This window comes from Quercus robur, chromosome 3 (genome assembly GCF_932294415.1).
Source record: "Quercus robur chromosome 3, dhQueRobu3.1, whole genome shotgun sequence".
NCBI lineage: Eukaryota > Viridiplantae > Streptophyta > Magnoliopsida > Fagales > Fagaceae > Quercus > Quercus robur.
In genome coordinates this window covers 56,778,869-56,849,843 of record NC_065536.1, presented here as the reverse complement: position 1 = coordinate 56,849,843, position 70,975 = coordinate 56,778,869, and the positions used below count along the sequence as shown (strand labels likewise).

Sequence of the window (70,975 nt, the reverse complement as noted above, 5' to 3'; positions counted from 1 at the left end):
ACCATTATATTACGTTATCTTTTTTGTTTGCTTGAATATAGTTAGGATTGCAATGTTTGTTGAGTTTTTTACATGAATAATGAAAAGGTTTGAGAAATTTATGATGCGGGGAACAGTTAGAATTGATTACTTTTTGTGGAGAAATTGTCAATTACTAGGGAAGACTCATAAGGGATGCCTTTCTCTTGAAGTGATTTTGTAGAAAAGGGTTGTTTATATTCTGAAGCAAACTTGAAATTAAATTGGTACAAAACACAAAGTATGAATATTTTGTAACATGGTCCTGTTTTTGCAAAGCTGAAATTGTTTAATGTAAAATTGAAAGGTTAAAAAGTGGAAGAGTATGTGAACAATGTATTAATTTAATTTTATTTATTTTTGATAGGTTTTCTTATGTCTATCACATATCATATTAGCGGTGTTGGGTTCATTAGTTAACTAAGGGGTTCTTCTTCATTTTGTTTGCTGCTAGACTGTACCAGGCTATGATGTTGCAGGTGTGGTAGTAAAAGTGGGCAGTCAAGTAAAGGATCTAAAAGTGGGGGATGAAGTATATGGAGATATAAATGAGAAAGCATTGGACGGGCCTGAGCAATTTGGTTCTCTTGCAGAGTACACAGCTGTCCAGGAAAAATTATTGGCTCCGAAGCCGAAGAATCTGGATTTTGTTCAGGCTGCTGGGCTACCACTTGCAATTGAGACTGCCTATGAGGGTCTAGAAAGAACTGGGTTTTCTGCTGGTAAATCTATTCTTGTTTTGAATGGTGCGGGTGGAGTTGGAAGCCTAGTAATTCAGGTACTCGTCTTTCTAACTAATTATATTTTTTTTGCCAATGCTGCTGCAAACACAGAATCAAATGCTTGACAAATAGTTGATAACTTAGGTGTATTTTGTAAATATCGAAGTTCATTTGCAGGATGCCAAGAACTATACCTCAATTAGAAGAGGTATAGTTCTTCAATCTGCTTATCTGATGAACTCCAGAATTGAGCTAACTCATGTCATCTCTTGTACATTTACAATTTTATATCCTCTCATTTTTTATAGTCTCAAATTCTTACATGGATGTGATCAATCTTGGGCAATTTAATTTTTTTTTTTTTTTGGTCATCTACGTACTAATTGCATGGACATGTTTACATAACTTTGCCAATTCACTTCTGCCTTTGATTTCTGGATTCCCTATATTATTCATCAGCATTGTTTCAGTTGTTAGTCAGATCCTACAAGTAATATTAAGCACAACTGGAAAAAGAGGTAAGTCACATGCATGACTAAAGATAAAACCTTTCAACTGGGCAAAGGAGCGAAAGCTATGCAGGATCTTAAAATAATAGAATGGGGGAATGTTCTAATGACTTTTGAATGTCATATAAAGGCAAATCCTACTTTCAATTTTCTTTATCTTTTCCTTCTTTTAATTTTTCTGTTGCTGCAGCTAGCCAAGCAAGTATTTGGTGCCTCAAAAGTTGCGGCAACTTCAAGCACTGGCAAATTGGAGTTGTTGAAGAGCTTGGGTGTTGATTTGGCTATTGATTACACTAAGGAGAACTTTGAAGATTTGCCAGAAAAATTTGATGTTGTCTATGATGCTATTGGTAAGATTTGGTACAACTTTCATATGCAGTTGTATTTGCATGTCTTCCAGGTCTTTGATGGTCACAAAGTAAGTCATGATAGATTTTCCCTTATGCTTTTCTTTTGAAATGACAGGGCAGTGTGATAAGGCAGTGAAAGTAGTGAAAGAAGGGGGCAGTGTGGTAGCGCTAACTGGCGCGGTCACACCTCCTGGCTTCAGATTTGTAGTAACTTCAAATGGAGCTGTTCTGAGGAAACTGAACCCCTATTTAGAAAGTGGGAAGGTGAAGCCTGTAATAGACCCCAAGGGGCCATTCCCATTCACCAAGGTTGTCGAGGCTTTCTCATACATTGAGACAAACCGAGCAACTGGAAAGGTTGTTGTACATCCAATTCCATGAGAAGAATGAAAAGCGCAATTTTGCATTGTATTAGTTAAATGTATACTAATTTAAATTATAGCACATGAACATTTTGTGTTGGAGTGCTGAGTGATCTTTGTCATTCTCATTCGGCTTGTTCATGGCCAATAAAGGAATTCCCTTATAATGATATGCCATCCTATGCAAAAAGGAATACTCACGGTTACCAAACAATTGTCACCCGTAATAAATTTATGGACCATGTACTTGGATTTACTATATGGTGTTTCCCTTAGAATAATGCCCTCTACAATAGTCAGAAACTCAAAATATCAAAATGCCCATGACTTTGCAAATTTTCAATGCTCTCCACTAAAGCAAAGACGCTTGGCAAGCTAGTGAATATGGGCAATTAATACAGAGAACAATAACATGAAGTACGACACACCAAATCATGGCCTGGTTAAACTAGGCAAGTCTATCAGCCGAAGAGGCCAAGGAAGAAAAAGCCCAACCTAGAGTATCTATGGCAAACAACATAAACGACTTGGACTTACGGTTGGCCCAAGCATCAAATTTTGAAATTAGAAATACATTACACTGAGAATTATGACTATACTGGAGCAATTATAAAACCCATTACAGCCATAACATGGAATGGCTAAAAAATATGGGATACGTCCTAAGAGAGCCTATAAATTAAGAAATCTTAGCGGAAGGTGGTTAAAATGTAACTTGATTCTACACAGGGGCGGAGCTAGGATTTGGGATTGGGGGGAATATAAACAAAAAAAAATTATTATGAAACTTTAAATAAGCATCTATTTAATATTAACAAATTATCAACAAAGAAAAAGATACAAAATCATTGCTTCTTATTATAATACAATACAATAATTTATGAAAATGGAACTTGGCTGTTTTTAAACATTCAAAATTATTTATGATTGAATCCATACTAATTGTCACAACAATGTCCCTTTCAATGAATAACATCATGGCGTTCATAAAAAACTTATCTTGCATTTTATTGTGAAACTTAGTTTTGGTGACATTCATAGTTGAAAATGATAGTTCTGTAGTTGTAGTAGAAACTAGAAGAGTAAACACAAGTGTGACCACTCTACAAACAAGCAAGTAGTATTCTAATTTTTTAGTTCTCACTAGTCCATTCAACAAGTATGACCATTGTAGTTCTATTTAAATTTTTTGGTAAATTGCAAATTACATCCCTAAAGTTTTGAGGGTGTTTAGATTTTACACCCTGAAGTTTCGGAATTTGGATTTTACCCCCTGAAGTTTTGAGTGTTTAGATTTTACACCCTAATGTTTTAGAATTTGGATTTTACCCCCTAAAATTTGGAAGTGTTTAGATTTTACACTCCCAAATTCTGAAACTTTAGGGTGTAAAATTCAAACACTCTCAAACTTTAGAGAGTAAAATCTAAACACTCCTAAATTTTATGGGATAAAATCCAAATTCTAAAACGTCATGGTGTAAAATCCAAATACCTCAAACTTCAGGAGGTAAAATCCAAATTTTAAAACTTCTGGATCTAAAATTCAAACACCTCTAAACTTTAGGAGTGTAATTTACAATGTACCCTAAATTGCTAAAATTAATACTTATATATACTAAGGGTTTATTTGAAATCCGCTTATTTTGCTGAAACTACAATTTTTTTTGCTAAAAATACTATAAATAAAGGTAAAAGTTAGTTGAAATAGTACAATGGAGCCCATAAATAGTACCAAAAAGTGCAGTGTGGCCCATGAATAGTAGTAAAAATAAGTCAAATAGTAAAATAAGCTAGCAACATTCATTCATTCATGCCAAACGCACACTAATATTTATAAAAATAAATAAATAAATAACTAAATAAATAAGGGGGCCATTGCCCCCCCAAAGCCTAGGAAAAGCTTCATCCCTGATTCTACATCATCTCACATCATGATAATTACTCATTGAAGGTATTCATATCTTCTTTAAGTATCAAAGTTATTAGGTTGATACCACACTAGTGTCACTTCAAGCTCTTCCTATTTTTAGGAGGAGTCCATCTGATTTGTCCACCATTTAATTTAATTAATTGCTTCACTGCTTATGATTATTTTTAGGGAAAATTATACTTTGCCCACCTGTGGTTAGGGGTGTCCAACCCAACCCGAAACCCGACCAACCCGACCAACCCGCCCGAACCCGAACCGGCAACCGTCCGAACCGACCACTCCGACGGTCGGTGACGGGTTTCTGACCTCAAGACCCGACGCCGGCGGGTCGAGTGGCGGGTTTTCTTCTCCAAAACCCGAGCCACCCGACCCGACCGACGTTATATATAAATCTGGCAATATCCGGCGACATTCAAGCGAGATTGGTTGAGATCCGGCGAATTCGAGCGAGATTTGGTGAGATCCGGCGACATTTGAGGAGATCCAAGCGAGATTTGGACCATATTTGGTGAGATCCGGCGAGATTCGAGGAGATCCAGGCTGATTTCGGCGATTTTTGGTGCAGATCTACTGGATTTTTGCAGATTCCGACGTCATTCGAAGAGATTCCGGCGACATTCGAGGAGATTCCGGCGACATTTGCAGGATCCGGCGACTCTCAACACCGACCGACCCACCCGAACACTACCCGAACCCAAAACCGACCCGACCGAGTGACGTCGGCGGTCGGTTTCGGGTCCCTCCGCCTTCCACCCGACGCCGGCGGGTCGGGTCCGGGTTGGGTCCAAAACCGACCCGACCCGACCCGTGGACACCCCTACCTGTGGTTTAGCCGAAAAACACTTTGCCTACCTGTGATTTAAAATTTTGCACTTTACCCACTTGAGGTAAGTTTCATTTGTCTCCCGTCACCCACCTCTATTAAAAACATGTGTAAATTTGTATTTTGGTTATCCTTTGATGAATCTCCTCTCAAAACATTAAAAAAAAAAAAATCAAGAAATAAGAAGGTCTAAAAGCTAGGTTTTGTAAAAATTAAAACCTAAATTTTAGATCTTCTTTGTTTTAATAATAACTTTTGACTATAGCTCTAAATGTGAACGTAAGTGTGAAATGACTACAACTTTTAGATTTTAACAGAGGTTATGTGAAAAACTCTATCTTTTCACATAAACCACCACCATACCTTCTCTTCCTAAATTCTAATCCTTTTTACCTTTGGCACCAGATTTTTCCTCACCAACCCTCTTTGATTATCCTTGGGTTCCACACTCCTCTTCAAGTACAATACCAAACAATGGTTTCATTTTTCCAAAGTTCCTTACTTTTAGGTAGAGTTAGTCCATGCTTGACTTGTCCAACTGGGCCTTTGCTCATAAGCATTCTGCCCAGTTGACGCCCTTGACTCACTCATCGCAATGAAATGTTGCTCTTTTTTTTTTTTTTTTTTTTTTTTTTTTTTCATGTTTTAGCTTTTTGGGTTTTCTTCAATCTTGGTTTTAAGGCTTTGTACAAGAGAGGATTTTTGTGTTTGGAGAATTAATTGGGTTTGTCTTTACTTTAACAACTCCAAAAAAGGTGATAGGTTGGTGGGGTTGACTTTGGTTTATAAGGTCATAGATTAGGAAATCCTCTCAAAGAAATCTTTTGGTGTTTGTTTTGGTTTCCTTAAATTCTAATCCCATGTCTTGTGATGAGTGTTTTAGATGTTTGGGGCGGCATTTTTTTGTTTTTGGTTTTCTTGAACTTCTTTTATTATTTTTGAGTTTGAAGTTTTGTTACCCTCCTACTAACTTGTAATCAATACCAACTTCAAAAGCTCAGAAAGGAAAAATTTTATAAGATAACACAAAACCTATAAATTAGTCTTCCTTTAAGTTAAGTTTTAATTTTTACAAAACCTAGCTTTTAGATCCTTTTTTCTCTTGATTTTTTTAGTTTTTTTATGTTTTGAGAGGAGAGAGACATAAAGGGGTAGATAAATACAAATTTACCCATATTTTTAATAGATGTTGGTAACTTAGACAAACAGAGCTTACCTCAGGTGAGTAAAGTGCTAATTTTTAAATTATAGGTATGCAAAGTGTTTTTCGGACAAACCACAGATGGACAAATTGTAATTTCCACTTATTTTTATTTGAAAAAGCATCGAGTTAGACCTCCCAATTATAACTAATTCCAATTTAAAGCTAATTATTCAATTAAGCCCAATTAATGAATTAACCAATTGATTGATACATGGATAAACACAATAAAGCATCAAATCCAAACAAAACAATCACCCAAACACTGTGAAGTGTTTACAAAGAGAAAAATCCAATTTGGGAAAAACAACTCTACAAGTCCTATAACACCAACCAATCCACTAGTAATAATAGTTTTAATACATAACATTTACAAACCAGCTCCAAGCAACATAAATGAAAATGTATTCAAGCTCCCCGCTCTTACTCACAATCGATTGCACCAATCCTTTCTCTTTAGAAGCTACCAATTTTGCAAGTTAAGCTGCGCCCCACAAGATCAAGTCTCCTTGGCAACTTCAAGACTCTTAAAGATTTTGGGATTGCGCTTGTGATTCCCATCACCAAGCTTCAAAAAAGATCACTCGAGGTATCTCTAGTGTGCATAGCTTGGGTCTCCTATCTAAGGATATGTCAATTGGAGAGGATGAAGGTGTAGACTACAATGGGTTTTTCTCCTAAGAAAAATGGGTAACTCTCTCACTCTCAATCTGGGAATTCTTATGGCCTTTCTATGGGTATTGTGAGATATATAAGAGGGCTAATTGGATTGGAAATGTTGGGAAGGAAAGTAACAACTTTCTCTCAAGTTGTGACTTTTGCTTGACTGAATTATTCGTGAGTTTCTCATATGATTCTCTGTTGAACTAATTTTTAAAAGTTGTACTTTCGTGTAAAATTCGCTTGATATACCCTAATTCACATGACCGAAATTATTCAATCAGCAACTCTATGTTTTAGCACTTGGTCCTCTAATCTAATGTGCAATACAACTTGATTGATAAGGATAATTCCAAATGGATGTTAAACTCATTCATGTAAGATGAAGCCAATGGTCCTAATGAACTTGTCAGCCTTACTTTTGCATTTAGAGACATAAAGGATATCACCTCAAGGCCGACAACTCCACCTTAAGATCAACGACACCTGTATGAGATGACCAAAATGCCTAGACGGGATAAGAAGCTAACGGAAGGAAATTGACGGGGATAAAGAAATCTTTGACGAGTCTAACGAGGCCTTGCTTGGCTTCCACGCATGAGTATGTAAGGAAACATCTTGCGCCTCACAGTTAACCCTTATCAAGAGGATTCCCACAAGGAAAGGATCTCACAAAATATGCCTATTAATGAGAATCTTCCCTACAAGGAATGACCCTATCTGCCAAGGAACGAATGTTAATTCTACACTACTATAAAAGCCTCACAAATCAAGGTATGCATAACTTACCCCGACTTTGACACTCTAGAGTTGTGAAGAAAGTTCTCTAACTTAACATTCGAAGGGTCTTTGCCCAGAACCATACTGGTACTCTCTTGAGGTCTTTTTTTTCTGTGTTGTGCAGATGTTGTCTTAAGCATGTGAGGACTGTATAACTTACTAATGATTTTTGATATCATCATTAATAAAAACAAATACAAGAAATGATCTGTTTGAATGGAGGGGAGAAGAAGGAGGAGTGTAGGGGAGTAAAGTAGAGTTAGCTAAAAATAAATTAATTTTATATTAAATCTACTCTACTCCTCCTCCTCCCTCAATCTTAATCCAAACAGACCATAAATGATTGCAAAAACAATAAAATATGCCAACATTAGAAAATTCTAACAATATTGTTTATTTTTTGTTGTATTATTTCGTTATCTTCTATCTATTATTGATATTGTGGACTCATGAATTTGTATGTAACATAATTGACACAACTTAAAATATAAAGACACAGTGTGAATTGTATTTTGGCTTTAGATTAATTCATCCACCGTTACGAAGTATATCGTGTCCCCATCATGCACCTGCAGCCTGCAGGCCTTCTTTAATTCACTCCCAAGTCCCTACAACTGTCGTTAGACAGTTGGCGATTTAATGCAATTATACCATGCATGATGTTAGGTGCACGTTTCACATTGAATGTTTTCACATTGACAGTTGATGTACGGTTGATGTACGTATCACATTCAATGTGATACGTACAGACTACTATTTTGCATTACTAATTTTCTATTGCCGACAAGAGCTTTATAATTAATTAACACTATTTCAACAAACAATAACTATTTCAAGAATAAAGTGTTTAGGAGTTCAAGGAATAAGAAATTGAGTTGCAAAATTAATAGTATATTATAACTATTTCAATAAATAAACAAAATTTACCCTTCCGATGTACTTAAGAGTTGAGAACCTCCAATATTTATATTACTTCTGTTGATTACTTGTTGATTAATTACTTGGAAACAGTTTATTTAATTTTTTTGTTGAATTTATTTTGCTAAAAATATATTTGTATTTTAAAAAAGTAAAGCTTTAAAAAACTATAGCAGCACATAAAAGTAAAAAGCTAGCTTATAATTTAATCCCAAACACATATAATTGTGATTTATAATTTATTTTAAAATAGATGAATAAAGTTTTCATTCACCATAAAGAAAAACTAGTCTCATCACACGCACTTTGCGCGTGTAATGATGGTCGTTGTTTTTTTTTTTTTTTTGGTCTAGAGTCATAATTTTTTTTTTTTTTTAATTTGGATAAATTTGTTTTGAAGACATGAATTAGTAAGAGAGTGTCTTATTTTATTGGCATTTTATGTGAAGTTGAAAATATATTTTTACTAAGTTATCTTTAAATTTTTTTCCCTATTAAACCTACGATTTAGGGGTATTTAACCACATCAAAGTTCAGTTCAATGTGAAGAATCCTCTTATAAATATATAAAGAAAAATATATACTCAAAGTTGCATGCCACATGCATGCAGCTGATAACATATGAATGAACCTAATCCTTTGAGGAGTAAAAAAAAAAACCTAATCCTTTGAGGAGTAAAACAAAAACCTAATCCGACCAAAAACAAATAATGAACCCACGGTTGACACTTGAGACCGTCCTTCTGAAAGAAGCAAAATTGTACAGCACAATAATACAATTAACCTGCGGAGGAGAAAGGAACAACTCAATGATGCCCTAGATTTACTAGCAAATTAGCAATTGCTGTGATCAGTTTCGTACAAAAGTGAATTTCATAACCACGCGTGAAGTGATGGGGAATCTCCAAAAATAATCAATGTTGAATGCTCGATCTTCTCCTTTCACAATAACTCAAATGGTCATGTACTGATCAGTAATCATGGTTATATAAATTTCTAAAAATTATATAAAAGTTATTCCAAATCGTGACTTGAAGTCACTATTATTTTTTGGGTCTAAGTATAACTGTGTAAAATAATTTATGTATAATAAACATTACTTTCTATATATAATATATAACTAAGTAAAAGTAAACATCATTGAGCAGGTATCAAAAAGTATCTTTCCTTCCTATTGGTCATTTTCTACAGCAGCCAACCTGTCTGTAAGTTGCAAATCCACTAGCTTCTCGGTATGTGTGTTCAATTAAGATCTGCTAAAGTCTCTCTGGTAATTGCCTGCAATCAATAATCAAATTAGTTAAATCATGTGGACAGTGGCGGAGCCAGGAATTTATATTTGGGGGGACCATGTATAAATTTTTTTTTTTGTGTGTGTATGAAATGTCAAATAGTAATATACAATATTTCATAACTGAGTATGTATAAACCAAAGTATATTTAATTAAAATTAAGCAATCATGAGACAAAATTTAAAAAAAATGATTTAATATCTTTAATCAAGTATAAAATGGGCAAATACCTGGAGCACGGTGACACAGCACACAAGCTGTCAAGCACAAGCACAAGCACAAGAAGCTTCACAAAATTGAGTCACAAATTAAGGGGCCCACAGCTGTAGCCTACTGACGATTGAAATAAGAATGGTACAAAATTAGTCACTTTTTATGGCCTCAATTCAACACATATCACGTTTACCCAACAAAAATTGAACACAGTACATATATATTTAACTACTACAATTCTAGAAAGTGCAGAATAAAGACAAAACCTTTACCTTTAAACAAAGAGACAAAAATTTTACTTTTAAACAAAGGGATGAGAAGGAAAGATCTAAAATCTGAAAAGATTAAAAAAAGAAAGAAGAAGGGGGCAAAGACAGTGCAGTGGCTGTGGCGAGAAGGACTGAAGGAGGCTGAACCGCTGAAGGAAAAGAGAAAGAACTGAAAGAAGAAAAAGAAGAAGAATGCAAAGCCCAAGTCCTCAACGGAGACAGAGAGTGCGAGAGAGAGAGAGAGTCACCTGTTGAAAGATTTTTTCTGTTCTGCAACTGCAAGACTGCTGCAACTATGTGGCAGTGTGTGGGAGAGACAAAGTTTCAGACTTTTCAATTTTTTTTGCCGTGTACAAGTAAGACCTAGATACATTGGGATGAAAATTAGAATTTTTTTTCTCTTTTATTTGTTGAGATAATAGTTTTTTGGGCCTAATATGTTGTGGTAATTGTTAATATATCTGTATTCGTTTTAAAGATGCTAAATATGTAATTATTGTAATTTGTTTACATGTATTTGTGGATTATATTTTATTGTACTGAAAATTGTATTTATTTTTAGACTTTATATAGGTATATTATCAGGGATGGGGGGGCCAAAATGACAATTATTTAAGAGTCTTCAAATTATTTAAGATATTTTTTATAAAAAAAAAAAATTTAGGGGGGCTAAGCGGAAAAATTTTGGGGGGGCCAAGGCCCCCCTCGGTCCTCACGTGGCTCCGCCACTGCATGTGGATATGTTAAATACAAATTTCATAACCATTGGCCTGCTAGTATTGAGCACTTCTATTTTCAGGATGACAAATGTTAAGTTTTTTGGAGCTTAGTTGTATTTAATCTGAATTATAGCTCTCGGACCTTAGGTAAAAATTTTGGTATATTTTTTAGCTTAATGTGAATCCTGTGCGCATGAAAAAAAAAAAAAAAAAAAAAAAAAAAAACAACAACAACACTTTTGTTTAGAGATTAGGAATTGACGTGTTGTTTTGAGAGAGAAAACTTTACTGTCGCATTTTGTATTTTTCTCTGTGAATAGTAAAATCACTACAATTCAATAGATATAGGCAAATTGTCGAACTACGCAAATATTGTTTTGGGTGATTATTTTCTTTGATACATTTTTTTTTCTATTTTTACATCTTACAAATGTAGGAATTTCGTGTATATTCCCTACAACAAATGCATATAATCTAATTGCTAAGTTATAACAAAATTCCATATTATATATCTCATTATCCCTAATTTTGTCAAGAGATTTGTAGCTTAAATGATACCTCTTAGTATTTTTAACAGAAACATTAGGGTTCAAATTTCTCATCTCAACTTTCGATTTATCAAAAAAAAAAAAAAATTTATTGTCCTTAAATATGATTTTTGCATGGATGCTCCTGGATATGTTCAAAGTGTATATCTCCTATAGGTAGCATGGACACAGATACAACATGGTGACACGAGCAATTTTTTAAAATTATAACATAAAACGACCAGAATATATGACATAGATACAAGCATATCCCTTCACCCATCGACCATTATCATCTCTTAGGATACCTTGGTGTTCCTTTGACACTGTCATCACTGTTAAGTTTTATCGAGTTTGGTGGCGTAGAATCCAACCTATTTCAATAGTCCTGAATAGTTTTGTCTATGTCAAAGTTGTGTGTTTGAGGCAGAAGAATTCTGTTGCATGCATGTGCTATACCAGTACGTCTTATTTGTTGTAAACATTTTTGCTCATTCCTTAAAATAATGTCTAACAAGCCAACTGGTACAGATAATGTAAGGGAAACATTGCTACCCAGCTGAGCAAATACTTCTCGTGACTTGATATATATCTATCAGTTTGCCAAAAATAATAATAAAAGAGGTATATTTCTCAGCAATATTTTATGATTGATTTCTGTCTCTCACTAGCAATACTTCCCGTGACATCTTAGACCTAATTTTGAATCATTTGCACCCTAAGTCCAAACCATGAAAAGAAAGTACTGTGGAAATTTTTTTTTTTTAGAGGAAGAAATCCATGATGGGATACGTGAACACGTCTCAAATCAAGAACCCATCTGTCTCTATATATATGTAAAGACAAAGTGAAAGAAAAATCAGCTTTTATTATTGGAAGAAAGACGACAATGCAGTGGTAACAAGTGGGTACTAGGATAGGGTTGAGGACAAGAGAGAAGTTAAAACTCATCAAAACGTGGACATGTACAGCACGGCATCAGGTCCCGATAATTATGACTATTTGTTTGATTTGAGTATGTTATCTGGTTGAAAAATGTTGCCACAAAACAAGTATACTGAATGGAATTCCAATGATTTTTTTAGTTCATACTTCGAGAACACACAAGACTGAATTGAACTACATGTTTGGGTTCATTTAACTAATCAAAATATGAATATGCATAGGTTCTTTCACATTTTGTTTGACCAACAGTCCAAGTTTTTGATGTTCATTAGCTCCATTGGAATGCTCTAACTCGTTAACAAAAGAAACAAATATTGTAGTATTGGTAAGAGGAGAATTTGATTTATTCTCCATACTATATATATATATATTTTTTTTTGTTGAGAAACCTCCCTACTCAAGGAAGGGAGAGAATAACATTACTACTGCAAATCTTTTACAACAAAGCTGAAGATATTTGGAGGCACTTCCTCCATCCAAACTCTTAAAGGAAAAGAAAACCTAGCATCCCTAGCTAGCGCATGGGCAACATGATTGCCCCGCCGCCTTACATGGATGATAGAGGAGGACTGAAAATACCCCCTTATAGACATAAAGTCTTTTACTAAGTGACCTGTCAAAGCATTTGAATCCGACCCCGACTACAAGCATTTCACCACTTGCTCCGCATCCCCTTCAAAACAAACCCGGCTAAAACCAAGTTCCCTTGCAAACAGAGCTGCTCTTCGTGCCGCCAACATCTCAAGGACCTCAACTGATGCAGGCAACCTCACCTTCTCCGACAATGCTACCAGCACCTGCCCTTCACTGTCGCGAAGCACCACCCCGATACCGGCTGCCTGCTCCTCCCCGAATACCGCCCCGTCGAAGTTAGCTTTAATGGTGTTCTCTGCCGGAGGCTGCCATCGCACCAGACCAGCAAGCTTCACAGCAACCCGCCCCTGTTTTCCTTGTTGAAACTCAGTCAACAGGGATGCTGCTACCTGAGCAATTTTTGAGCATGGCTGAGTAGCTTCCTTTGAGCGCAACTTGTTTCTCCGCATCCAAATAAGCCAAGCCGACATCACAAACACCTCTATATTTTTACCTTCATCCTTCATAATGCTTACGAGGTCCCACATATTCTTCACAGACCGGTATTTGTTCCTCACATCAGCCCAGGAACGTTCCCAAACCTCACGGACCTGCACACAGTCCCAAATGGCGTGGACTTCATCTTCATTCAAACTTCCACACTGATCACACACGGAGGAGTCTACCACTTTCCTCTTTTTCAGATTTTCTTTTGTTGGGAGGGCTCTTGAACAAGCCCGCCAAGTGAACACCTTCACCTTGTTAGGAACCTTCAACCGCCAGATGAATTTCCAAAAGCTTCTAACCCCATCAGAGTCGGAGCTAGAAGGCAGGGAGCTCATTTCCTTTTCGCACAGCAGCTGGTACCCTGTTTTTACAGAGTATGACCTCGACCTGCACCTTGGCCATGATAAGCAGTCCTCTTGGTCTGTAACACACAAAGGGATGCTCTTAATTCTTTGAGCTTCAAAGGGGCAGAAAAAGGGCATCCACAAGCTGCTCATTCCAGCCTCCACCCTCCGCTTCAAGCAGATTTGCAACCACCCAATCTTTCGCCTCCTCAATTTTTGGAGAAACAACACAAGCCGAAGCCTCCCCAGGCAGCCACCTATCCTTATAGATACTGATCTTTGTGCCATTCCCCACTCGCCAAAGCAACCCCGATTGAACAAGCTTACTAGCCTTAACAATGCTTTGCCACGCATACGACCCGGAAGCTACCTTTGCATCGAAGATTGACCCACTTGGGAAGTACTTGGCACTAAAAACCCGGTAAAAGAGGGAAGAGTGGTCAACTAATAGTCTCCACACTTGCTTTGCGAGCATAGCCTCATTAAATTTTTCCAAATCCTTGAAGCCCATACCTCCTAACGCCTTTGGTTTGCACAAGGTTTCCCAATTCTTCCAATGAATCTTGCGTTGATTTCCCCGTTGACCCCACCAAAATTTCCTAATCATCATCTCTATATCGTTTAGGAGACTGGATGGGAGTTTGAAGCAACCCATCGCAAAGGTGGGTATAGCTTGAACAACCGCTTTTAGGAGCACCTCCCTACCCGCTTGAGAAAGGAGTTTTTCCTTCCACCCTTGAAGCTTAGTCCAAACTCTCTCTTTGATGAAGTTGAGGCTCGCCTTCTTATTTCTTCCAACAACCGCCGGAAGACCAAGATACTTCTCATATTCCTTCACTTCGCTTACCCCCAAAGCTTCGATTATCTCAAGCCTCTTCTCCTCCGAAGTAGCCTTACTAAAGAACACGGTGGTTTTTTCTCTATTAAGCTTTTGACCGGAGGCTTTCTCATACAACACCAAAATACCTTGAATAACATCCAAATCACCCTTATTAGCTCTGCAAAATAGAAGCGTATCGTCGGCAAAGAATAAATGAGAAACCATAGGGCCATTTTTACATAGAGAGAATCCCCTAATGGCTTCGGACCTGGCTGCCTGCTGCAATTGGCAATTTAAAGCTTCGGAACAAATTAAGAATAGGTAAGGAGAGAGAGGATCTCCTTGCCTAATACCCCTAGACGGGCGGATATCACCCTTGGGGACTCCGTTCACTAGGATTGAGTAGGACGCCGAAGTTATGCAACTCATTATCAAAGCCACCCAACCCGCATTAAAGCCCATCTTCAACATTGTTGCCTCCAAGAAATTCCACTCCACCCTATCATAAGCCTTGCTCATATCGAGCTTCAAGGCCATGAAACCCCCTTTTTTTGATTTTTGGTTCTTCATGTGATGTAAAGTCTCAAAAGCAACAAGTATGTTATCGGAGATTGCCTTGTCCGATTGGAAGGCACTTTGAGATTCCGAGATAATCGCTGGTAACGCCCTTTTTAGCCTGTTTGCTATCACCTTTGATACAAGCTTGTAGATTATATTACATAAAGAAATAGGACGAAATTCAGAGACTTTTGTAGGACTTTTTACCTTTGGGATAAGGGTGATGAAAGTTCGGTTTATAGATGAGGGGATAGCACCCGAGGTAAGGCAGCCCAACACCACTTCCGTCACATCTTCACCCACCGACGACCAATAATGCTGGAAAAATAGAGGGGGGAGACCATCCGGTCCTGGAGCCTACAAGGGGGCCATTTGATTCAAGGCCGTGACCACTTCTTCCTTTGAAAATTCTCCCAAGAGCACATTATTCATCTCCTCAGTTACCAAGCAAGGCACCTCCGCCACTACTTCCTCAATCCTACTCGGAGTAGAAGAGGTAAAAAGGAGTTGATAATAACTTACCAATGTTTGAGAGATCCCCTCCTCATCCGTGCACATCTCCCCCATAGAATCCTCGATGGCATCAATTCTATTTCTTCTAAACCGATGAGAGGCTCTACTATGAAAGTACTTTGTGTTGTTGTCTCCCTCTTGGAGCCAAAGGGTTCGAGAACGTTGCTTCCACATTTGCTCTTCTGACACCAATAGCTTTTGAATCTCTTTTTTCAATCTTTGAACACGAGAAAAACTTCCACCCCTTATTGCCTCTACCTCGGCTAACCTTAGTAACTCCTTCTTCTTCCTAAGGTTACGGGTCACATTACCAAAAGCCACTTTACTCCACCATTTCAACCCTTTACGGCACCTATCCACTTTCCCTTCTACTCTACTCATCGGGCTGCCATGATGAACATAGGACCATGCGTCCTCTATTACCTCTCTACAACCCTCATCCTTCATCCACATTTGTTCGAACCTCCAAGGTTTATTTCTTCGCTTTGGTATCCCAAGTAAGTGAATCAAAATCGGCTTGTGATCCGATGTGCCACACTCCAAATGAACAACTTTTGTGGTTGGGAACATGGAGAGCCACTCAGCCGTACCAACCGCTCTATCTAGTCTTTCCCACACCGTATGCCCCTCCTCATGCCCATTGCACCAAGTGAATTTGTTCCCACAATAGCCTAGGTCTTGGAACCCACATTCATCCAAAACATCCCTAAACTCCTCCATTTGCCTATTTGGTCTATGCCGCCCCCCCAATTTCTCATGGGCTCGAATAATTTCATTGAAATCACCCGCACATAACCAAGGTAATGAAAATTTTGAATTTAGTCTTCTCAAAGTAGCCCAAGAGATGCAATGGTTGTTAGTTTCGGGTTCACCGTAGAAGCCCGTGAATCTCCACATACCCTCCTGACCTTTATTAATGACCGCATCAATATGATTTGGCGAATAAGTATCCACCGAGAAATCTACTTCATCTTTCCAAAAAACCACCACCCCTCCACCCCTCCCCTCTCTAGAGAATTCAATCATCCCATCAAACTTCCACTTGTCACGTAAGTAAATTAGCCTAGCTTTTTTCAACCATGTTTCGGCCACAAACACGATTGAGGGAGAATGAGCTCGTAATAAATCCCCAAGCTCCTGCTCTGTCTGAGGGTTCCCAAGTCCCCGACAGTTCCAACTTAAGATATTCATTGCTGCTGGCGGGGCTGCACCACAGCCTCCACCATTAAATAATCATGTTCCTGACCAGAGTAAGAAACCAATCTCTTTTTATTTGGTAACTCACTGTGATCCCCCTCAGAAGCTAGCCGTTTAGCATTTTTTTTAACTACCCCGGGAGTTACATTTTCAACTAACCGTGCACTATCTTTCTTCCTAATTCTTTTGACTTTTTCCACCCTAGCACCACTTTTCCTAGAACTAATAACATTAGAAATATCACATAAAGCAGATTGGGTGATAGGTACACTTACCAAGTTGCCCTCCTCTTCACGTGCATGTGTGGTCACCATCTCCTCAACTACTTTAGCTTCTACACTTTCCACTGCCCCTTGTGTAAATTCAGCCATCCCTACTGTACTAGCTTCCTTATTTCCCTCAAACTTTCCTTCTATAGAAGCTCCTTCAGTCACGCCACTCTTCTTGTCATATCTCGCCAGCTCCCTGTCAATCTCACCAAGCCTGTCCTCAAAGCTTTTCCCTGACACACGGCTTTCCAACACCACCCCATCAGAGTTCAAGTCTTCTCCTCCTGACACCATGTGACTCGCCTTTAATGCACCCCAGAAAGAGACTCCTTCCTCTGTCTGCACCAGCTCCGCCACAGGGGGTTGAACATTTGCCTGGACAACCATCGGCTCCACCCCACTCTCACCGCTAACATCTTGTTTTTTCTGGGCTTTCTTTGCTGCATAGAACCCTGGCACTTTTAAGACTGAACTTCTCCCCTTCCCAAAGGATGTTGCACGAATCCATGCACCGTAGGCTTGATTCTCCTTTGTAAGCTTCCCCTCGCTTTCTATCCACAAGTCACAGTCTCTATCCACATGATTCAGACACCCACACCAGTAACATATATTAGGGAGTCTTTCATATTTGAAAGACACCCAACTTTGCTCACCTTGTGACAGAGAAATCCTTCTTCCCCTGCACAGGGGTTTGCTTATATCTATGATGACTTTCATTCTTAAAAAACTCCCTCCATCCGTCTCTCCCTCATCAATGTTCTTGCACACCTCCCCTACCGCTTCGCAGAGCTTCTCCGCCACTGTTTTATTCATAAATTTGATCGGAACGTCGTGTATTTGGACCCATATTGGAGTCTTGTTGAACTCTAGGGCCCGGAGAGGAACTTCCTTATCAAACCACTGAAGCACAACAAGATACTTATCAAAACTCCAGGGGGAATTGCTCATTATCCTCTCCACCTCTTCCTTATTTTCAAACGTAAATAGCAAAACATAATCACTGATTTTTCGAACCTCAAACCCCTTAACCGAACGCCACAACAGACTGAAAGTTTTTGTCACTGCCTCCACATTTAATGCCCTTTTTGTAAGAAATTTTGCTGCTATTGTGAAGTTTTTGGTTGAGAGCTCTTCGTCCAACCCCAGTTCTTCACCTTCCCTGGCATTCAGTGACAGACTTTGCCAATGTTTTGTAAGGTTTTCCATTTTCTAAGCCACCTCAAGGAGATTACTCTCTTATCTCTCCAGCCCCGAGGAACTAAGGGATTACAGAAATAAGATTTCAACAGAATACCAACGTCAAACAAACTCCAAGCAAAAAGAATTTTACTTGAGATACAGTGACTCCCCACAACAGGAACAAACTATTCTACAGTCAAAAGGGAGTTTTCCTGGAACCCCAGAGAAACTTCCTTAGGACAGAGAAACTTCCTTCTCCATACTATATAGGGTATAGACTATATAGTTCTACGGTTTTCAGTTGTGGGTTGTGTGATTTTTCCTTTATCAAGTTCAAAACAAAGTGTTCAAGATTTAATTAAACTCTCAAGTTCTCCCCAATTTTTATTTTTTTAAAATAAAAAATTTTCAATTGATAATTTGATGGTTATAATGTTTAAACGAATTCTAAATATTTCTATTGAAAATACTAAAAAGTATCAATCAATCAAATGGTAAAACTATCAAGAGATTATTATTTCAATTATTACAGGGACTCTTGTAAACAAATTTGACTAATAGTACAAATGGCTGTTGGGACCAATAGATTATTTGGTTTTGTGCCTTCTTTGGTACCAGTTTTGTTTGTATAGTCTTGATGTACCTACCCAAAAATTAAAAAATTATATAACAAAGAATAGAAAAAATAGTGTAGTTGGTTTTAGTGTTTTACATGATTTTCTCTGCTTGATTTAATTTTATAATCAAATGAAATGAAATCTATGCCCTCTTACTATAAAATAACCAGAAAGTACAAGGGACTTCGTTGACAAAACCTGCCCATGTGCATCACACACTGCCCAACACATGAAAAAGGCCAATTGCATAGTGACATAGAAGGCCTTTCCAGGAGTCCAAGATTACTTCACTAGTCTTCATCTCTCACATCTCTTTATCTTTAACACACAAATAAAAAATGGAAGCAGAGAATCAGTACAAGAAAGGGCTATGGACAGAAGAGGAGGACCAGATTCTACTAGAACACATAAGGGTGCATGGGAGAGGAAAGTGGAACCGCATACCTAAAGTGACAGGTAAATTTTCTCTAAAAGTGTTAATATCTTAGGAATGAGCTAGCTAAGCTTGCTTCACATTTTCTAGTTATTTGCTTCACTTTGAAGCAAAGAGAAGTAGGGTTTCATTGCTTCTTGTGTGAATGACTTTTAGGTTTAAAAAGATGTGGGAAAAGCTGTAGGTTAAGGTGGCTTAATTACCTGAGCCCCAATGTGAAACGAGGTGGTTTTTCAGAGGAAGAAGAAGATCTCATTATTAGACTCCATAATCTCCTTGGAAACAGGTTCTGCTACCTCTTCTCCTTCAATTTTTTTTTTTTTTTTTTTGTTCTGTTTTCTTTCTTTATTTCTTTATTTTGTTTTTTCCTGTAACTTTTTAGATAAGGTTGCTATCTTGATAGACTACAAGCTAGCTTGTGTCGGTCATTTGTTTGAGCCATATCATGTTTGAATGGTAGGTTAATTCACAGGCAAAATTATATCCTCCTAGCATAATTGGAGGAGTGTTTTTTTTAACAGCTAGAGGGATATGGGAGATTCAAATCAATAGATTCTTCTCACATGAAGAACATAGCAACTCTTAGGCTTGTAATAATTGAAGTAGCTTTCTCAAAGGCATTGCCTTTGCTAAAAACACACACTTTAGATGCTTTTATTCTTCTCTTTTGGGGCTAAGAATGCACTTTGGATTTGTACATTTAAGTGTTCATATTATGTTAATTAGAAGTTCATTTTATCCACATTATTGCTTCACTTATATTATATCACATTATTTCTCTTTTTAATTTATTGAATGTGTGAAACATAGAATATATATCCAAATAATTGAATAGGGATAAGAAAGAAAAGAAGTGCCATTAATAAGGTAGTAAATGCTAGCTGATGCTGATTCCTATTGAATTTGTGTAGGTGGTCACTAATTGCGGGTCGAGTGCCAGGTAGAACTGACAACCAAGTAAAGAATCACTGGAACACTCATTTGTGCAAAAAGCTAGGCCTCAAAAAGCAAAATAGAAAAGTTGTGGGTACCTCCAAAAAACATTTTACTCAGCTGGAACAGACTAATAACACACTTTCCAGCAACAGTGATGCCAAAGCTATGGAAGTAAGTCAAAATGAAAACCCTTTATTGGTTGCTGATGGTGAGGCATCTAATGGAGAAGCACAATGGATGAGCAATCATTTTGCAGAATCATTGCCTTTATTTCAGGAAGATAGTCCAGGCTTACTAGATTTTCTAGATGATTACCATTTTGACTTAGCATGGCAAAGCTTCTGACTTTCTTACCTCCTTTAATTAACTAATAAATAATATTTCTTTGTCATGAGTCATTCAATTATATTACATCATGTCAAGGTGACGAGTTCTTTATATCCTCTTGTATAATCTATCTTCGATTAATTTATATATTTGGAAACAGCTTATGCCTGATGAGCTATTAATAGCCAATTTAGGTGAGAGGAAAGCGAGGGGGTTTGATGGAGTGAAAATAATTTTTAAACTATACTACCCCATTCCTTGCCCATTAGGATTGTTTAGAGCTTTTAGCATAACCCCAATGCATGGAATTCTTAATTTCTTTTTATCCATTTTTGAAATGAGTAGGTAGGATTTTCTCAAAACAATGTTATAACTATTTAAAAACAATGTTAGGAATGAGAAATTTCTTAGGGAGGATCTAGAAAACTTGATGGATAGGGAAGAAATCAAGTGGGCTCAAAAAGCAAGAAGCAATTGGATTATTCAAGGTGATAGGAATACTAAGTATTTCCAGACTATTGTGAATTAGAGGAGAGCAAGAAACATGATTACACTACTTAGAAGAGAGGATGGGAGTAACCAATAATATTGAGGAAATTGAAGATTTGTTGGTAAAGCACTTTAAGGATAGATTTTATGAATCAAACTCCAATACCTTTGAATCCATTCTTGAAAATCTAAGTACCCTACCTATTCCTAAATTGAGCCAACAGCAAGTCCATCAATTGGATAGCCCAATTTCAAATGATGAAATAGAAATGGCTGTATTCCAATTAGGAGCTCATAAAGCCCCTAGCCCAGATGGTATTCTGGCCTTTTTCTTTCAGGAGTATTGGACAGTGGTGAAACAAAATATATTTAACTCAAGTCAAGCTTTCTTCCATTCAGGCTCCTTGCTTAAATCCCTAAATAAAACCTTCATTACCCTCATTCCTAATGTGAGTGTTCCTAAGGAGGTGACTCAGTTTAGACCCATCCATCTTTGTAATGTCACTTATAAAATCATTACAAAGATTATGGTTATTAGACTAAAGCCACTTACGAATTCCCTCATCTCACCCTTCCAAAATACCTTTATACAAGGTAGAAACATCTCTAATAATGTCCTTTTAGCTCATGAAATTATGGATACTATGAGGAAAAAAAAAAAGGTAGGAAAAAAGGGTATGGGGCTCTAAAAGTTGACATGTGCAAGGCCTATATATGATAGAGTATTGGGCAATGATGAAACAAGATATATTTAACTCAACCCAAGTTTTCTTCCATTCAGGCTCCTTGCTTAAATCCCTAAATAAAACCTTCATAACCTTCATTCCTAAGGTGAGTGTTCCTGAAGAGGTGACTCGGTTTAGACCCATCAGTCTTTGTAATGTCACTTATAAAATCATTACAAAGATTATGGTTATTAGATTAAAGCCACTTATGAATTCCCTCATCTCATCCTTCCAAAATGCCTTTATACAAGGTAGAAACATCTCTGATAATGTCCTTTTAGCTCATGAAATTATGGATACTATGAGGAAAAAAAAGGGCAGGAAAAAAGGGTATAGGGCTCTTAAAGTTGACATGTGCAAGGCCTATGATAGAGTGAGTTGGAACTTTCTTAGAGCTGTGTTAACCTCAATGAATTTTAGCAGCATTTGGATTAACTGGATCATGGAATGCATTTCTTCGGTCCAGTATGCTATATTACTTAATGGTAGTCCCACACAATCCTTTCACCCCTCTAGAGGATTAAGACAAGGAAAGTCTATTTCCCCTTACTTATTCCTATTGTGTACCAATATACTGTCCATAGCTCTCACTCAAGCTGAAAGTCAAAAGCAAATCAGGGGTATCACAGTGGGAAGGAGAGGTGTTACTTTTACACACCTCTTATTTGCATATGATTCTATTTTCTTCTTTGAGAATAATAAGCAATCCTTATCAAAGTTAAAAGCGATTATCATGTGGTATTGCTCTTTATCTGGTCAGTGCATTAATTTTGCAAAATCTGATCTGTTCTGCACCCCTAATATACCTCCTAACATTCAACAGTCCTTAGCTGAAAATTTGCAAGTTAACCTTGTCCTTATGCCTAGCAAGTATTTGGGAGCAGAATTCAAGTTGAGAGGCAGAAGAGTGATGGACTTTCAAGACTTAGTAGAGAAGATGCAGGCTAAACTTCAAGGTTGGAAAGCAAGAATTTTGTCTCAAGCAGGTAGAACCACCCTGATCACATCAGTCTTGCAATCAATGCCTCTCTATACCTTCCAATGCTTTAAGGTTCCAGAAACTATTTGTAGCAAATTAAATGCAACAGTAAGGGCTTTTTGGTGGGGGCATGATTTGGGTACTATGAAATTACATTTGATTGGGTGTGATAAAATCTACCAGACTTAAAGCAATGGTGGCCTTGGTTTCAAGAAGTTTAGCACTTTTAATCAGGCTATGCTGACAAAACAATTTTGGAGGAACCAAAACTCCCCAGACTCACTCCTTGCTAGAACCTTTAAAGCAAAATACTTTCCTAGAACTCACTTGCAAGGATACATACCTAAACTCAATCACTCATGGACTTGGAAAAATATTGCAAAACCTCAATATGCAGAACTGGGAAAAGGCAAATGGTTATTTGGATCAGGTCATCAAATCCCACTCAACCATCCTGATTGGTTTAACATCCCAGACCATATCCTGAGAGACTACAATCTCCTCAGAGGTACAATGGCTGATCTTATTCATCCTAACACAAAACTTGGAATTTGGATTTACTTGGGAGGTTATATGACCACAACACTTGTGTAGAAATCAGCAAAATTCCTGTTGCTAAAACGGATAGAGTTCTAGACACACTAATATGAAAGTACTCTGATTCAAGGGAATATAATGTTGCCAAAGCTTGCTCTTTGATTCAACAAATCCATAATGCAAACACAAGAACAGACCACATCACAGAAGATATCCCTAAATCTGTTTGGAAAGCTTTGTGGAAAGTGAAGCTACCTATGAAAATTATTGCCTTTATCTGGAAGTTACTGCATAATAGTCTACTAGTGTTGACAAACTTGATCAGAAAAGGCATTCAAACAGCCAACAGATGCCTAACATTTGAAGAAGGGGAGGAAAAAATGTCTCACTTGTTTCTTTAATGCCCTTTTGCTAGGGCTGTCTGGTATGGCTCATCTCTTGGCATCAGAACTTTGGATCTGAACCAACTTTCTGTAAAACAATGGCTTCTCAATCATATCAATGCCACCAACATTTCAGATCAAACAAAGCAAAGTTCTCTTCAATCAGTCTGCACTATCCTATGGACAATCTGGACCCACAGGAACTTGGTTCTTCACAATGGGAAAACTCCTAATCCTCTAGAAGTAATTCTCGCATCTCAATCTTTTATTTTCAGGTACAAGGAGGCTTTTAATCTATATCATGGGGTACAATCATAGTCAAAGGAGCATGAATAGAACAAGGGAGTTGATGACGTTGAAAATTATCACCAATAGGTCACACCGTACTCGCGACTCAAAGCGAACCTGCACAACAAGAGCGATCGAAAGAAAACCTTTAGAGAGCACCGGTGTGGTGCCGGCCAAACACTCTCCGAAGGTCAAGTTAGAATTCTTCTCTTCACTCTAGAGCACTAGAGAGGGTCAATTAAAAACGTACCTTGATTTGCGAAAGTGTTAGTCCTTTTATAGTGGTAGAGAGTTGGCTTTTCTTCTTGATCTCCAAATCTTTTCCATGTGGGACTCTAATACAAATTCTCCAAAGCGTGGTGAGCAAGGATTTCCATTTTCGGATCTTAGGGCTTTTCTAGGCAATAGAGATTTCGGATCATGGGCCCTTACTATGTCTGTCAGCGATGGGCCTTCGCAGCGCATGGGATCATCTTTACACAGGCCCAACAGTTCCAATCCGTCAGGCCCATTAAGGTAGGCCCACCAGGCTCTATATTTTATCATCTTCAGTTGCCCCCTTCACCCCAATGGTCCGTCAACTTTTAGGACAAAGGATCAATGGGGTGACGATCCTAACGTAAGGGTATGACGGGTTGTTTTTCGTGACGGAACGAGACCCATGAGACAAAAAGAAGGTTTTAAGTTTATAGTCACAACTGGTTGACAGATTTATGAGAGATAGGATGACGATTCCAGATGGATAGACCCGTCAGAAGAAGATTCGTAAAGTTGATGGTTCCATGAAGGGTACAATCTGTTGACGCGTGCTGACAGGTTGTCAACATTTATTGAGCATGCCACGTGTCAGTCTCTGAATGGCCGTTGTATAGGATCGAAGCGTCGCTTCGTCTTCCGTGCATCTCCTATATATATAAGGCGCCTTACTCTCCCATTTTTACTATTTTCAACCAGAAATCGTTTGTCAGAGCGAAGCCGTCAACCTTGTCAGAGCACTCCGTCAAGGACGAGTATCTACCGATTACACCAACCGTCACCTATCCTCTGCTAAGTGTGGTAAGTACTTACTTTAATACCATAGTCAAGTTACATTTCCATCCTTGCATTGTTGTTAGGCTTACTATACCCGTCAATACTTTCAAACCCGTCAGTCTTAGGTTTCATCGTCAATTGTAGGAAATGTCTAGTGCGTCAAGTAACCAGTCGGTGGTTCGTGACGGGACGGAATACGAGGATGTATACCCGTCCGGTCATAAAGACCAAGAGAGTCCCAGTGAAGATAGGAGTCCATCTGCCTCCTCTTCATCCTCAACAAATGAGGATATGGAGATAGTTGAAATAGAAGGTTCTGATGACGACGGGAATCAAGCACTGGAGTCTGTTGTAGGTGCTGATGGACTAAGGCAGTTCATCATGTTACCAGAGTGGACAGTGCATAGGTTCACATCCGTCATCAGAGAGAGACATTTCAGTACTTTTAGAACAAACTTCCAAATCCCGGACTACATTTCCATCCGTCTACCCTATGTGTCAGAGAAGTGTTACTATGACGAGGTAGAGGGTGTCGGAGTATACGAGCAGGCGTTGAAAGCAGGACTTCGGTTCCCGCTCTCTACACTTCATAGGGAACTTTTGCACTATCTGGGGTTGTCCGTCACCCAGATATCTCCTAACGCCTGGAGGGTCTTCATAGCCATGGAGATTCTTTATGGTGCAATGTCGAATGGAGAGAGGAGACTGACGGTCCGTGAATTTCTTCACTGTTACCGTCCAGACGAGATTTCTGGATCAAGGGGGATGTATAGTTTTGCTAGTCGAAGCCCCTTGTTGAAGGTGATCTTCGAGACCCCAGACTCAAATAGAGACTGGAAGAGTCGTTACTTCTTCCTGGAGGGTGACAGATGGATGAACCGTCCAGGGGAGACGGAGTACATGCCCGTTGACACAACCTGGGTAGTGATTAATCAATCGTGTATGCACCCGTCTTAATTTTGTAATGCTTTTCATATCCGTCCATTTTTATGTATATATCTTGATCGTCTTTCTCTGCAGGTAGACGGCGCCCGCAAGTTAGCCTTGAGGAATTTAGTTTCCTTGAAAAGATTTGCAGAAAAACTAAGCCGGAGGAAAGAACCTGGGCTAAGTTGGTGAACCCGAAGACCATACATTGGTACTGTGACGGTCCTGAGCCCACCCAAGAAGCTATTAGATACGACGAGCGAGTTCATAGACGTAAGTCCGTCGACTTTACTTTGCCGTTCATTTAACTTTACTTAGTTTAATTGCATCCGTCATTATTTGCAGAGATGGAAGACGCAAAAAGGAGAGTTTTAATTAAATCTCAAGCCGTCAAGAAGAAGGAATCCGGCGAGGTGGTACCTAAGGGGTCGGCTTCAGCCCCGAAGAGGAAACCGACATCAAAATCTGACCGTCCGTTTAAGCAACCCAAGATCTCTCTTGAACCTGTGGTTGGCTTGATGGCTGAGGGTGTCAAGACCGTCGCCTCAGCTAAGCATGGGACGGGAAAAGGTTTCATGACGGCCCCAGACTCTAAACAAGAGAGACCTCCTCCCCTCCTCCGTGACGACTCCAAGTATGCGTTGGAAAAGCTGTCGTCCATTATTACGGCGGAGGATTATGAGGATCTGGGAAACCACTCGACGGAGGCTATGGGAGAGACGGGCCTCTTTGCTGTTGCTCAGGTAAGTTGCGTCCGTCAAATATGTTTGTTTCTCTTTTTCGTTGTTTAGTACATTACGTGACGGGCTCTCTTTTTGTTTGTAGTCCTTGGTCATGATGAAGGAATTACTGGACCGGTGTCTCAATCGTGAGACTACTTTGGACTGGGTGCGAGCAAAGGCGGAACAGACGGAGGAGGAGCTTGGTCAACTCCATAAATGGAGGTCCAATATGGAGAAGAAGCTGGAGCTTTCTGAGAAGGCAAGGAAAGAGCTGGAGCAGAAGTCGGACGAGGCGTTGACGGTTATAGAGAAGAAGGAGAAGGAGATCAAGGAACTGAAGGAGGAGATCCGTCATGCTAAAGAGGTAGCCGTCAAGGAGTACCGCGACTCAGACTCCTTGTTGAGCGAGCTGGCAGACTCTTTCCTGCAAGGCTTTGACGACTCGCTCCGTCAGGTCAAGAAGGCCTACCCCGAACTGGATGTGTCAATGATCAAAGTTGACGATCAAGGCCAAACTTCTGCTCTTCCCGTCTCTTCCGAAAATACGAAGGACCTCTTTGGGGACGGTACAGCTCAGGACGACGGAGAGTCAACCTTGCCGAAGGATGTTCCGGATGCCGACCCGAAGAAAGTTGATTGAAATTCTGTAATTCTTATATTTTGAGGACAGTTTGTTCCTGTTTGGAGTGGTAGGCTAAAATGTGTAATTTAAACATTTATTTCTGTTTTATGTCAGCCTTTATATTGAACAATGTTTTTTCCTTTGATTACGTTTATGCATATTTTCGTTGTTGATTGAGCATTTGCATCCGTGAGGATTTTCCTTCTCCGTCTACTTTTAAAGAAGTTTATTATGAGGATCCGTCCACTTTGTGGTAGTGGTCTTACTTCTAATTGGATCCGTCTATTAGATGGACTTATGGATATACAATCTGCCTGCTTTGTGGTGTTTTACATTTAGCATTACCGTTTATTTCATGGTTGGCTTTTCTAACCGTTTTGATGATCCATCCGCTTTGTGGACAGCCCTTTCATTGTCGTGGTTATCCGTCCACTTTGTGGAATTGTTTATCACTTTTAAATGTACCGTCCTTTTAATGGACTTGTAAAAAATTTTAACGTAGTCGGTGGTCCGTCCACTTCGCGGCCACGTTCTTTTACTGTTATGGCGATCCGTCCATCTTGTGGATTTCAAGTAATCATCCCTGTAGGATGATATCATCCCTGTAGGATGGTCCGTCCATTTTGTGGACTTTATTTTGTGTCCGTCCATCTTGTGGACTTTAAGTTATCATCCCTGTAGGATGTTATCATCCCTGTAGGATGCTCCATCCATCTTGTGGACTTCATTTTATATCCGTCCATCTTGCGGACTTTAAGTTATCATCCCTGTAGGATGTTATCATCATTGTAGGATGCTCCGTCCATCTTGTGGACTTTATTTTGTATCCGTCCATCTTGTGGACTTTTAAGTTATCATCCCTGTAGGATGTTATCATCCCTGTAGGATGCTCCGTCCATCTTGTGGACTTTATTTTGTATCCGTCCATCTTGTGGACTTTTAAGTTATCGTCCCTGTAGGATGTTATCACCCCTTTAGGATCATCCGTCCATCTTGTGGACTTTATTTTGTCTCCGTCCATCTTGTGGACTTAAAGTGATCATCCTTGTAGGATGATCCGTCCACCTTGTGGACTTCATGTTGTATCCGTCCATCTTGTGGACTTTATTTAGTTTTCGTTAACTTTGTGGACAATTGTAATGACATCCAAGTAGAAGATCAGAATTGTATCTGATTATAGAAATGCGTAAAGGAAAAGTGCCTGCCCCCTTGGGCTTAAAAAAGGCACGACAAGATTGTAGCAAAAGAAAAACAGTTAAAAGAAAAACTTATAAAAAGCTTAAAAAGCCAAAAAGAAAATTGGTTGCCGTTCGCCGTGTTACTATCACTGGTAGTATTTTTTCAAATGCTCGGCATTCCATGGATGCGGTAGCTTCTCTCCATCTGTTGTCTCCAGGTGGTATGTTCCTCTCCTTTTCCATGACGTAACTCTATAAGGTCCTTCCCAGTTGGGGCCGAGTTTTCCCTGTGTAGGGTCTCTAGTTGCACCCATGACCCTCTTGAGTACGAGGTCTCCTACTTGGAAGTTTCTGTGTCGGACCCGGGAGTTGTAATGTTTGGCCATGCGATCCTGGTATCTAGCGATCCTTTGCTCCGCCGCCGACCTAACCTCATCTATCAGGTCCAGCTGTAGCCTCATAGATTCGTCATTCCTGCTCTCGTCATGGTTGTGAACCCTGTAACTTATGAGCCCAACTTCTGCTGGGATGACGGCCTCGCTCCCATATGTCAGTCGGAATGGCGTCTCTCCTGTTGGGGTCCTCGCCGTTGTCCTGTATGCCCACAGTATGCTCGGCAATTCTTCGGGCCATATGCTCTTTGTCCCCTCGAGCCGAGTCTTGATAATCTTTAATAGGGATCGGTTCGTGACTTCAACCTGGCCATTAGCCTGTGGATGGGTGGGTGATGAGTAGTGGTTTTTTATTCCTAGCTATGTGCAGAAATCCCGAAAATGGCCGTTGTCGAACTGCCTCCCGTTATCTGAGACAAGAACTCTAGGAATACCAAACCTGCATACGATGCACTGCCAGACAAAACTTCTAATGTTCTTTTCTGTAATGGTGGCCAAGGCTTCCGCTTCTACCCATTTTGTGAAGTAGTCAATACCCACTACCAAGAACTTTAGCTGCCTTACGGCCGTTGGGAAAGGTCCCATGATATCTAGTCCCTACTGAGCGAACGGCCATGGAGCCGTTATACGGGTTAGCTCCTCAGCTGGCTGTCCGATAAAATTGCTGAACCTCTGGCATTTGTCGCAGCTTTTAACGTAAGACTCGGCATCCTTTTGCATGGTTGGCCAGTAATACCCAGCTCGTACCAGTTTGTGCACCAACGACCGCGATCCAGAATGGTTCCCGCATATCCCTTCGTGTACTTCCCTCATTACGTAGTCTGCCTCTTCAACCCCGAGGCATCTTAGATAAGGACGGGAGAAACCTCTCTTGTAAAGAATGTCTTTTATCAAGACGAACCTTGCCGCTTGGACTTTTAGCTTTCTTGCTGCCTTCTTCTCTTCTGGCAGTAACCCGTCCTTTAAGTATGAAGTTATCTGTGTAATCCAGTTTCTTTCGGAGAGTATCTCCTACATGTTGTCGGGGTCTATTAGTGGAAAAAGTTGAACAAATGAAAGTACATTACCCGGTGTTACCATATGTTCTGCTGAAACGGCTTTGGCTAGCCGATCGGCGAGCTCATTTTCTCCCCTGGGGATTTGGATGACCATCGCTTTTAGCCCGTCGACTCTCGCCCTTACTTGATCAAGATATCTCTTCAACCTTTCCCCCTTGCATTCATAATCTCCGTTTACTTGATTGGTCATGACTTGAGAGTCGCAGTAAACGACCACACTTTCAGCTCCGGCGGCTTTGGCTAGGTCGAGTCCTGCCGCCACTGCTTCGTATTCTGCTTCATTGTTGGTAATGGGGAAGTCGAGACGGACCATACATTCAATCTTGTCTCCTTCAGGTGACAGCAATACTATGCCGGCCCCTCCAGCTCGCCGATTGGATGATCCATCGGTGTAGATGCTCCAATGGGTGGATTCTTCTGCCCCCTTATCCTCGTCGCGCGTAAACTCTGCTATGAAGTCGGCTACAGCTTGTCCTTTAATGGCCACACGTGGACGATACTTGATATCAAACTCACTTAGTTCTATTGCCCACAACGTCAGCCGTCCTGCGACTTCAGGACTACTCAGTGCCCTTCGCAAGGGCTTGTCGGTCATTACGTTCACGGTATGGGCTTGAAAGTAGGGCTTGAGCTTGCGAGCCGCCGTGACCAATGCAAAAGCGAGTTTCTCCATAGGCTGGTATCTTTCTTCGGCACCACGGAGTGCCCGGCTGGCGTAGTATACAGGCTTCTGTGCATTATCCTCTTCTCTAATTAAGGCCGCGCTGACTGCAACAGAGGAGACAGCCAAGTAGAGGAAAAGTTCTTCACCAAGTTGCGAAGGACTCAACAGGGGTGGTGAAGATAGGTATGCTTTTAATTCCTCGAATGCTCGCTGACACTCGTCCGTCCACTCGAAAGACTTCTTTAACGTGCGAAAGAAGGGCAAACACTTGTCCGTGGCTCTTGACACGAATCTATTTAATGCCGCTATCTTACCATTAAGGCTTTGTATTTCCTTCACATTTCGCGGGGGGGCCATCTCTACTATGGCTCGGATTTTGTCCGAGTTAGCCTCAATCCCCCTCTGGGATGCCATGAATCCTAGGAATTTGCCTGCCGTTACGTCGAATGCGCACTTTCCCGGATTGAGCTTCATGTTGTAGGATCGGAGCGTACCGAACGTTTCCTTAAGATCTTCCAGGTGGTCTTCCTCCTTCCGGCTCTTCACCAGCATGTCGTCGACATAGACTTGGACATTCCTCCCGATTTGCTGTGTGAACATCTTGTTCATTAGCCTTTGGTATGTTGCCCCCGCATTCTTCAGGCCGAATGGCATTACTTTGTAACAGAATAGTCCTTGACTGGTTACGAACGAGGTCTTCTCCTGATTGGCCTCGTGCATGCAGATCTGGTTATAACCCGAGAAAGCGTCCATGAAGCTTAGTAATTGGTGTTGAGCCGTCGAGTCTACTAGGACGTCTACCCTTGGAAGGGGATAGCTATCTTTGGGGCACGCTTTGTTAAGATCGGTGAAATCCACGCACATCCGCCACTTGCCGCTCGCTTTCTTCACCATTACCACATTCGCCAGCCAATCGGGATAGTAGACTTCCCTGATGAAGCTTGCCTCTTGGAGTTTGCAGACCTCTTCCGCTATTGCTTGGTCTCGTTCCGGTGCAAACACTCTCTTCTTTTGTCGAACGGGTGGAAATGAGGGTAATACATTCAATTTATGTACCATGACCGAGGGATCGATTCCCGGCAAATCGTCATGGCTCCAGGCGAACACATCCTTATTGCTCCTCAAGAAAGCTACGAGCTCTTGACGGATTGCGGGTTTGGCAAGCGTTCCAATCTTGGTTGTTCTGTCCGGATTGGAACTGTCAAGAGTTATCTCCTCTAGCTTCTCTGTGGGTTCTGCCATCGTTCGGTGCTCTTCTATGTTCAAGGCCTGGATTTGGTCTTGCATCTCCATCATAGCTACGTAGCATTCTCGTGTGGCAACTTGACTTCCGTGTAGCTCTCCTACCCCATACTCCGTTGGGAACTTGATCATTAGGTGGTAAGTTGATGTTACCGCCTTCCACGAGTTGAGCGTAGGTCGTCCAAGAATAGCGTTGTAGGCGGAAGAGCAATCGACCACCAAGAATGTCACGTCCCTGTTGATTTGTTGGGGGTAATCTCCTACTGTCACCGGTAACGTGACCGCGCCCAAAGGGAACACCCTACTCCCTCCGAAACCAACGAGCGGGGCGTTTGTCGGTATTAACTGCTCCCTGTCAATCCTCATTTGCTGGAACGCCGGATAGTACAAGATATCGGCCGAGCTGCCGTTGTCGACCAACACTTGGTGCATGTTGTAGTCTCCTGCCCGTATGCTGACGACGAGGGCATCGTCGTGTGGATGGTGTAGGCGCCGTGCATCCTCTTCCGAGAACCCAACAATGGGGCCTTCTCTTCTTGCTATCTTTGGCACTGTACCCGCCAACTGGACATTCTGTACCATCCGAAGGTATGTTTTGCGAGCCTTTTTCGACGATTCGGCCACAGCCGCTCCTCCGATTATCATCCTTATGTCCCCTAGTGGGGGTCTTGGTCGCTCTTTTTCTCGGCGGGGGTGTTGTTCTTGCGGGTGTTGATCCGTTCTCTCCTTACTGACGAACTTCTGCAGCTTCCCTTGTCGGATAAAGGCTTCGATTTGCTACTTCAGGTCGTAGTAATCGGCCGTGTCGTGGCCGTGGTCACGGTGGAAGCGGCAATATTTGTCTCTGGACCTTTTGTTGGGATCACTCTTCAGCTTTCCCGGAAACGTCAGGGACCCTTCATCCTTAATCTGCATTAGGACTTGGTCTATCGGAGCGGTTAACGGGGTGAAACTTGTGAACCTTCCGCCCGTGGGTTTTGGACGTCTGTCCTCCCTTCGGTCTCCCATCCTTCCTTTCTTCCACCCCTGGTCCTGTCGGGGATCTTCTTGTCTGTCTCTTTTCTTAGGTCTATCTTCCCGGGCTAATAGCGCGTCTTCAGCGTTCATATATTTGGTGGCTCTGTAAAGCACCTCCGACATGGTCTTTGGGTTGTTTTTGTATAAGGAAAACAAAAACTTACCCCCCTTCAGCCCATTCGTGAATGCTGCTACCAGTATCTTGTCGTCGGCTTCGTCGATCGAGAGCGCTTCTTTATTGAAGCGTGATATGTAGGCCTGTAACGTCTCCTCCTCTCGCTGCTTGATATTCATTAAACAAGCCGTGGATTTTCTATACCGATGTCCTCCGATGAAGTGCGTAGTAAATTGAGCACTTAGTTCCTTGAAGGTGCTGATGGAGTTGGGTGCTAGCCGGCTGAACCAAATCCTTGCTACGCCCTTTAGGGTTGTAGGAAAGGCCCTGCACATAATCGCGTCTGCCACCCCCTGAAAGTGCATCAGGGTCTTGAAGGTCTCTAGGTGATCTAGAGGGTCCTTGACTCCGTCATAACTATCCATATTTGGCATGCGGAACTTACTCGGTAGGGGGAAGGAGTTGACGGTTGTCGTGAATGGCGAGTCAGTCCGGTTGACAAGGTCGTCAAGATCACTTGACACTCGCCCCTTGAGAGCGTTCATCATTACTTCCATCTGTTCCTTCATCGCCTGCATCTCCGCGATGATGGGTTGTGGAGCCATATCCGTCAGGGAAGGGATGCTAGTGTCCCGTCGCATTGGTCTGCTCGGGGCGTTACTCTCTAGTGGTCCGTCCTAATTTCTCCTTTCAGCACTGGTCCCTTCTTGATCCGTTCCTTGGTTATTGACCGCCGCATTCTTTTGGTTCAGCTGCTCTTCTAGGTCGTGGTTTTGTTTGGTGAGGCGCTCCACGGCTGCGGCGAGCGTCCTGACCTGTTTCTCAAGGGCAGTCGTAGGGGCTTCTTCTTCTTGAACGTCATTCGTGGTTGCCATTGAGCGAGTGAGTACCATGTAACTCTTTTGTCTAGGAAGCGATGAAGTGCTACGCGTTTCCCACAGACGGCGCCAACTGATGACGTTGAAAATTATCACCAATAGGTCACACCGTACTTGCGACTCAAAGCAAACCTGCACAACAAGAGCGATCGAAAGAAAACCTTTAGAGAGCACCGGTGTGGTGCCGGCCAAATACTCTCCGAAGGTCAAGTTAGAATTCGTCTCTTCACTCTAGAGCACTAGAGAGGGTCCATTAAAAACGTACCTTGATTTGCGAAAGTGTTAGTCCTTTTATAGTGGTAGAGAGTTGGCTTTTCTTCTTGATCTCCAAATCTTTTCCATGTGGGACTCTAATACAAATTCTCCAAAGCGTGGTGAGCAAGGATTTCCATCTTCGGATCTTAGGGCTTTTCTAGGCGATAGAGATTTCGGATCATGGGCCCTTACTATGTCTGTCAGCGATGGGCCTTCGCAGCGCATGGGATCATCTTTACACAGGCCCAACAGTTCCAATCCGTCAGGCCCATTAAGGTACGCCCACCAGGCTCTATATTTTATCATCTTCAGGAGTGCAGACAGAATTGGCAACTTCTGATAAAGGTGGCAACTACCAAGAACAAAAGAACTAGAAGGAGTGGATTTGCTGTTGAAGCTAGGAGCTTGGATGGATCAATTTTGTTCAGGAGGGGACAAAGGTGGATGGATCAATTATAAACCTTGAGTGGGGCGCATCTCTAACCGATGTGGGACAAAGGTGTCAAGCCAAAATGGCTACAAGGCAAAGCCCTTGGCCTGAGGTGAAAATCCTGGACTTCCATACTCGGGGACGAGAACAAAACCTTGCGGGCCTGGCTCCCCAAAGAGGACAAATGGCTTGCGGGGAAAAATCCCCTACACTTACAATTTATACAGATGGGCTTTTTCTTTTTTTTTCTAATTTTATAAAAACAAAGTCTCAAATTGTCTAAATAAATCAATCTAACAAATTTAAATAAAATTTCAAATTCATTGACTCAGGTTACGATGATGGGGATTTAATCGAAACAATTAGCATTTGTAAACTGTAGCTTGTCAAAAGTCTTATAGTTCAATAATATAGTCTACTATGAGGAAAATTAATATTTGCATTTCTCATCATTAATACTATAATTTATTAAATAAAAACCAGTGGCTTTATATATATATTGGTATGATTTTTTTTACAAAACAAACCCAGGACATGCAAGGAAAATAAAAATGATGACGGTAATGGTGATTTAATCGAAACAATTAGCATTTGTATTTTTTTTTTTAACTGTAGCTTGTCAAAAGTCTTATAGTTCAATAATATTGTCTACTCTCTTTTACGAGGAAAATTAGTATTTGCATTCCTAATCCTTAATACTATAATTTGTCACTATAATAAATTTAAAAGTAAAAACTAAAAACATAGTGGCTTTTCACGAAACAAAATTTGTTAATGGCTAATTTTGTTAATGGCTATTATTATGACCATGCGTTATAGGAGTAATCTTTTATACACAAAAAATTTGATAACATTTTTCATACCTATTGAATTGATAAGTTTATATTGGTTCACATTTGGGTCTACCATTAACAGCAATTTCTAAATTACTACTAACAATTTGGCAGGTTAAGAAGTGTCATTTTTTTTTTTTTTTGGGTGGTATTTCTAGACATTCTCTGGGTTATAGGTGTTCCCAAGTAATTATTGTCCTAGAAAATTTAACTGGAAACACAATTGCTTTACGTGGGTTACTCTAGCTAGAAGAAGATAGAAAAGAAGCTCAATCAGGAAGCAACTGTGGTCATTTGGTCAGCGTAAGACAATAATTTGGAACTATGATGAGCCATGCATTGACTTGCAGAGAAAGATGGACCCCTGTCCAGGGTTGTCTCACTTCATGTGCACGATGACGTTCACCATGTGCTATTGAAGTTTGTACAACCAAATTCTTGGTTCTAAATTCTCAAAGTCGGATCGATTAGGTTTGAGTTCGATTCAATCATATCAGATTCAAATCAGAAACAGATCGTCCTGAATGGTTATCAAAGCAATAATCCTAAACTCGGTCTTTTAACGGTTAGATCGAGCTAATATGACCCCCTTTTTTCACATTAAAAATTTATATAAAATAAAAATTAACTTAATCGCATTGCCTAAACCCAATCCAACACAAACTTCAAAAAAAAAAAAATGATTATATGACCCAACACATGAAAAACCAGCCCTAACCATCAAGTTGGGTTGGGATAGATTCAGTTCATCTGAGTTAGTGGGTTACATGCTTAGTTAAGCATCCAAAAAAAAAAAAAAAAAATCATACCAATATATATATATTTTGGTATGATTTTTTTTTTAACAAACCCAAGACATACAAGAAAATAAAAATGATAACAGTGATGATAATTTAATCCAAACAATTAGCATTTGTATTTATTTTTTAACTGTAGCTTGTCAAGAGTTTTATAATTTAATAATATTATCTACTCACTTTTACGAGAAAAATTAAGATTTGCATTTCTCATCCTTAATACTATAATTTATAACTATTGAATTAAAAAATATATATAAATAAAAACCAATGGCTTTTCACAAAACAAACTTTGTTAATGGCTATCATTATGACCATGAGTTATAGTAGTAATCTTATATACAAAAAAAAAAAAAAAAAAAAAAAAAAAAAAAAAAAGATGACACCAATTGAGTTGGCAAGTTTGTATTGGTTCACATCTAGAACTATCACTGATATTATTTTTTAAATTATTATTAACAATTTGTCACGTCAACAGGCTGTTAATTTTTTTATTTTTTTTATTTCTAGACATTCTCTGGGTTACAGGTGTTCCCAAGTAATTATTATCCTAGAAAATTTTACTGGAAACACAATTGCTTTATGGGGTTACTCTAGCTAGAAGAAGATATAAAAGAACCTCAATCAGGTTGCAACTGGGGTCATTTGGTCAGTGTATGATGAGCCATTGACTTGGAGAGAAAGATGGACCCTTATCCAGGCGTTGTCTCATTTCATGTGCACGATGACGTTCACCAAGTTTGTTTTTGTTTTTGTTTATATATATATATATAGAAGATGCTATTGAAAGTTTGTACAACGAAATTCTTGGTTCTAAATTCTAATAAGACATGACATAATGGGTCGAAATTAGGTATGAGTTCGATTCAATAATATCATATTCAGATTATATGATCCATATTTTTTTCACATTAAAAAATAATAAAAAATAAAAATTAACTTAATCACATTGTCTTTATTTTTCTTTCAATACAAATAAACTTCATACATAACAAACAATATTATATATATATTAATTGAGCCTCGTACTTATGAATTAGTTAAAAATCATGTTATTAATTATTATGTTTGAGCTCGACTTATTTTAATAGTCAACTTAGATTTTAGTTTAGCTCATTTGTTAAATAAAAATACATAAACAAGCCTTTTTTTTTTTTTTCCTGAAACGAGTTCAAATTGTTCATAAACAACTTGATTCATTTACAATAACTGCAAAACCTCTTTGTGATAAGAATTAGAAAGCTCAAATTGGGATAGGCTGCAATCTATGTCGTTTATTATTAGGGCAGTACATTAAATCCACTAAACTAATGAACTCAACCCAATCCAACTCTTTTGGTTTTTCGTTGATGCTGGGTCTCAATTTTTGTTTGAAGAGCAGGGTTGGATGGGATTGGCAAATTTTTAAACCCGAGTAACCTGACACAACTCACATTATTATAATTAGCTAAAACAATATATTTATATATGTATTTTGCATATTTTGAGACCTAGTTTAAATTTGTTAGTTTAATTTAGTTTTGTTGAACTTTCAATATTAGGTCTAATTGTATATATTGAAATTAGTTATTGATTGTAGATTCTGCTTAACTTAACTGGTAAAATCTAACTTTCTAATTTGGGACCTAGCAAAAGGCCCAAACCTGATTCTTAAGTGTTGAGTTGGATTAGTTTTTGAAATTGTTATAAGTTGGGTTGGTTTCTCAACTTTAGAAGCTTGGATTTACTTAAAATTACCCTCCAACAAAGCCCAATTTAATCCATGAACACCCCAACTCAGTACCAAGTTGGGCCAAACATTGCTGAAGTTTGAAATCTGAGGATATACAGTAAAGTGATATGAAAAATGATAATCTTTTGTAAGACGGTTTCGTTTGGTACAAATTTGAAAATCGCTATATGCATTGTCCGAAAACTAGTTGAAAAGGAAGATGAGTATTAAAAAAAGTTAGATTTATGGGATTATAAATAAGAGATAACTATATTATTCAAACAAGAGACACCAGCCACATAGAATACTTTATTATTTTACAAAATGTTGTTTATAATATAATATACAACATGCACTGTAGATATGAGCTAGTTAGGCTTCATGACAATTGAAAGTACCAAATGCTCACACAGATATAGAGGGTGAAATTTTGAAGTCCAGATCCCAGAGATCAAATGTTCCCTTAACAAAATCATAGTGGGCACCCTTCAAAGCTAGTGTTTTCTTCACCAAACCATCTCTCACAAATGGATATGTCAATAGGTTTCCCAGTGAAACATTCACAGCCTCCTGCATTAGGATCACACACATATGCCATACAATGTCAAGATCAAATAAACGAAGCCTTTTTGGACTTCTACTCTTACAATATAATTCACAATCTATGACTGTTAAATTACTTATTATCCCAAAAGGTTGAGCTATTGGAATATGATAAATTTAATCATTTAACCGCATGTTTCTAACACTCCTCATTACGTGTGGACCCAAATTCTTTTTTAATAAATGAGACCCAACACGTGGAATTTTAAATATGAGGTAGAATGAACGAAACAGAGATCGAACTTAGAATTGTTCCAAACCATATATTAAATTACAAATTGTCCCAAAATTTTAAATTATTGGAATATGGTAAATTTAATCATTTAACCACATATTTTTAACAACTATACATTGAAGAAATAGGAATAGGAGCAATGCCATTTATATATAACTATGTGCAGCTGTGTAAGGAGCAGATTTTAGAGTGTTTAATTAGTATAAACGGTACTAACTGGTGGATCACAGTTATTTAGTTCTTCATTACACATGCATTTCTGGTTTGATGCTGATGAATTTGATCCTAGTGCTATGTGCTACATGTCTAAGAAGTACCAAACCATCAAGTTGCTTAATTAGCATTATAGCGTTTGGACTTGAGATTAGAGCATTAAAAAAGAAGTGTCATCTCCAATGAACCTTCTTGTACTCTCTATTTCACTTTTCAAGGATAATTGGATCTTGTTAATGGCTGTGATGTACTATATTTGAATTTTACTTCACCTAAGAATTAAGTATACAAAGGAAAGTACATGTATAAAACCATCTTGAATTTGTGTGCACGATATTGTATAATTTACCTTCTCGCAGTTGGTGCACTGCTCCGAGAAACTTAACCCACTGTATTCTGCCTTAACCTTGGCCTTTGCAGGTGAGCAGATTTGGACCCAATGCTCTATGAAATCACTGAAAGTTCAATACACAGAAAAGAAGACCGTTAAGTACGGCACACAATCTTCTGCTCCCCACCTGTTTTTTTTTAAACTTCTAGTTCTAGGTAGCAATGCACATAGAGGGAATTCTAAGAACTCAACAGAAGATGATTATCTCCTTTTAAATTGGATCAGTTTCATGCATGTCTAAAATAGGAAATTAGCACCTATTTCTCTAGTTAAAATTGATCTATATAATAGTTAAGATTAAACATTACAAATCTAAAAGTGTTGTTTGCAAATGTTATGTTCTTTATAGTATTTTTAAATGACTTTACACTCAAAATATATTGTTAAATTCATGAAATAAAATCATAATCAGAAACAGACTCTCTTCAATTTTAAAGTGAGAAATGGGGAGGATCTTGTTTCGAACTTTACTTACAAGTTCATCTTAGTCAGTATCAACTGACTCTAATTAATTTGTGAGAAAAAAGCAATATAAATTTAATTGGAGAGAAGAAATTAAGCAATATATAACATTAACAAGGGGGTTCAACTGCACCAGTACATAGTAGATATGGTCCATCTTAAGCATAACCAACATATACTTGCTAAAGAGATAAGCCTATCTAGAATAATTAACCAAAAATATTGTCATGTTCTCCTTGATAAAATAAAGATTAAGACCCATTTATGGAACCTGATTCCTTTGAATTTTTAAATTGACTTGGGAAGACATAATGGATCAAAGAAACTAGATTCGTATATTGGAATATGCCAAAGCCCAAAGGTAATTAAAGTAAGACGGTTGTCCTTCTTGCTTTATTAGACTTTTTGGATGCCTCCAAGAATATGGCACTACTGGAAAATTAAGGATAAAATATATCCTATTCCTTATTATCAGTTTTAGAGATGAAAGCGATTTGTTCATCAAAAAAAAAAAAAGAGATGAAAGCGATTTGGTTGATAGTTTACACGCTTCATATATTATTTTAAAGTTAACATGAGTGCAAAACTTTAATTTTGAAGTTTTGGAAAAGAAAACTTAACCAAGTGCTTTCTGAATAGGTTTCTCAAAAAAGAAAAGGAAAAAAAAAAGTGCTTTCTGAATATGTTAAACATTCCAGCATCTATTTGCAAATATTAGTGCTTACAAAAGTAGGCAAAGAATATTTGATGTCATCACGATAGAAGACTTACCTAGCAGTGGCCCCATCATCTGGGATAGACATGAGCCCCTTTATACCACCACAACAGCTGTGTCCAATGACCACAATATGTTCCACCTGAGACACATTCTTTCTAGTTAAGTTTCCCATGAATTACGGGGGGAACATTAAGGCATGAAGTAACCTATAAGCATTTATTTTCTGCCATATATTTTAAATGTATGGTGCTAAATAAAATGTAGGAGACAGATAGCCGAAATGGAAGCATAACATAGGGTAAGGCTTGGGTATTTGTATTTCTATGAGTGAAGTAGAATTTTTTTTTTTGTGTTACAATGAATCTAATTTGGGAATTTATAGGAGGTAAAACTCTAAACTAATTATATATTAAGTCATTAATTATGGTACAAATATGATTGGACTTGATATATTTTTAACATAGGGTAAGGCTTGGGTTCAGTACTCTTGTACACTGGACTCAATAGCATGAAAATACATAACAAATGTTAGATGTATACTGAGCACACTATACTTATGGTTTGTTTGGATTGAGCGGGAGAGAGGAAAAGTAGTGTAGAGCCGGTAAAAAATAAGTTTAATTTTCAATCAATTCTACTATTCTCATTTTTTCCTCCCTCTCTCCTCAATCCAAACAAGCCATTAAAGGCGTATCCATAAATGTGAATGGGTCTAATAAAAATTGTGCAAACTCATAAATGTGAATTGGACTAATAAAAATGGTGGAAACTGGGAAAGCAAACCCATCTCTTTGACTAATAACTAATAATGGCTTTGATTTGGAATGGGTAGACATTGAAATTTAAAAAGCAAAGCGTCTCTTTGGGGTGTCTGGTGGGCACGTGAATTAGGTGGCGTCAACTTTGGGGACTACGCGGGAGGGAGTGGGTGGGGAGCCCTCAATGAATGGTTGATAACACATTTTGACACCACTACAGTCTCCTCTACCAAAAGAGCCAAACCAGTACCGCTAAACAACTCATTGACGTGTGAGAATAAAGTTGGGACATTAAAAAAGAGTGTCTATTATATTCACCTTCAGATGATGTACTGCATATTCGATAGCAGCCCCCACTCCTGAATATTTTGTCTGCGTAAGCAAAGGCCAGTCAACCAACCAAATAGTATAATTCAAATGTGCGACAACAACAACAACAACAACAAAAAAAGAGAGTAAACAAATAAATAATGAACATAAAAAATAAAGCTTTTGAAAAATTGATTAAGGGTTTGTTAATGGAATATTGTAGATGTGTAATGATATAGATAATTGCATTTTACATTTCATGCAATGATGAAGCATTGGCTAGCTGCGCCCACTGGATCAAGGTCTTTTTAATTATTTTCTTTCTATTCGATAATTTGATAGTTATAAGTTTTAATGGGGAAGATTTGAATCTCGAGCTTGTCTATTGAAAGTGTCAGGAAGTGTCAATTGAGAGATTTAGATCAAGGTTCTTATGAAAACACAAACCAAGAAAATCACAAGCCCACCAAAGGTGACTGCTAAAACTAGTAGACTTTCAACTCTTGAATTCCAAGACATTCTATTTCTGGATGAAATGTGAACAAAAAAATTGTAATTTTAGTGACGGTTTGTAAAAGCAAACCTTGTCAAATGGTGGGACCATGTTGGCGATATTTCGTATCATAAAGGCCTCCCCAGGTTGGAAATTCAGGATATGTGAGGGGCAAACCCGAGAGTCTGAGCATGCAAATACCATAAACTGCATAGATACAAAGATATACAAAATGTTAAATTGGACTCATTCACAAGCTAAATTAATTAGGAAGAATAAAATGTACTATGGTTTTGAGTCTTTTGACCCCTTGCTCTGGTTATTGATTACGACTCTTTCGAATGGGCAAATGCAGGTGTGGAACAAACAAAATCCCAAAAGGACTACGAAAGATTACAACTTTTTCAAGCACTACCAGCAATTATAAAAAAAAAAAAGGCAATCATTATAGTTCCATTTTACTCTCAGGGTAACAATTATGTCCACTAAAAAGGGTGCCCTTTTTATCCGAAACACTGATTTATGTCTAATAAGCATAAAGTAACGGGTTTTATATTAACTTATGCTCCTATAGTATATATTAATAAATTATTTTAAAAGAAATTATGAAAAAAATGAAAAAGTAGCTAAACTTTTTTTACAATTTTATTTTAGTTCTCATAAAAGTTTTCTTAAAATGAATGTTTAATAAATGTCTTAAGAATACACATTAATCAGACTCGTAACATAAGTAATAACAAGTCAAAATACAATTAACTTTCTGTTTTATTTTTTATTTTTATTTTTTTGATAAAAATGCAGTTTCTTAAATAGTTAAAAAAATAAATAAAATCTTTTACATCGGAAATGGGATTACGAACCTTGGGCTTTTGGCCTGTGGCAAGTTCACCGTACAACTCAGGATTCTTCCTGAAAAAAGGCATGAAACCAATCAGTGTATAGAAAAGTAAATACAGACAATCCACTGCACCTCTGATACTAATATGCTTAATTAAATAATTTTGTCCCCAAAACAAAAGTAAGTACCTAGATTTTCTGCTACTGATAACACAACTGTTTGTTAAAATCTTTGGAGCTTTTTTGAGCTCCAACAATCCATGAAATGTCCAAATTATTTAGACCATGCCCCTTTTATTGCTATTTCAAATTTTTTTTTTTTCAACGAGACATAAATGTCCAAATCACAAACAATAATAAAAAAAGTGGACCGCAGACCTACTCTATTTTTATATGCATATTGGTGCATAGATACAATCATTAATGGATTTGAAATTGCATTACCCACCATTATTTATGAAAATCTCTGTACCCGAACACTGAATGCGTTTTGTGTTACCAAACAACTGGAAGTTTTTAAAGTGAAAAGGTCCTAAAACCAAATCCGAATCCACTAGTTAATGTTCATCTAATAACGCCTTTGTTTGACACTTCTATGAGGTGGTATCTTCTGCTTGATAATACCATTCTCTAATGTTACTTGGGGTCCATCAATGTGAGAGACTCATAATTACGTTGATTTCAATTATTGTGAGAAAGTGGCTTTAGAAATTACTCACAAGATAATTTTTTCTTTCAAAAACTATAAGGCAAATCACAAGATATATTTAATGGCATTTAATAATTTAATCTAAAAAAAGAAAAAAGAAAAACCCAAACAAATTGGACCAAATTTCTAATGTTTTATAAAATAAAAAACAAGTCTAACCCATCTAGGTTCAAGTCCCACTATCAGTAAGAATCCGTTGGTAGGCATCCACATGGGTTGGCCCATGGGCTTTAATCTTAACGCCTCGCCCGGGGGCTGGCATAACCTAACTAACTCTTATTTTGTTTACCAAAAAAAAAAAAATATATATATATATATATATATACATATATATATATATATATAATAAAAAAAACAAACTAAAACTATTTTTGTATGCCAATTGTCACTAAGGGTGGACTCGAAATGTGAATCTTAACATGAAACCTAAATTTCTTTGACAATTAGATGTAAGCAATAATTTTGAACAAGCAAACAACCCTAGTAAATGAAATGTCAAATGGTAAGTTTATGTTTGTTACAGGTATCTTTTAATATTCTTTATTGTTAATATTCAAGGGAAAGTTAGGATCCAATTCATCACTACACTGTACCACCAAAGATCTATCAGCATGATGACATACAATTTTTGAAAGTCTATTGTACTAGAGTACTAAACCGTCTAATTTTTAAGATAAAATTTTAATAATCGACAATTTCAATAGGGTCTGGTTAATGTGTACATATTAAACTTTATATTTTTGAAAACATTTTATTGAAAATTGAAAAAATTATCATTATTTTTTCAATTCTCGAGAAATTTTTTTCCAAAAATGAAAATTAAAATCCATTTCAATACATATGTAATATACATTTATAGGAAAAAAAAATTACTAATTTTAATGGTAACGCAAATGGAAAGATCCCAAATTCCCATGTAACATGTACACGGCATATTCCATTTCCAGAAAATGAGGAAATGGACTTTTGAGTTATTTGAGAGAAAAACATACTCAAATTTCTCTTTCTTAAAGTGGATGAACCCGGTTTTGATCCTATCAACCGGGTCAAACTGGTTCGAATCGGACTTCTCCAACTCCGCTGTTATCTGCTTGATCTTGGCGGCGGCGACAGTCCCGAGATCAGCTTTGTCACTGTAACATATAAAATTAGTTTAGCCACCGTCAGATTTTTTTCAGAACAGTGAGTGAGTCAGTTACAACGTGGGACCCGACGTGACATAAGCTGATCTAAAATCTAATAACGTCGTTTCTTTATCGGGTCCCACGTGGTGACAACTACCTAAACCGCGTAAGCAAAATGTTGTCTGAAATTAATAATGATAATGAGGGGAGTTATGAAAGAGATTTGAAATGACATTAAAGGACAGTAAGTTATTGTCTATTTACGAGAACAGAAGACAAGACAGAAACTGAACCTGAGAAGCCTCGTGAGCCCTGCTATGGCCTCCTCGTATGACTCAGTAGTTGCCATGTCTTCTTGTTTCTGATCATTCCCAAACAATTTAACATAGAAAACAGCTCAAAAAACCAGTTCAATGATTGAACAATATCATAATTCGTAAAGAATATAACAAATTGTATTTATTTTTATATGAGAAATTCAACCGTTTGGCTTGTTATTTAAAAAACAAAAACAAATCAAAGAATTTACACAAGCTTGGGATCAAAATGGATTTTTTTTTTATTATTTTCCTTACAGAATATACGATTCTGTGAACAGAAATCAGGTAAAAATTAGACATATTATTTGTGAAACTAAAGTCTCATATTTATTAGAATTCATCAGCTAAAATGATCAGAGGAAGATCGCATATCTTTTCACCTTCCCTTGTTTGGATTGGCATAGAATTCATCTAAATTACCAATAAGAAACGTTGAGAGAGAATTAGAAACGAGCCAAACAGATCTAAAGCAAGCCTTTTAACTCGCTCAAATTCAAAAACAAAAAGAATTGCAGAAAATTTAAAAAATAAAAAATAAATAAAGAAGAAGAAGAAGACAGAATTGTGAGCGTGAATTACATAGAAAGAAATCAAATTCTCTGAGGAAACAATAGTACTATATATGATCCGAATCTAGATGTACGTAAAAACAGCAGTACTAAGAAAGTGTGATCAGTAGCTAAGTTGCAGAGAGAAAGAAAGAGCATCTGTACGGACCTTTCTCTGTGATTCTTTCCCAGGTGCTGTGTTTTATTCAGAGAAAGAGAATTTTAACAACAACGTAAGCCACTCTATCACACACCTTCACTTTATAGGAAGGCTGGCTCTCTCTCTCTCTGTTTCTATTTATAAAAATTTACCAATCATGGTACCCTTCATTGCTAGAACTAGTAAAATCCCCGTGATTAAATCCCAAACAAGGATCAAAAAAGGTAATTTATCTGTATATTTATAAAAGGATTTCTTTTTAGGATTAGACAATCTGTTAAAAAGATATCTCCAATCCTATTTAAAATGCTTACAAGATAGACACACTTTTACTAGTTCATCTCTTCAAAACAAACTTATCCAAAAAAAATTTTTAAAAAGAAAAATTTTGATACTAGAAAAAAAAAATATGAAATATGAAAGTTGGATTGCATTTTGTTTATGTTTATATTTGATTGTGATTTGGTTTAAAAAAATTCCTAAAAGAAAAAAGTAATAAATTTTTTAGTAGTTTTTTTTTTTATTCTCAAAAAATTGATAATAATTTTTTTTTTTCTAAAATTGTCTATTAACAAATGAGAAAGTTATGTCCAAAACATTTTCATAATATTTTTACAACAAATATTAAGTAGCAGATTGTTACAGGTTGTTATTGATGAGGCAAAAAAGTAATTTTAATGATAGATTCAAATTATAAGTAATAATAAATAATCATTTATGATTTGTTATGAAAATATTGTGAATATAGTACTTCTCATTAACAAATCTCTAAACCCACCCAATGACTGACATTATTTGTATATGTAACTTAATGCTTTTTTTTTTTTTTTAATTGAGAACTAGTTTCAACCTATGAGGTTCATTCCTAATAATAGTTTTTTATCATCAGACTAAGATACCAATCGGTTTTTGGTGTAGGCAGGGATTGAACCATAAATTTTTTATTCAACCATCAGAAACTTTATAAGTTAAGTTAACCAAAAACCACATTAACAGTAATGTTAATTAGTAAAACTTATCCATTTTTAGAGAGTAATGATGTTACGTATATTAATTTGTTGTTTCATGTTTGTTGGGAATTACCATATTTATAGATTATAGATATTAGTTAAGATAAAGATTAGTGTGAGTAGGAAGTTGTTAGTATTTTAGTTGTATTTGGATTGTATTGTTAGTGTTAGTGCCTTAGTGGTGTCCTAGTTTTAAAAGCACGGCTATTGTGGCCATAAGTTTATGAGACGCGCTCCATTGTTTTAGGCCTTTACATTACTTTGTTATATTTAAATAGCTAAAGTTATTCTCAATAAAATATATCAGATAAGTTTAATTAAATTGAATCTTAATTGGTTTTCAGAGGTCGGGGGATTTCCTCAATCAAATCCAAATTTTATCCCTTTGTTGTCTTTTGTTCTTATTACATATCAAGTGTTTCTAAATAATCAACCAAAATTCTATTTCATTTTCTTTAAATATTTCTATTTTTCCTCTCCAAAAAATTGTGTACGTATCAAATGATTCCGTGTAGGCAAGTGTAGTTTGAAACAATGAGATTACAAGAGATCTTATCCGTTAATGGATCGGAGAGCTATGAAATTGATGGTTATGATTGGCTTTTGGTCTGTGGGTGCTAAAATTATTTTTAATTTTATTTTATGATAGGGTGGACAGAATCTTTTTGGGTCTAACAGATAAGTTCAATAAAGGACAAAGAGGAAAGCTTTCTCCGAAAAAAAAAAAAGGGACAAAGAGGAAAGCTTTCTCAAAAAAAAGAAAAAGAAAAAAGGGACAAAGAGGAAAGAAAAAGAAAGATCGACGCCTTAAAATTTACAGTACTATTTGTAGAGAGCCCGTGAGAATAATAAGTCAACTAAAGACGACAAATTATGGGTGCCACGTGTCCTGTAGATGAGCTTGATGAAGGACAGCAATAAGGCACTTATAAAAATAAATAAATAAACTAAAATATAAAAATTGGAGAACAGAAAATTGACGGCCATGAATTTATGATTAGAAAGCGGAGTGGGCGAGCGCGTGATAAGAAGGATTAGTATAATTAAGCATGATTGTAGCAAGAGTTTTCTATTTTGATGAATTGTTGGCATCAAATGAACCTCCTCCTCCTCCTCATCTTCTTCTTTTTAAATAAAATTGGAAATTTGGAAATGAATCCTAAATATTTCTATGTGAAGGGGAGTGCTTTGTTCATAATATTTTCACAATACTTTTATAATAAATTTTAAGTAACAGGTTATTATAAGTTTTTAATTTAAAATCACTACTGAAATTACTTTTTTGTAATTTCTCAAAAAAAAATTATTTTTTTGTACACCAATAACAATAAATAACAACTTAAAACTTAAAATTTTTTGTGAAAATATTATGAATATAACATGAACATAATAAGGGGATATTTTGTTTTGATTCTATTTTGTCTCTAGCCCAATTCCAAGAGACAATTGGACATTCCATGTGATTAAGGGCCATTTCAGAGTCTTCTCTACCAAAAAAAAAAGGGGGGGGGGGATTTAGGGTTTTTGGCTTCTTAAAAGCCACAACATTATTGAGAAATCAAATTACAGCTATTTTAGAAGAAGCTTTCAATTTGCTTCTTAAAAATTCTAAAAAATTAAATCATATTCACATGAATAACAAAAAGCAAATGCAACCTTACCATATATTTGGATGAAAGAAATTGAAATTTGAAGAGAAAATCTCAAATGGCAAGATTTTTTATAAGTTCATTATTTAAAATCTTAATAATTACAAATCTTATTGTTTAGAAAAATGATGAGGGCATTTTTTAATGTTTTCAATTGAAACATTTAGGGTTCATATTCTATTATTGTAACTATCAAATTATATTAAAAAATAAAAATAAATAAATAAATAAAAAGAAAGAAGAAAGAAAGCGGAGAAGGAAATTTATAGACCTATCATCCATGACCATCAAGAAACACTTTAATACCTCGCTCTATTACAATCCCTTAGATGGTGCTAATGAATTTCAATCCCTCTAATTTTAGCTATTTTCCCCCTTATTAAATTTGGAATTTCTTTACTACCAGACATGACACACCAGAACAAATAATTTTAGATTTTATCATATGCCCAAATTCTACCTACAATTATTTCAATCAAATTACTAGACAACCTACGACTGACTTTTGTTTTCAAAAAATTTAAACACCCTCAAAGAAGAACCCCACAAAACAAAAGTCTAAATCCATTAAAGAAGTTCGTTGTATTAGACTTTTACACAGGCAAATGGTCTAACACGTCGTGACTCATTAAACACCTTCACTCATTTATATCCCCAAATATGATTTAATTCATGACTAATGGGGTTTCCCCCAGTTCGTTCTTTCCTGTGTTAATTGGAATTGAGGCACAAAAGTCTATGACTCTATGGGTCAAGTAACATGCCATCAAATCTCACAAACAAAAACCCAACTTAGACAATGAATTTGATCATTAGCTTGATTGAATGATTGAGATTTCTCGTCCATAAAAACAAATTCGTTCTTTTTCCTGTGTAAATTGGAATTGAGGTTCAAAAGTCTATGACTCTATGGTAACATGCCATCAAATCTCACAAACAAAAACCCAACTTAGACAATGAATTTGATCATTTGCTTGATTGGATGAATGAGATTTCTCGTCCACATACTTGCCTAAAAGATAAAAGAAATCAATGGGATTTCTTTTCAACACGGCGTTGGATACAACCGGGCTAGAACTTTATCACCTAGGTATTCAATAATGCAGACTTAACGACAGATTTTTGGGACCTTGTGAAGACCAATTAAAAATATTACATAGGCTTTCTAGAGAGGGCTATTTTTTTGTTTTTTATTTTTGAAAATCTAACAGAGGACTTTCTTGTTTCATCATCACGTTAGGCAATTAATTTTCTGTCTGAGATAAAACATTTAATAAAACAAGTTGGCTCGGGTTTTATATTTGTATTTTATTTTGCTATTGCTGATGACCAAGAAACCGAGTGCTAAGACTGTTGAATTTGATTTAATTAAACTAATTTGACTATCTGACTTGAATATACTATTTTGGAACATAGGGAAACGAGGAAGAGGAAAAAAAAAAGGGCAAAGAGCCAAAAATATCCTCTTCCCATATCTTCTCCCATCCCAATAAAGGAAGTCTAATAAACAAAATTTTGGTCCAATTGTGGTGGATCGAATATTAGACCTTTTCTTTGGGAGAGGTTAGTTGGTACCGCTCGATTATTAAGCTTGTTCATACGAGTTATGTTAATTGTTTATTTGAACAATTGGAATCTTAAGTGTAATGACTAAGGATAGCACTATTAAAATATTCTTCGTTTGAAGTGAATTGTGCTAACTGTTCAAACTAAATGGTACAAGTTGTTCAAAGTGTACCAAGTTTCATGTTATTTAAAAATTTTAAATGATGTGACATTTTATAAACAGTCTAATTCAAGGAATAAAATTTTAATAATGAAATAGAGTATCTAGACTCTCTACAATTTAAATGAAATTGACATGTGATGAATACTATGCTCATAAAAAAAATGACTATGTGTTTCAATGTAACAGTTAATACTCAATAGAACTTACCACCGAGACCTTGCTTGTACAACATAGCATCATGCACTTTTTAAGAGTCCCAGCCATGGTTCTTTTGGGGAAACCCTCTCTACCTATTTAAGAACAGAAAAACTAAACAAATTATAAGTCTTGAAGTTTGTAATTTCATTTTGTTAAATTGAACCCAAAAAAAGGTTACATTTGAGACAATAAATTATGGGATTAAAAATTGAGCAAAAAAATCCAATTGACTTTTCACGACTTCAACTTTTACAATCTAGAACAGTTCATGCTCATGTTCATAGACTTTTGGACAAAAAGCCCTTTAAAGCACTCCATAATTAAATTGACCACAGTTTGTGCGTGTGTGTGTGTGAACAATTGAACCTTTGCCTTAATGCTTAAGCCAAAAAAGGTCCAAGCTTTTTCCTGTTGAGAAAGAGAGAGAGTACCAGAGTATGAACTAGAATAGCTTTTCAGACTATGAAAATACCCTCCGTTCGACCAAGTCCAATTTGAAGAATGGTTCAACTGAAACTGAAAATCTGTGACTGTGTCTTTGTGTGTTTGGATGGGTCTACCTGGGAAAACATAAAAGGTGAGGCAGAAAATTCAAGTTGTGGCCATTGTTGTTGCGGACAAAATGTAAGACTTGGAAGTGGTCTCTCTACACTCTATGGATAAAATGAAAGCGAGAGGTGAACCAACAGGGGCTCGCTACCATTCTAAAGATGAGAATCCCATGTTGGACTAAGACATTCCTGTAATCATCTGAACCCAGTAGTGGTGAACAAGTTAAAAAATGTCTTTGTGTGGCAAACAAGTAAGCAATGAGACTGAGAATATACCAATACTAACCGTTTTTACAGTAAATTTAACAACTTGTCATCTTAGATAATTGTGAATTTTGTTGTGTTTCTGGACTTATTAAATATCACAAGACCACAATGCACCCTTGACGTGATAGTTAATCTACAAGTATAAAGTTTTTATAGAGTGGGGGGTAAGAGTTAGGATTCAAGTCTCCAGTAGGAAAATTCACACACATATACAATTAGATTAGACTAAATTAGAATTTCTATCTTTATATATATACTAGTGAAAAGCCGGTGCTTCGCACGGTTTTATCATAAACTTATAGAATATATATTTTATAAGAGAAACAATAACCAAATAAATAATTATTATAATAACAAAAGGAATAAATTTTATTGGTATAACAACCTTCAAATTTAAAATGATAATACTTCAATAGAAAATTTTTAGCTTGTAACTTACAAATTGTGCTCTAATGAGACTTGTAGTTACATGTATCAAATTGTTTTTATCTGAATTTTGTATATAGTGAATCTGTAGTATTATTAGCTACAATAATATTAATGAGAAAAAAAAATGTTAGAAGTTGATTTACATTTGGGAGATTGTTAAATACCTCATTGTACACTATATTTTCAATGTATCCTTCCTTGTTCTTATTTGTTATTGTTCTTTATTAAAATCTTTAGTCCATGCAATTGGCCATGGCTGAACACCGGACTTGGCAAGTCCTTGATTTTTGTTTATTGTCATAGCATAACAAATTGTTTTCTTAATCTTAAAAAAATATTAATTATGATATATTTTTTAACTATAATTAACATGTAATCATGTGAAGATTATCATTTTGAATGCTTTTTATTTGATAAAATCATATATGTTGAACCATATCAATCATATATGTGTAACAACAACGTATCACCATTGAATATCTCTTTGGCTACCAAGTCAAAAAGTAAAGTGCTGTGTAATTCATGTATGGTACATGTGGGGTCATAGGCCCAGATCATACAATTGGGTTTTGGGCTTAAGGCCCAAGCCGAGGATAAGGGACCGTCCGAGGATGGGTAAGTATAGCCAAGGAAATCCATGCTAGTGGATAACGAAGACAATATTGAACATAATGGCCTAGGAGTTTGTGCCGAGGATGAATTTGTCCTCGGCTAGCGAAGGCCGAGGTCCATAAAGGATGCCTACCATCTAGAGGTGTGATCCATGAAGTTCTGGAAATATGGATAAGCATTGCAGGAACAAAAGACAAAGAAGAATCCCAAAATATCTTGGGAAAAGCTGCTATCACCGCATTAATGAGGAAGTGACCTCTGCATAGTAGTATTGCAGCCTTACAACCACCTCAGAAGACTTCTAGAGAGGGCTGATGGGACAAATATCAGCATAAACCATCAACTATCCACGTGTAGGATGGAGATGAAGGAAGATATGTGGTATAAATAAAGGTTGAGACCCCAGAGATCAAAAAGGGAAAAAAAGAGAAGAGAAAGCACTATAACAATCTCAACAACTCCTATAACCATTATCATCCAATATATACTAGAACAGAACTCCTCAGAGTGTGCCGAGGACAAACTTTCTTGTACAAACCTGGTTCGTTTCTGTTTGATTGTCTTGGAAACTCATTATAACTGTTATCTCATTCACTAAAGCCTAGTTCTTCTACCCACTCTCTACAAATTTATTGTACTGGGTTCACTGGGCCAGTATCCCATACATTTTGGGCTTGGATTGAAAATCGTGTCCCTACAATTGGCGACATATGTGGGAAAAGCTTGTGTGATAGTGAGTGCAACGGTTAGTTATGATAGGATCAGGCCCCCATCAGCAAGAGTCCCTGGGGAAAGCCATTATGGTGGCCAATTTACTATGTGAGTAAGACACTACATGAGGCACACACAATTGTTGTCCTAATTCAGCTTCCGCTCAGGTCTATACTTTGAAGTGCGGATTATACGAGGAGGATTGCTAAATGGGGCACAGTTTTAGGGGCTTCTGACATCAAGTACATGCCTCGTACCTCTGTCAAGGGTCAGGTCCTCACGAATCTGGTGGCCGAGTTCGCTGAACCTCCATTAGAGGAAGTGGCAGCAACACAGAGCGATTCAAGGGGGCTCTGCAGCGGGGCTGGTTTTGGAAGGTATATATTAATATCTTCTAATCTATTGAAGTGTTATACAAAGCCTTAGTTATGTCGGGTCCCTCATACCTCCTACTAGGAAGAACCTTAGCTATGTCGGATCCCCTCGGATTTCCTGCTAAGCGTTATACAGAGTCTTAGCTATGTCGGGTCCCTCAGACCTTCTGCTAAGAAGAACCTTAGCTATGTTGAATCCCCTCGGATCTCCTGCTAAGCGTCATACAGAGCCTTAGCTATGTCGGGTCCCTCAAACCTTTTGCTAAGAAGAACCTTAGCTATGTCGGATCTCCTGCTAAGCGTCATATAGAGCCTTAGCTATGTCGGATCCCTCAGACCTCCTGCTAAGAAGAACCTTAGCTATGTCAGATCCCTTCGGATCTCCTGCTAAGCGTCATACAGAGCCTTAACTATGTTGGGTCCCTCATACCTCCTGCTAAGAAGAACCTTAGCTATGTCGGATCCCCTCGGATCTCCTGCTAAGCGTCATACAGAGCCTTAGCTATGTCGGGTCCCTCAGACCTCCTGCTAAGAAGAACCTTAGCTATGTCGGATCCCCTCAGATCTCCTACTAAGCGTCATACAGAGCCTTAGCTATGTCAGGTCCCTCAGACCTCCTGCTAAGAAGAACCTTAGTTATGTCGGATCTCCTCGAAGAACCTTAGCTATGTCGGATCCTCTCGGATCTCCTGCTAAGCGTCATACAGAGCTTTAGCTATGTCGGGTCCCTCAAACCTCCTGCTAAGAAGAACCTTAGCTATGTTGGATCCCCTCGGATCTCTTGCTAAGCGTTATACAGAACCTTAGCTATGTCGGGTCCCTCAGATCTCCTGCTAAGAAGAACCTTAGCTATGTCGGATCCCCTCGAATCTCCTGCTAAGCGTTATACAGAGTCTTAGCTATGTCAGGTCCCTCAAACCTCTTGCTAAGAAGAACCTTAACTATGTCGGATCCCCTCGGATCTCCAGCTAAGCGTTATACAGAGCCTTAGCTATGTCGGGTCCCTCAGACCTCCTGCTAAGAAGAACCTTAGCTATGTCGGATCCCCTCGGATCTCCTACTAAGCGTCATACAGAGCCTTAGCTATGTCGGGTCCCTCAGACCTCCTACTAAGAAGAACCTTAGCTATGTCGGGTCCCTCAGACCTCCTGCTAAGAAGAACCTTGGGTATGTTGGGTCCCTCGGACCTCCTGCTAAATGTTAAGCAAAACCTTAGCCATGCATGAGTCCTAAAACCACATACTTTGAGAAAATTAACACAGATGACATTTTTCTATAAGTGTCAAGGCAGGCCCAAAATTATAACCAACTCCTCAGATTGGTAGCTCTGAAAGGAGCAATTTACAGTGCAAATATGGGGCGCGTGAAACGGCACTCCCTTGGGTGTAAATCAAAGGATCAAAGCAGAATTAACTCTTAAGAATTCAAAACCCCACCTTTTTCCTCGGATGAGAGGAAAAAACCGGAGTTTTGAGGGGCTATTGTGGGGTTATGGGCCCAGATCATACAATTGGGTTTTGGGCTTAAGGCCCAAGCCGAGGATAAGGGGCCGTCCGATGATGGGTAAGCATAGCCAAGGAAACCCATGCTAGTGGATAAGGAAGACAATATTAAACATAATGGTGAGTTTGTGCCGAGAATGAATATGTCCTCGGCTAGCCAAGGCCGAGGTCCGTAAAGGATGCCTACCATCTAAAGGTGTGATCCATGAAGTTCTGGAAAAATGGATAAGCATTGCAAGAACAAAAGACAAAGAAGAATCCCAAAATATCTTGGGAAAAGCTGCCATCACCGCATTAATGAGGAAGTGACCTCTGCACAGTATTGTTGCAGCCTTACAACCACCTCAGAAGACTTCTAGAGGGGGCTGATGGGACAAGTATCAGCATAAACCATCAACTATCCACGTGTAGGGTGGAGATGAAGGAAGATATGTGATATAAATAAGGGTAGAGACCCTAGAGATCAAAAATGGAAAAAAGGAGAAGAGAAAGCACTGTAGCAATCTCAACAACTCCTGTAACCATTATCATCCAATATATACTAGAACAGAGCTCCTCAGAGTGTGCCGAGGACAAACTTTCTTGTACAAACCTAGTTCGTTTCTGTTTGATTGTCTTGGAAACTCATTATAACTGTTATCTCATTCACTAAAACTTAGTTCTTCTACCCACTCTCTACAAATTTATTGTCGCTTAGTTCTTCTACCCACTCTCTACAAATTTATTATACTGGGTTCACTGGACCAGTATCCCATACATTTTGGGCCTGGGCTGAAAATTGTGTCCCTACAGTATACAAAATAATAACAAAATCATGTCTAACTATATATATATATATATATATATATATATTGAGAAACATGTCTAAACATATTTAATGATTGATTGATTCTCAAACCATAACCAAATAAATTGAATAAAACTTAAGAAAATTAGGTTAAACAAAAGATAAAAAATACACAAAATCTATTAAAAAAAATTAGAGTAAAAAAATATATTATTGTAGGTAGAAGAACAAAATTCGATGGAAACCAAAATTCATCCACACTCATCAAATTATTATTATTATTATTTTATTTTTTTTTGTGAAAGATCCACACTCATCAATTAAGTTTGGATATACATTCTCAAAAAAAAAAAAAAAAAAAATTGGATATAACTATTTCTTTTGTATATGTTTGTTGCAATGATGAATGACATAATGGAGCAATTAAACCATTTTCAGTAACCACTGAAAAAAACAAAAGAAATCAGCAGACTTCCATATTCCAAATAGGAACCATGTTTTTTTTTTTTTGGTAAACTTACAAAGATTCAGATAATTTTAACCACATAAAATTGAAACCACATCCATCAATATGAATTTAAAATTGCTTGTGAATTCATAAAATTCGTAACTTAAATGTTCAATCATGAACGTGATTTTTAATGCATCTACAATACAAAAGAAGTATCATTGTCTCACCAACGAACATTATTCTTGGTTTAAAAAAAAAATGAACATGATTGTTGCTTTCTCCAGACTGACCTAAACAATGGAAATTATATACATATATATTAACCATCTTCTCTCACTGACTCACTGCATTTCTCTTTCTTTTATTCTTCATTATTCCTGCGGCACTCTTTGGCTGCTCTCTCTCTCTAATGAGTCTAATTACCTCACACGCATGTCTCTATTTATTATTTGTCTCTATTTATATAACAAACAAAAGCAACCGTTTATCAACAAAAAATTAAAAAAAAAAAAAAAAAAACCACTTTATCTTTACGTCCCTTATAAATTCACTTGGAACTCCTATCCCTTTTTGAAATAGAATACTAAATAAGTGGGTCTCTATGTGTTTGTTTTCTTATCTATTTGTTCCAGAAAAAGAGTTTATAAGATACCCCACTAAAATTTCAATGTAACTGAATACAAAAATGAGCTGATTTTAAAATTTTTTTGCAATGCGTATTTTTTAACCATATATATATATATATATATATATTAGTTGAAAGCTCATGCATTATACGGATTTGTTTTGTTCATAAACATATAAAATATATAATTTTATGAAGAAAAAAATAATTATTACATAATTTATATGAATTATCTGATATATGTATACACACTCCACATTGAAGAAGTTGATATAAACAAAAATTCTAATGCCAATTTAATTTATGGATGTGTGAAGCTAAATTCTAAATCTAAAAAATAAGTGTTAAGATTTTTATCAACTTAGAAATTATAAAAGAAGAAGATAAGAACAAAAAAGAAATTATATCTTTTAAAAAAAAATCTGAAAAAAAAAATAGAATTTGGATTGTAATCAAATTGAGAGTTGAGACTTTTATCAACTTAGAAATTATAGACGAAAAAGATAAGAACAAAATAATAATAATAATAATAATTGTAGGGATGATAGGCCCAGTAATATATATTGAGCCGAGGACCCGGTCCGAGGACGCCTACTAGTCCAAGGACGGGTAAACGTTGTTATGGAGGTTGGCATTAATGAATAAAGAAAGGGGTTTGGTCATGATGGTCCAAAAAGGTGGTCTGAGGAGGGATGTTTTCTCTGCTGAAAGAAGCAGAGGTCAGAAGATGCAGTCTGCCATCCAGAAGCAACGTTCCAGAAAATTCTATTGATAAGGATATATATCATGAAAGCACAGAACAAAGGAAAGCTATGAAATATCTAAGAGAAAGCTGCTACCACCGCATTGAATGCTCTGTAACTAACTCTCTAGCCGCATTAATGAGGAAGTAATACATGAACAGTAATTTTTAACCTTACAGCTACTCCCAAAGACTTCAAGAAGGTGCTGATAGGATAAGGATCAACACCAGTAATCTAATCTACACGTGGAGGGTAGAGATGAAAGAAGGAAGATAGTATAAAATAGAAAGAAGACTCTGAGGGAAAAGGATCGGAGAATTAAGAGAAAAATACTGTAGTAACAAGAACTGTACTTGTAATCAAATTTAAGAGATATATACAAGAACTGATCTCCTCGGATTGTGCCGATGACAATTTTCTTTACATAAAACCAATCTATCTTTACTTTATTGTCATTTGGATATATTATAATTGTTACCTATCTCATTAGAGCCTAGTTTTCTAACTCAGTCTCTACAAATTCATTGTATTGGGTTCTTTGGACATAGATCCTTTTACCTTTTGGGCTTAGGAACCAAATTGTGTCCTTACAATAATAATAATAATAATAATAATAATATCTTTAAAAATCTATAAAATTTTTTGCAATTTGGTGAAGTCACTTGGCGCAATCACAATTTCTAAGCCCAGTTTTTATTATATAGTATACTAATCGTTAAATTGCACGGTATAGTTACATATTTTAAATACCATCACTTTATTCAATGTTACAATAAGTTTTTTTGAAAAAAATAAAAAAAAATTCAAAGTTTATAAATTAATGAAACAAAACAGAAAAATATATAACTACACAATAGAAAAATATAAAAAAAAAAAGATGGCATACCCTCAAAAGAATAATCTATGGCTATAGTCTTTGAAATCTGCCAAATTGTTTCAAATATTAGCAAAAAATAACCCAAGAATTCAAAAGTTAAAACTTCTAATAAGCAAAAAGAATTTAAAGAATTAGAAGATTCAGTGCCTATAAATTATTGATATATATATATATATATATATGACTACACAATAGAAAAATATAAGAGAGATAATATTCAATTAGCTAATAGAAACTTCAATTTGACATCCAACTTTAATGGGAAGAAAATTGTGATGGGATGGGAAGAAAATATGGACCAATAAATAAAAGTCAAATGCTAACCTCCGTAACTATCATAGAAAGGGGTGGAACCGTCCAAATTTGGATAAGATGCATGCTACAAAAGAAAATACAGTAAATTTCGCATACAATAGCATTATCTATGGAAAATTATTGAGATTATGAGTCCACTAAATGGACCCATTGAAAAGCCAACCTAGAATAGTAATCTAAAAATATAGAGCACTAAACAATTGATCACGATTATTTAGAAAAAATATTAGTATCTTTATGGAGAGAGGTCAACTCATTAGCATGAATCTAAAAAACATTGATTAAAATCTCTCTCTCTCTCTCTCTCTCTCTCTCTCTCTCTCTCTCTCTCTCTCTCTCTCTCTCTCTCTCTCTCTCTCTCTCTCTCTCTCTAGCATTTCTTTACTCCCTTGAGTTTAGCTTTAGGTTTTAAGAGTGTTTACATATTACTACTTAGTAGTAGTTGTGTAGTAGTCGGTTTGTTTAGTTTCCTTTGGACTTATGTAAAACTAATATGGAAGAGTCCCCATAAAAAGTTAAAAATAAATAAATAAATAAATAATTAATTAATTAATTAAAATAAATTATAATGAGGTGTAAATTTATGAGACTTGTAAAACTGATGTGTCAAAATTTAAAAATGATATCAAAAAGTCAAAAGTTTCAATTTTATATTATATATAGATGATATACTTTGAGTTTAAGTATAAGTTGGACTTGTTAGAGAGATAGAGTTTCACACCTTGTTAAGTTTAGATTAAACAAAAATAATTTTGTTTAAAAAAAATGATAATGATAAGTTTGAATTTAAGTTGGACTTCTTAGAGAAATAGAGTTTCACTTCTTGTTAAGTTTGAACTAAACAAAAATAATTAATAAAATGATAATTTTATTTAAATATTGTGTTGACGTGGAAAATTATGAGAGTTTCAGAGGTTTCAGTAAATATTGTGTTGACGGGAAAAATTGTGAGAGTTTCAGAAGTTTCAGTTATATATATATATATATTACTAAGGATATATCTTATTTTTAAGATTTATCTCCAAAGCTTAAATTAATATAAACTCACCCTAAATTCTTTCATCCAATATATATATATATATATCACTCCAAATTTTGTTTAGGTGTCTACTAATTACAAATAAGACTTGGAAAATTGGATTTATTATTATTATTTTCTTTGAACTATGGGGCAAGTTCAACTCCTCCACTAATATAAAATCGAATAATAAAATGACCATTGATTAATTGTTACTTGGTAAATGTCTAATGCCTATAAAACTTTTTGTCAAATTCAAAAGATGTAACCGAAAATATATATATATATATATATATATTCTTGAAAGTGTGTGCATTATTTTATTTAAGTACTTGGGGGGGGGGGGGGGGGGGGGGGGGGGCGGGGGGTGGTGAGGGATTTGGGCCTGTTGGCTTGTTGTGAAAAAGAGGATGTGAGTAGGGGGTAGGATGGGCAAACTAACGATGACATCACCACCCTAAAGGGCCTAAACTATCAACCACCCACCTCTATCGTCCAAACCACCCCGAATTTATTGACCCATCACACCAAAAGTTTCAACCCAACATAAATCAATTAACATAGCCTGATAGCCCTTTCTCAAAAAAAAAAACATAGCCTGATAGCCCCAATCAAACCTACCTCTAACTCATGCCCCTAGTAATGGTTGTCGCCATTCATGGCAATGCAAGTGACCATGGAGCAATAAGCAATTGCGGGTCGGGTCAATCCGGTACAACCCATTTTATTTCATGAGCCAAAAAAAGATAAAATGAAAACAATTTGATCATATTGTTTTTTGACTTTCTTCCTTCAACTAAGAAGACAACAAATAAACAAAAACGCTTAAAAAAATACATTCATTTTAAGTTTACACCGTCCAAGGTTCACTAAATTGAAGTCTTCAAGTCTCAACCTTATTAAGAAAAAATATGTGTTTGTGAAAAAAAACCTTAGAAAATAATGAAATAAAGAAAAGAGTAGGAAGTAAAAATGTAAAACACATTGACATGAAGTCAAAAAGTCATAAAAAGAAAAAAAAAATAAAGGGGGAAAAAACTTGTTGTAATGGGTAAAAAACGAAAAAAAGTAAAGAATAATACATGAATAAAGGTAGGTAGTGCGATGTTGTCCCTCCATCTATGGTTAGTGATAATAGTAGGTCTGCACGATTGCTTTATTGTTTAGGAAGTTCATTTAACATTTAATGTTGAATGAATGCTGATAGGTAAAGATAATTAATACAAAAGTGACTATTACTTCTCTCACACGCCTCTTCTTAATCCGACCGAGCCTTTCTCCTCAATTACTTCCCAATCTTCATCCTTCCCTAGCCCAAAGGCCATGCTAAGGATTCCTCCTCCTTCTATCAACTTTTGATATCATTCCTCGCTTGGTGTCCTTAGTATGATTTTAAGTGGACTTTTCCTGTTCCTCAAAAAAAAAAAAAAAAAAAGGGGACTTTTCCTAAGTTATCATATTGGGGCTCTAACATAATGATCTAGAGGTCAGGCCCATTTAAAAGAGGCCCTAACTCATCCCTCTACGCTATCTTTATAAAAAAAAGATTTACCCATGTGGCCCACGAGTTAACCCACCCCAGCTATTTCAAGAGGTTCAATAATATGACAGAAAAATACGAGTTCAAAATTCCCAACCCACACCAATACGTTTTCCTTCAATTTGTACGAGTTATGGGGTTCAAGTTCAACTGTTCAAGTCTAGTTTTGTCAAGTGTCGTATGTGGAAAACATCAAGAAGAGAGAGACACGACAGAAAAATGCGACGGAACTTGCCCTCAAACGAATGAACGACAATGGAAAATGTTGTCGTAAAAGAAATACCAACAGGAAACGGCATGAATCGTTGAACGACGTAAATATTATTTGCAGCTACAGTAGCTAGGTGGTCAACTTAAATATCGTGTAAGTTTAGATACTGTTTATTTTGTTGAAAATTAAAAACTGAAAACAATGAAAAAATAATTTTCAAATTATTGTTTACACCAAAAATACTATTTATTTGCCTATTTATACTGTTCAAGAGACATAAACAGTACAATAAACACCAATAAAAAAAATAAATGAAAGGAAAAAAATGCGTTTGCGTGAAAGCATAGATCGCAATCCAAACACTCAAATTATTATTATTTTAAGAAGTGTGTGGATTTGGGAGAGAGAGAGAGAGAGAAAAAGGTATAAAGATGGAAGAGTTGTATTATTTTTTATATTATTTGTTAGTATAATTTATATTATTTTAATAAATTGTATTTAAAAATAGAAATTGAAATGTGACGTGTGAGTCGTAATATAAGAGAGCAAAATGAATAAAGTATTCTTTAAAAATGTAAAATTGGTGTTTTTTTAAAGGTTCAGTTAATGTATGTATTAAGTTATTTATTTTTTTTAATATTTTCTCAAAAATTAAAAAAGTTATCAATATTTTTTTAATTTTCAAAATTTTTTTTTTCAAAAATAATTAATTATTGTGTACCTTTCGACTGACATTAGTAAAATCCTTTTCTTCGTCCGAAATTTTTTTTTTTAAAAATGATTAATGATTGTGTGCTTTAGACTCACTTTAGCAAAATCCTTTTTTTCATCCTCCATTGCTAGTGCTCTAAAGATGTTTGTAGTTTCCAGAAATGATATAATGGCATAAAACTGTATTGGAGCCTAGTTTCGAAGCTCATATCGAATTCCATCTCACTGTTTGTACTTTATATAGAAAGGCTAAAAGAAATTGCAGGTATGAGTTTTCAAACCTTTCCCTTTTCAATTCACTTGTAAATAATTTGTGGGGTCACAAAAAATAGTTAATTATTCTCTGAATTGAAGGGTGAGTTTAATTTATTATAGGGGTTCTTAGGAAAAGTCAGAGAGCTTTTTTGTGTAAAACCCAGTTGTTGTCTTTGGTACTTAGAATGTTTAAGAAGTATGGTGATGTCTTTCTTTGCTTTGAACTATGGCTTTTTTAACTCGGGTTTCTTTAGATATTAGTTTAAGGTGAGGAATTTGTGCCTCTAGCTCTCTTCATAAAATAGCTTCTTAAAGTTGAAGATAATATGACAAAGGGATGGATGTTGATAAATATGTTTTGAGTTTGAGCTAAATTGCTCCAGTTTCTTCTATGCTTAAAGCTTAAAATTCATGTGCTTATCACATTATCATATGATCATGTGATAAGCATGTGGAAATCAAGGCCTTATATAGCAGGAATATGGGGAAATTTTTCTAGTGGGGACATTGCAACTAATCACATGGTTTAGAAGGTCGGTTGTGCAGTTTTTAAAGTTCAGGGGACATTACAAATTGCCCATTAGAGTGGTAAAGGGAAATTTACCCTATGTTTTATTTGGATTCACAATCACAAACTCTCTGAAGTTAATAACTCAGCATCAGAGTTACTAGACCCATTCAGCAAAAGAAAAGCTTCATCATAACAAGGTACAGAAACCCCTGCACTTCGCTTTTTTTGATGGTATCCATCATATGTAGAAATGAGAGAATGATAATTTATGAATGAAAAATGTGATAGATGTAGAAATGACTTGCAAGTTCCACCATGTTATTGCTAGGTTTTGCATAAGTATATATGTGCTTGAATGGGAACTAAAAATGCTGGTTCTAGGTTGTGTTTGCGATTTATGGTCTTGAGTCTGGACAGCACATGAGATGTGAATTTTAACATCAATTGTTTTTTTGGGTGTATGTTTCTTTGAAAATTCCCAAGAATCAGCCTCTCCCTAGAAAAAAATGAGGGTATAGGTGCCTACCAATCACCTCTCCCAGATCTTGCAAAAGTGTGAACTTTGTGCATTGAGTACAACATTTTTATGTTTCTTTGAAAGTTCATGTGAAATTAGAATATGTTTCCAATACTTCTTCCCATATTTACAAGGAGTCCAAGAAAGGCCAAATTGAAACTGCAAGTGGTTTGTAGTTCACTTATTCATGAAGGGTATGCCTTTTTATGTATGTAAGTGAAGATGACACTAGAAGTGTCCTTGGAGGCATTTCTCTTACTTTAATTATGGGTTACTAAGGCAATAAATTTTAAGATTTTGAGATTTACTGCCAAGAACAAAAAAGAATTGGTTACAAAAGGTAAGTTTAACTTGTGAGGGCCATGTGTGAACTGTTATGCTATTTTCTGACTACCATGCATGACTGTTTACAATGTGTTATTCCATTGTGGAGCTTATTTCTTCTAGAGGGTATTCCCCTGTATTTGGAATTCATGAATGATTCAAAAATATCTTATAGAGGAGCTACCTATCTATTAAAGGGGATGGAATTTCCATGGATAATATTAGCAAATTTGAATGGAATATTTGAGGCTATGGTGCTGAAGTCAAAGATTATAATGAGTTCAGAACTCTCAGGGAGAATAGTCTTTCTTCTTTAATATATTCTGAGATCCAACTGGGTCTGTTTCTCATTGTTTATAGTTCCTTTGACAGGATTAAATTTTTTGCCTGACAGAAACAAGAGACCAAAGGTTACCATTTCTGTGCAGACTCTCCAGTGCAGAACATATATATCTGTGTTCCACTTGCTATAATATAGCTCAAGGATGATTAATGAAGAAAGAGCTGGAATGGAATTTATATATTCCATGGATTCTAGAACTAGTTGCTCCCCATTTAAATTCCATTATCCAACCATTAACACAGCCAGCAAATGTTGCCATATTACAGTTCATACTGTCACTCAGTCTTCTCCATCTCCTGTAATCTCTTGTGTAGAGAACGTGCCTCAAGGTGCACGTGTTTCACATATTACAGCTACTGATTCAGAACATGGACATTCAACATCAAGTAATGAGTCGAACACGTCTAAGGTCTTGCAAGATGTACATATAGTAAGAACTGCACATATTTTTATTTTTTTAATTACTATTTAATAATTCTTTGTTATCTTTGTTTTGTGGTAGTGCAGCATTCTTGTGCAAAATTGTTTATTTTTAAGCTTACTTGAAAATTATCTTCTTTTTATGTTTTCAAGTTCCATGTGTAGTTTAAAGCACATGAATACTTTATGGTTATGTCTTTCACTTGGAAAATAGATGGCTAATAAGTCATTGTTATATTCATACTTAGTCGACGCGGTTGATGGAGCATTTTCTTGAGCTTGCTAAAGACAACACAGACAATGATCTGGAAACCTGTGGGATTCTTGGTGCCTTTCTTGTAAGATTCATGCTTTTTCTATACATTTTAGAGCCTCAATTTATTGCTTATCCTATTGGTGCGCATATTGCATGATTTGTTGCAATTATGTTTGGGAATTTGTTTTCTTTTGACACAAACACAATCATTATAGTCAGTAGGCTTCCACAATATTTCTGGAGGCCTCTTCTCACATCGGCATCACTTATTTCTTTGATCCTCTCAGTTTCTTAAAACATAGTCTCCCTCTTCTGCGTAGAGTGTCTCTCTCTCCTTTTAATTTCTACTCTCACTTAAAGCTGTCACTGCAACTATTCAAATTTCTGTTCATCTTCATCATTTAGAAGAAAAAAATATGGTTCCTTATAAAGTGACAGTCTAATTGAGATTAGCCTAGGCTATGTTTGGCCAGCCTCACATGGTGCTCTCCTCTCTAGGAGCCATGTGACCCAAAGCCTTTGCCTGAAAGAGGCAAGCCAGTGAGAAGCCAACACCAAACCCGACCAGCTGACTCCCATTACTTTCATGTGCCTTCTCAGGTCACAAGCTCACATTATTGAGCCCAGCATTGATCCTCGTCTTTTTAAAATGATTTCAAAAATTTATTTATATTTCTTACAGTTTTCACCAGACATGATGTATAACTTTTTCAAACAGTTCAGCAAGTTCTTGTGGCCTTGGTAGAGAGAATATTTATGTCTCTTTTCCAAAATTTTCCATTGGCTCAACCTTTCTTTCTTAACTCTACCCGTGTCTGTGCTTAATGTCATATATTTGTTCACAACCAATCCCAAGCCCCAAAAAAGGAGGGTTGCAATAGGTTGATGGCCAGCATAAAATTTAGTCACTCATTTATGAATGGATACACTACAATCACACTTAACTAATCTATTGCGGATTCATAACCGACTCCAAAATTTTGTGATTAAGGCTTCTTACTGTGGTTGTTGTAACCTTTCTTTCTTCCATGCATTTTCCCTTCAATGTTTCGGAAGTAGGGCTTGATTTCATGGGAGAATTTTGCTAACCTGAAGCTAAGATATGTTTGTTTCCTTCATGTGTCCAGGAGAAAGGAACCTTTTATGCAACCACTTTGATCATACCCAAACAGGAATCGACTTCTGGTTCTGTTAGTCTCAAGGCCCTTTTTCTTCCTCTTGATTTTGTTTTTCCATAATGTTTTGTTCATGTATTGCTTGCTGCTGACTTAAATTCTGCATGACAGTGTCAGGCTATAAATGAGGAGGAAGTTTTTGCCATTCAAAATGAGCATTCCCTTTATCCTGTGGGTTGGATCCATGTATGCATTCCCGCCCATGTTTTTCTTTATTTTGAACTTCTTCCATTCTCTGTGAACATCTTTTATTGGAGCCCCAAGCCTTCTTTATGTTTACAGTGGCTGCTTTCATATTTTCTTTTCTTTTGTGATTTCCCACCCCCAAAATTGATCACTCCTTTTGTTTGGATATTTTCTTGTTCCTCTACTGCACCATGAAAGACTACATGCTCAAACATTTCTTGAATTTTGGCATCAATGATGTTACAAGGTTTGTCAATGCATTCAGCAGTTATTAGTATGTAGTATATACTGTGTTTTTCTGTAGTCTGTACTCATTTTTATGGCTTTTGTATCAACCAGAATGCTTTTAACATCTGCTAAGATTACCAACTATTTCTCCTGCTTATGCTTCATGTTTGATCAGCTAGCTTGTTTATTCCTCATTTTCGCCTATATCTAGATTATCCAGTTTCATCTGGGTGGGAATTAACAGTAGTTGTCCACTTTTTCACCTAATCTGTATATTCATTTTCAGACACATCCTTCTCAAAGCTGTTTTATGTCATCAGTAGATTTGCACACTCAGTATTCATATCAGGTAACTGACTTGGTTAAGGCTGAGTGCCCTTTGTCTTTGATTGAGGAATGGCTTTTGTTTATTAATTTTATTTTATTTTGAGCTGTCCACATGAGACATATTGTGCATTGAATTTTTGAATGCCAAATCTTTTGCAGAATATTTTAATTAGAAGTAATATATAAAATGCAGGTTGGTCTCCTTTAGGTAGTTGTAATTTAGAAATAGCATTTTTAATAAAGGGCATTCCACAGCAAGGTTGGTAGCACCATTATATTGTTTATTGTGATGAGCAGGAGTAGGCATTTGAAACATGCCTTTTAAAGTTTTAGTTTTCCTCACAATGTGGTGGAAGATTACCTTGATCTGTTGTGCAGGGGTTTAGCATAACTCCTGCCAAGTTATTCCCAATGAGCTCTAGCACTTCCTCCCCCTGTAAAAAGGGTGTGTTTGTGGGTTCAAAACTCACAGGGTGTATTGTAACTTACCAATCAAAATAATCCCCTACCTAGTTATCATATTGGGAAAGAATATGATGAGATACTGTATTTCAAATATATATATATATATATTTACTTATTTATTTATTTATTAGATTGTGAATTTAAAGTGGAAAGATGTCCAAAATATTTTAAACAAATTTCTTTCCCAGAAGAAAAGGAACTGAAAAGAGATTGGCTAATTTGTCTACTAATCAGCCTGAATTTAGGATAGATATAACCTGCAAGCTTGAATGTTTTGTGTCTATAAGCTTTTCTTCAAAAATTGTTAATGCTTATTTTAAGCTTTGGCACTTTTTGTTTGATTCAAAATACTGAAAGGCATTTATTTGTCAATAATTTTCCCTTACTTTCAACTCATACTCTTGCTTATTCTCATGCTTATAAATCGCTCCCGTAATATTGCTTGCAAAGACTGGGAATAATACATGCAATTGTTTGCCTGGTTCCCTCTTCACTAATGAAAAGACTAACATTGAAACTCTTCTTTTTCATTTTATTTTTTCAGGCAATGTTACCTGAGGCTTTTGCTATTGTCATGGCTCCAACTGATACATCAAGGTGTGCAACTTTTAAAATGTAGTTTAATGGTCGCCAACTTGAGCGGAGGGTCTAATAATGCTTGTCATTTTAGAAATGAGATTGGCAATGCCTTCATCTTAGTACTCTGGGTTAGACATAAATTCTTCTTCCATTTTAATCTTTATTTAGTAGATTGTGTTTTCCCTCACAACCTCAACCATGTCCTTGGTCTCCATGCAGTGCCTTTGACTTGAGAGAGTTTACCTTTAGTTAAAATGATAGCACTCCACCAGTGCAGTATTTAGTCATTATTACGCACAGCTGTACTGATTCTCCTTTTTCCCCCCTCCTTATTATTGGTGCTGCCTTTAGCTCACATTTGCATTCTTGTCCAATTAATCCTGTTTTGATTCCAGATTAGCACCTGTATCACTCGTAGTAAATATTGTTCCAGCAAAAAAGAAAAATATTGCTGTCATTTGTGAGCATATTTTCTTTGCTTAGCCTGTGAAGACCATGAAGCATTGCTGGTTGAGAAGGGTGCTTTGAATCTGATCAGTAAGTCGAGCACAATATGATAGTGAAGCATTTAAGTGCAAAGCTCCTGATGAGAAGTCTATCCATTGACATGGCATATGATTTTGAAACACACTGTAGCCCTATTTTGTAGTTCTCATTTATAATGAATTATTATAATATTAATTTTTTTTTTTTAAAAATACTGCTTCAGAAGCACAAGTAAACAGACACTGGTCAGGATCCTTTCTTTCTCAGAATTTAAAAATTAATTATTAACTGCTGCAGTGCAGGCAGTGAGGCAGATTCATCTTTTGACAGCTGATTGTGTAAATTATCTATTTATAAAAAATGCTATTCAATAACTTATGAAAGGAATTTCCTCCAGGAGCTATGGAATGTTTCGGTTATCCGACCCTGGTGGGATGAGTGTTCTGAAAGAATGCCAAGAGACAGGATTTCATACTCACAAAGAAGTAGAAGATGGGAGTCACATTTACGAGCATTGCTCTAATGTCTATACAAATTCAAATTTGAGGTTTGAAATCTTTGACTTGCGCTGATATGCTTACATCTAAGAATGCAGGTCTGTAGGTATCATCCCTAGTTGACAGGCTTGCAGGTATTAGAAAACATGGCCATGACCCCAGTTACACCACACAAAAAACACTTGGCTGTGGCGTTTGATCCCTATAGTGCTGATATGTACAATTGTGATACACGTTATTTTCCTAGTAAGTGTGTGAGCAAATATAGGGTGAATAAAAATTTGTAACAATAATGAAGATTGGCCACTGAAATTTTGTTTTAGGAAACAACAGATGAATTACACTTTTCTTGCGTGGCTGTGATTGCATTAGATTCTGCCTTGTAATAAAGTCTTTTTAAGAAGAGAAAGTTGTTTTGCATTGCAGATAATGAAATACTCTAATTTGGAGTGAGTTGAATAGAATTTTGGTTTTGTAAAGCTTGCTTTGAGTAAAATATTTGTTCTTTCTTTAAGTGGGGGGGAAAAAGATGGGACTGATTCATATTTTGATTTTTATACTTAGCAAAAAAGAAAGGATCTGTATTTAAGAAACCAATGGCAACTCATTCTTTCAAGACTCCTAATGACTGCATGGTTTACATTTTTTTTTAATACCCTACCTGGAGAGAAGACAATGGTTTGGCTTGGTAAGCTTTGTGATAAATGAAATATCCCAACCACATCCCAGCCCCATTTATATAAAGAGAATCCCCTCTAATTCACTTCAGGTTCCCTTTTCGTGTTTGCTTCTCACTGATTGTACCCCTCTAGTGCTAGGACAGCTTGTGCATGATCAGGAAAACCTCTATACCTTGTGGTGAAAGACTACATAAAGTTGATGCATGTGAACAACATGACTGATATCCGGTGCAACCTCAGGGATCTGCCATAAACCATTAGGCATGTTAAGCAGTATTTCAAGATTAGATTATTATGTCTTCAGACAGTGAACCCTGTCTGTTAGATGCATTAATGGCTGTTGCCATCTATGTAGGGTGAAAGGATCCAGGTGAGAAGTTTCATAGAGATGTTGGAACTGAAACATGGATTTAACAGCTCAATTTCCATATTTTCTGGGCTAGTTTAGGAGGGGTTCACAGTTCACTGCTTTCATCTTTCGGGACTTTCTTGGAGTTTTACCGTTTGCCATTTCATCACTGCATATACATAGCACTTAGCACCTAAGAATTTTCTAGTCTACAACCAAATTGACAGCGGGCTTATCCTCTCCAAACTTGTAGAATAGGATTAATCCTAGAACAGGCAAGGTTCACGATTGTTGTACTCTACTCTCAAATCACAGCTGCTTCACTTCATATAGAGTGAAATATGAACCAACCACACTGAATTTACTTGCAACTAGAAAGAGGTTTCTATACTTACGTGTGTGAAATAAAATAATAACAACAATCATGAACCTTGCAACAACAACAGCACAACTCATCTTATATTACAAAGATAATTTGGCATTGCCCGACAATGCATTACGTAGGGAATATGATGAGTTCATCCTGTAAAAAAAGAAAAAACTTCCTTCTCACTTCCTCTAACAGGATAAAAAGAGCCATTTGGACTCGCCGCTCGCGTAAAACCTACGTCAACTAACCTCATCCATCAGAACCCATTTGTCGGAGTTTTTTGAAAGTGGTTCTCCATCCCAGTTTCTTCTCTTCAGCAAAAGACAAATTATTACTCGTTGTCATGAAAAATCCAAACAGTTGTCACATGTAGAGAGCATACCCATCAACTCGAGTTTTGCTCCAATGCAAAAGCATGCTCAACGCTTATTCACCCTAAAAATTGATTGCTCAGATTTCACCCATGTCCCTCCAATCTCTCTTGTGGTACTAGCAAAGGCCATAAAAGAAAAATATGGATAGGAGAGTGCTCTCTTAAAAATAAAATACAATTAAGATTTAAAATATGCAACGTTAACTCTACAAATTAAAGGTGTATTTTCTTCGTCAAAGGCCTTGTAACTGAATTGACACCTCCCCATGCACAAAGTGTTTAGGGGTCTAGGGGGAAAATGATTCAAGCTGTGGAATTAGCAGTATGTTGTAATTATCTCTTAAAAAAAAAGTATTTTCTTCTCTCTCCTACCATAAAAGAAAATTATGGATAGGAGAGTGTTCTCCTTGAAAGATGAAATACAAATAATGTTTAAAATATGCCATGTTCTCATCAATATATATGTGTATATATATATATATATATATGCCATGTTAACTTTACTAATCAAAGATGGCTTTCATTTACGTGTGTTTTTAGTCACAATGAAAAAGCCTCTTATTAGTGTAATAACGGATCTCATGTAGCAAAGCTTTGAACTTTCTAATGGGCCCTTATGTAGTGAAGTTTTAGGGGCCTTGTTTAGCCCAAAGAAGGGT

At 36.8% G+C, this 70,975-nt stretch overlaps 5 protein-coding genes across 12 annotated transcripts in view; 4 read left to right on the top strand and 1 right to left on the bottom strand.

The window, feature by feature from the left end:
* The window catches only part of LOC126718507 (2-methylene-furan-3-one reductase-like), a 3,088-nt gene extending 957 nt beyond the window's left edge, over positions 1–2,131 (top strand). Inside the window, exons 2-4 of the mRNA XM_050420738.1 lie at positions 473–796; positions 1,440–1,599; positions 1,715–2,131. Coding sequence (XP_050276695.1) covers positions 473–796; positions 1,440–1,599; positions 1,715–1,980 — 750 coding nt within the window. The 3' untranslated portion in view covers positions 1,981–2,131. The remainder of the gene's footprint in view (positions 1–472; positions 797–1,439; positions 1,600–1,714) is intronic.
* A 16,850-nt stretch (positions 2,132–18,981) lies between these two features.
* LOC126718506 (transcription factor WER-like) lies at positions 18,982–20,622 on the top strand. The gene is made up of 3 exons (XM_050420737.1): positions 18,982–19,271; positions 19,405–19,534; positions 20,160–20,622. The coding sequence occupies exons 1-3, from the start codon at positions 19,154–19,156 to the stop codon at positions 20,527–20,529; spliced, it is 618 nt and encodes a 205-aa protein (XP_050276694.1). The 5' UTR covers positions 18,982–19,153; the 3' UTR covers positions 20,530–20,622.
* A 4,613-nt stretch (positions 20,623–25,235) lies between these two features.
* On the top strand, positions 25,236–27,233 carry LOC126719830 (uncharacterized). The gene is made up of 4 exons (XM_050422340.1): positions 25,236–25,466; positions 25,965–26,055; positions 26,217–26,614; positions 26,697–27,233. Exons 1-4 carry the CDS (start codon positions 25,236–25,238, stop codon positions 27,231–27,233), a joined length of 1,257 nt encoding a protein of 418 aa, XP_050278297.1.
* A 10,803-nt stretch (positions 27,234–38,036) lies between these two features.
* LOC126718504 (carbonic anhydrase 2-like) lies at positions 38,037–50,856 on the bottom strand. Of its 3 annotated transcripts, none has more exons than XM_050420735.1 (10): positions 50,683–50,856; positions 50,261–50,362; positions 44,931–44,998; positions 44,506–44,646; positions 42,828–42,876; positions 42,058–42,174; positions 41,484–41,537; positions 40,461–40,546; positions 39,186–39,291; positions 38,037–38,355 (listed from the first exon to the last, which is right to left on the bottom strand). In XM_050420735.1, the coding sequence occupies exons 2-10, from the start codon at positions 50,315–50,317 to the stop codon at positions 38,191–38,193; spliced, it is 843 nt and encodes a 280-aa protein (XP_050276692.1). In that variant the 5' UTR covers positions 50,318–50,362; positions 50,683–50,856; the 3' UTR covers positions 38,037–38,190. The 3 variants fall into 3 exon arrangements, with proteins under 3 accessions (XP_050276692.1, XP_050276691.1, XP_050276693.1); XM_050420734.1 differs by having other exon boundaries at positions 50,261–50,343; positions 50,683–50,855; XM_050420736.1 differs by lacking the exons at positions 50,261–50,362; positions 50,683–50,856 and adding an exon at positions 45,675–45,842.
* An 11,166-nt stretch (positions 50,857–62,022) lies between these two features.
* On the top strand, positions 62,023–69,008 carry LOC126718503 (AMSH-like ubiquitin thioesterase 2). Of its 6 annotated transcripts, none has more exons than XR_007652942.1 (8): positions 62,023–64,355; positions 64,594–64,683; positions 65,729–65,791; positions 65,888–65,962; positions 66,477–66,539; positions 67,527–67,579; positions 67,957–68,098; positions 68,445–68,497. XR_007652942.1 is itself a non-coding variant. In XM_050420732.1 (8 exons), the coding sequence occupies exons 2-8, from the start codon at positions 64,068–64,070 to the stop codon at positions 68,617–68,619; spliced, it is 807 nt and encodes a 268-aa protein (XP_050276689.1). In that variant the 5' UTR covers positions 62,026–62,240; positions 63,977–64,067; the 3' UTR covers positions 68,620–69,008. The 6 variants fall into 6 exon arrangements, 5 of the variants coding, with proteins under 5 accessions (XP_050276690.1, XP_050276689.1, XP_050276686.1 ...); XM_050420732.1 differs by lacking the exon at positions 67,957–68,098 and having other exon boundaries at positions 62,026–62,240; positions 63,977–64,355; positions 68,445–69,008; XM_050420729.1 differs by lacking the exon at positions 67,957–68,098 and having other exon boundaries at positions 62,026–62,240; positions 63,955–64,355; positions 68,445–69,008.
* The last annotated feature ends 1,967 nt before the right edge of the window (positions 69,009–70,975 follow it).

What these genes read in the sequence shown, in the direction of transcription:
- LOC126718506 (XM_050420737.1), top strand. Translation starts at nt 19,154, where the DNA reads ATGGAAGCAGAGAATCAGTACAAGAAAGGGCTATGGACAGAAGAGGAG. An exon ending in CCGCATACCTAAAGTGACAG is followed by an intron (nt 19,272 to 19,404) that starts GTAAATTTTCTC and finishes AATGACTTTTAG; the next exon opens with GTTTAAAAAGATGTGGGAAA. An exon ending in CATAATCTCCTTGGAAACAG is followed by an intron (nt 19,535 to 20,159) that starts GTTCTGCTACCT and finishes GAATTTGTGTAG; the next exon opens with GTGGTCACTAATTGCGGGTC.
- LOC126719830 (XM_050422340.1), top strand. Translation starts at nt 25,236, where the DNA reads ATGGAGATAGTTGAAATAGAAGGTTCTGATGACGACGGGAATCAAGCA. An exon ending in AGAAGTGTTACTATGACGAG is followed by an intron (nt 25,467 to 25,964) that starts GTAGAGGGTGTC and finishes CTTTCTCTGCAG; the next exon opens with GTAGACGGCGCCCGCAAGTT. An exon ending in GCCTCTTTGCTGTTGCTCAG is followed by an intron (nt 26,615 to 26,696) that starts GTAAGTTGCGTC and finishes TTTTGTTTGTAG; the next exon opens with TCCTTGGTCATGATGAAGGA.
- LOC126718504 (XM_050420735.1), bottom strand. Translation starts at nt 50,317, where the DNA reads ATGGCTGGGACTCTTAAAAAGTGCATGATGCTATGTTGTACAAGCAAG. An exon ending in GGGCTCACGAGGCTTCTCAG is followed by an intron (nt 44,647 to 44,930) that starts GTTCAGTTTCTG and finishes TATATGTTACAG; the next exon opens with TGACAAAGCTGATCTCGGGA. An exon ending in GATGATGGGGCCACTGCTAG is followed by an intron (nt 39,292 to 40,460) that starts GTAAGTCTTCTA and finishes TTGAACTTTCAG; the next exon opens with TGATTTCATAGAGCATTGGG.
- LOC126718503 (XM_050420732.1), top strand. Translation starts at nt 64,068, where the DNA reads ATGATTAATGAAGAAAGAGCTGGAATGGAATTTATATATTCCATGGAT. An exon ending in AGGAATCGACTTCTGGTTCT is followed by an intron (nt 65,792 to 65,887) that starts GTTAGTCTCAAG and finishes TCTGCATGACAG; the next exon opens with TGTCAGGCTATAAATGAGGA. An exon ending in ATCCTGTGGGTTGGATCCAT is followed by an intron (nt 65,963 to 66,476) that starts GTATGCATTCCC and finishes ATTCATTTTCAG; the next exon opens with ACACATCCTTCTCAAAGCTG.